Raw genomic sequence first — 72,089 nt, forward strand, 5'->3', positions numbered from 1 at the left:
AGAGCACATTTTTATATTTACTTTTAATAGCATGAAGGACCATTCCAAGACTATGAGTGTCCAATATTATACTATTATAATGTTTAATCATGCATAATAATTATAAAGATACATACATACATGAGAGGGGCAATGGTTAGTAAAGTTAAGGTATGAGGTGCATTTTGCTCTGCTTCATTCACAGTGTGTCTTAAAGGAACAACTGGAATTAGCCCAGCTATGAATAGTGGAAGGTTTATAATATAGAATATTAGAATATTCTAAGCAAAGGAACTGTATGAGAAACCCATCATGCTATGAACAAAGTAGATGTGGACAAAATTTTAAGATATTTAATTACTGTGCAAAGATAAGACAGGCAGCAGAATTTTGAGGGTATTGAATGTCATGCTAAAGAAACTGGGCATTACCTAGTGAGGGATCACATCTGAATGATTGATGGGTATGCCTTCCGACCATAGGACTTAATCAGGAACATCTGCTCAGTTTTACCTTCAACTTTTTACATATTATTTCCTGCAAATTATCCTTAAAACTTACCAGCATTCAGCTCAGGACAATTTGCCCCATACACATGCCCTAGCAGTATTAGCATAAATTTCTATTTAGACATTTGCTACTATTGAGAAATTCTTAGACTAATTGATAAGATTGTATTGGCAAAATGATAAAAATTTCTAAAACAGGGGTGGTTCCCTAGTGTAGTGGTTAGCACATCTGCTTTTCATGCAAAAGGTCCTGGGTTTACGCCCCACGTAGAGCCAGGGACCATACTCCGGGTGCGCCAGGCCCCGGGGTGCATGCTGTGTGTGTGGGAGGAAATGTTCCATCTTCAGAGATCCAGTTCTTAAGGGGAAAAGGCAACATCTGTAGGTCAGGGGTGGAAGGTGGTGCACGGAAGAATTAAAGAGGGGAAAAATTTTCTAAAACAGATTTCTCTAAGAAAAATATATCCAAATATCCACAGATGGATGGTCAAAGGAATCAAAGGTATAATTACAACTTTGAATGAGAATAGCACATTTAATAATGAAAATTTTGTTTTAAAGAGACTTTTATTTTATTTTATATTAGTTTTCAGCTTTGTTGAGATATAATTGATAAATAAAATTGTATACATTTAAATTGTACAATGTAGTGATTTGATGTAAATTGTAAAATGATTGCCACGATCAAGCTAATTAACACATTCATCACCTTACGTAGTTATTATTGTGTGTGTATGTATGTGTGGTGAGAACACTTAAGATCTACTCTCACTAATTCCAAGTATAAAATACAGGACTGTTAACTATAGTCATCATGCTGTACATTAGATCAGAACTTATTCACTTTATACCTGAAATTTGCACTTTTTGACTAACATCTCTCCATTTACCCCACCTCTCAACCACCATACTATTCTGTTTCTGTGTTTGACATTTTTAGATTCCACTTACAAATAAGTTTATACAATATTTTCTTTCTGTGTCTGGCTTATTTCACTTAGTATAATGTCATCCAGGTTAATCCATCTTGTCACAACTGATAGTATTTCCTCTCTTTTTTATGACCAATATATGTATGTTCATATCAAAATCCCAAAGGCATTTTTCACAGAAATTTTTTAAAGTACTAAAAGTATGTATGAAAACAAAAGTATGTATGAAACCAAAAAAGACCCAAAATGGCCAAAGTCATACTGAGAAAAAAGAAAAAAACTGGAGGCATTTCATTTCTTGATTTCAAATTTTGTTACAAAGCTATAGTAATTAAAACAGCATAGTACTGGCATAAAGCCAAACACTGACCATTGAACAGAATAGAAAGCCCAGAAATAAATCTAAATATATCTGGTCAACTTCTTTTTTAGATAGTTTGTTGTTAATGTATAGAAACACAGTTGATTTGGGTGTCTTGATTTGCATCCATTAACTGTACTGAGTTTATTAGTTCTAATAGTTTTTTATATTGTCATCAGGGTTTTCTATATATAAGATTATATCATCTGTAAATAAACAATTTTTCTCCTTTCTTTCTGATTTGGATGCCTTTTATTTTTTTCTTGCCTAAATGCTCTGGATAGAACTTCAAATACTATTCGAATAAAGAATAGGCAAGAATAGGTATCCTTGTCTTCTTCCTGAGTTAAAGCTTTAAGCTTTCACCATTGAATTTTATTAGCTGGATGCTTGTTATACATGGTCACTTAGTGATTTATATATGTTTAACCATCCAGGAATAAATCCCATTTGATTATAGTATATGATCTTTTTAATGTGCTGCTGAATTTGATTTGCTAGTAATTTGGCATGTATTGAATAGTATTTGACTAGTCAAATAACTAGTATTTTATGTATATGTATACACACACAAATAACATCTTTTATATTTCTAATTTTACTTGAGTCCTCTTTTCCCTTGGTTAGTTTAGTTAAAGCTTTGTCAATAGGTTGTTTGTTTTTTTTTTCAAAAAATAACTGATAATCATTGATCTTTTCTACTTTCTTGTCTTTATCTCTGATCTAATCTTTATTATTGCCTTGTTGTTGCTAACTTTGAGATCAGTTCATTCTTTTTCTACTCCTTAAGGTATAGTTAGATTATTTGAGATTTTTCCTTTTTCTTAACATAGGCATTTATTGCTATAAACGTCCCTCCTAGAACTGCTTGTTCTAACCTATAGGATTTGGTATAATGTATTTCCATTTTTGTCTTAAGATACTTTTTGAAATTTCTGTTTGCTTTCTTCTTTTTGGTGCCTAGGAAGATGGGACTGCCTCTAGGTTCTTGGTCAGCAGGACTGTCCCTGGACAAGGATCTGCTTCAGGGGCTGCATTTGGGTCTGCAGATGGCCTACTTGTTACCAGGTGTGTGGATAGGTGTGGCTCCTACTGGGTCCTTGGGTAGGCTCCTGCTGGGTCCCTGAGTAGGTCTCTCAGCAGGCAGAATTGAACCTGGTCTGTGGCTGAGAGGGGCTGAAATCATGTAACAGGATTACTTCATGGTCTGCAGCTGGGACTCTGAGGTCTGAAGGCCTATCTCTGGATGCATGAATGGGCACACCTCCTGCCCATTTCCTGAGCAGGCAGGACCACCCCAGACAACAGCTAAGAGGGGCTGAAGATTAATCACAGGGTTACTTCTGTAAGTTGCTGGGCCTGCCTCTGGGGACAAGGACAGGCATATATTCTAGTGGGTCTCTAGGTGGGTAGAATTGCTCCTAGATTGTAGCTGAGGTGCTAGAGCTGAGTTTTGGGCTGCTTTAGGGTTCACGGCTGAGACTAAGGTTGGCAGGCCTATAACCTGAGGCACAGAACTTCTCGTGAGTCCTTTGGTAGATGGTGCTAATGACAAAACTAAAGCCAAATGGGGCTATAGCAAAGTCCACCTAGAGAATGGGCTGTACTGGGTCTGCAGCAGGGCTATGATTGGCAAACTGCCACCTAGGCATGAGCCTTTCTTCTCAGAACAGCACTCCTTGGTCTTGAACTCCATCAGTATTGTGCAACTTCCTACCCAGATCCCAAGGCTCCCACAAAGTTATATTTATCCATGGATGGCTGCTCAATTATTCTTGCTGTGGGGAACATATCATTATAGGATCTCTTATCTTGCTGACATCATTCTTTTAAAAAAATATATGTAAGTATGACTGAAGTCAATAAATTAATACATTAGCAGATACTTTGCCATTTTAAGTACATTTTTATTAGCTCTTCATTAATTTTATTATTTGTAAGGCAGAAATAAAAATTTGGACATTCCTTATACAGTATGATATGTGAACTAAGTATAGAATATTTGTAAAGGTTCTAGAAGTTATTATAGTTCTATACTCACTAAAGATTATTCTTTTATAGTACTTTAGTAGGCATCTGTATCTCTTCATTAAAAAAATATGTCACTTAAAGCACATTCTCCTCACAGGTTCTAATTAGAGTATTTGATACACAAAGTCCATTAGTATCCAATTACATATAATATTTAACTGTCAAGATTAATTACTTAAATTCAGCTTTTCTTGCAAAAATTCTAGGTAAGAACAAAATTGATAGCTGAAGCAATTAATATTTTAGCAAGATAATCAAATGCATAATGATCAAAAATATCTCCTAAAATCACATCATTTTTAACTGCAAAATTATTTCAAAAAATACAAGTCAAAAAAAAATTTAGTATTTAATGTGATCTGTGAACATATTAGTCAGTCTTACTATCAGATATTTTAAAATTAACTGTATTTCCCTCAGAAGAAATATATTCACATTTCTCTAGAACTTTAATGTTTGAGAGGTTAGATGAATTGATCTTTAAATCACACTTCTGCTAAAGACTCCATGATTCTATCCTATTTTTTTTTTTCATCTTTTTTTCCCAATTCCTACATTTATGCACTGGTCAAAGAGCTTACCAACAAAGGTTTTCATTTTTCTTGGTATTTTCTAGTCCCTGTATACTTCTCTACATTCATTTCTCTCTTGCAAATATCATCAAGTCTGTAAGCTAGTCTATACTGAAGGAATTCCTTAAGGTCACTAACATGGTAGCCAGCTCAGAGCATTCTTAAATTTGTTCTATGCAGCACTTGCCAGTATTTGTTGAGGTACCTGGCTTCATATAAATGTATTACTTTTCATCTTCCTTCTGTAGCTTACAATAGTTATCTAGCTCATTATTGTTTCATTTATGTGCTTTGCTTCTTGGGTGGTTTTTGTCTGAAGGTGTCTAATATATCTCTGTCCATATTGCCAAGTAGTAAAATCATTCTGTATTCAATTTCTTCTTCCAAATGTTATTAATTCCAGATACAGAGGGAAAACCTCCTTATACTGCAACAACAGGAGACCATTTTACTTAATAATAGCATTTCTTTGTAAGGATTAAGTTCATTTTATATATTTAGCAATGGAAATTCTGTTCTCAAAAATCTTTAACTTATATTATTTCATTGTTGGGGATTTATTAACTTGGATCCACATTTTAAAATGTGTTGTCTTTTTTTACAAATGGTATAATTCTAACTTTACTTAAATGATCATATTTTGATTTTTCTTCATTATAAAAAATGACAAATGGGGCATAGAAGTATCTGGGTAATGAACTGAATATTAGTTTAGTCTTTCAATAGGCAGCAGAATACTAAGAGGATTCCTATATACCATGATTTGTCTTTTAAAATGCTCATTATTACCGTTTTCTTTAAAAAAAATTCTAACCACACAACTTTTTAAATAAAGAAGTAACATTACAGCTTATTGAACTTTAGGTTCCATGTCGCGATTTTGATTCTAGCCCACATTAAACAAACTGTATGTTTAAAAAAAAAAAAAAATGACTGATTTTAGTTGCAGTTTCTATTGGCAAAGAGATGGGAGTAACAAGAAAGTTATAAGAGATTAGTTTTGGGTGTAGGAGGCATAAGGTATAATCATGGTAGCGAACCTATTTCAAATGGCAAAGCTAGTAACAGGGTAAGATATCTGAGATAATGAGATAAACCAATGAAATCTCCAAAATTTAAGAACAGGGGTTATTACTGTGAAAAGTCCTAGAAAAATGCCTAGGTCTAAGCCAGTAAATGATAAAAAAAATTATTCTAGAGGCAATCCATAATAGATATGGAGAAGGCGAAACAAATCTATGGCATTGCTCTTAAACCTGACCATCATAGGCCTGGCTTTAGAGGATCTCGCATATCAAAAACAGGCTAAAAAATAAAATTAACTACATATATGAGAGAAAATATGGGCGCCTATGCTGCTCAACATCTAACACCCAACACTGGCACAACAGAATGTGTGATCAAAACATCAAGTCTCTTGCCATCATGTCTGAATTTCAAGATTTGCTGGTTGTTTCACTGCTATCATAGTAAAGAAACACAGTTTAATTAAAAGGAAAGACAATTAATAAACTTGGTAAATCTCAGACTGCATAAATATAATAGACTCTTACAAAATACATTTTTATCAAAAGTTTTTAAAACCTAAAGAGATCTTTTTTGACTAATTTAAAGGTGAATTTAAAGAAATGTAAATCAAATATAGTACATGTGAATTAAGTTAGCATTCCAATGTTCCTAAGAAATTAGAATAAGGAAAAAGTATTTGCATAACTATGAAAAGGAATCACGCCTAAAAAAAATCAAAAAGATTTCTATTGAGACTATTTTCTCATCATTATAAACATGGTAAAATTTTGATTAAAACTTTTTGAAAAAATATTTTAACAATAAATTGAATTATTTTTTTAAATTTCTTTTTAATACAGTAGCTTGAAAAAATTTTAAAGATTCTAAGAAATTCTATATGAATTTATATATTGGATGACATAATGAACTTATGTAAGATGAAATTTTATTAAAGAATTTTAATAGTTTCTATGATAATACATTACTATATGAGATTTTCTTACTACATTGAATATTATATCTATAATTATAGTCTGAATCTTAGTTTTGCTTTAAAAATCGATCAATAATTCCAGTTTTTCCTGCTTCAACATAGTAAAATGTCTCCAAATTGAACTTATTTAAAATAATGTCTTAGAATTTCAATGCATCAAAAAACATTATTGTCAGTTGAACACATTATCTTAAAATATCAATTTTAATCATGCTAATTTGTGATTTATCTGAAATAGTATAGATATATATTTTCATACCGATTTATAATTTATGTTTCTTTTACTGTTTATTCAGACATCAGTGACTCATCAAAGAACATTAATACATAAACAATAATATTTTAATGTAGTTATATGTCATATTTTGCTTTCAGTGATAGTTTTTTTATATATTTTTCAATATTTCTTTTCTAGTGGTACACTTTTCTGAGCAGGAAGATAGATCATGTGTTATTTAACAATTTATTTTATTCATAACTTTTAAGTAAGCTTATTTTGTACTATGCCAATACCTTGTAGATAACAGGGGCAAACCTGATTAACTGAAAGAGTGATTTCTGGGTAGATTTTTAAAAATCTACTCATTTCACCTTATTAAAAGAAATTGAAGAAGATACAAAGAAATGGAAAGATATTCCGTGTTCTGAGATTGGAAGAATAAAGATAGTTAAAATGACCTTATTACTTAAAGCATTATACAGATTGAATGCAATCCCAGTCAAAATCCCACTGACATTTTTTAAAAGAAATATAACAAAAAAGTCATCAGATTTGCATGGAAACACAAAATACCCCCAATTGCCAAAGCTATCTTGAGAAAAAAGAACGAGGCTGGAGGCATCACTCTACCTGACTTCAAGTTATACTACAAAGCGACAGTAATTAAAACAGCATGGATTGGCAGAAAAACAGAAACACAAAGTGGAACAGAATCCAGAGTCCAGAAATAAACACATGCTTATGTGGGCAAATAAGTTTCGACAAAAAAGCCAAAAACATTGGCTTCAAAAACATTTATTGACGTCTCTTCAAAAAATGGTGCTTCATAAACTGGATAGCCACCTGCAAAAGAATGAAATTAGACTGTTGTCTATCATCACACACTGAAATTAACTCAAAATACATTAAGGATCTGAATATGAGACCTGAAACAATAAAATGCATAGAAGAAAATATAGGAACTAAACTCAAGGACCTTGGACTTAAAGAGGATTTTATGAATTTGACCTCAAAGCCGAGAAAAGTAAAAAAATCAAAAATAACTGAATGGAAGCACATCAAACTAAAAAGCTTCTGCTTAGGAAAAGAAACTGTCAGCAAGGCAAAGAGACACCCATCCAAATGGGAAAATATATTTGTGAGCAATGCCTCTGATAAGGGCCTAATATCTAAAATATACAAAGAACTTATATGACTCAATAACAACAAAAAAAAACCCAAACAATCCAGTCAAAAAAATGGGCAGAGGATCTGAACAGATATTTCTCCCAAGAAGACATACAAATGGCCAACAAACAATATGAAAAGATGCTCATCGTCACTGGCTATCAGGGAAATGCAAATCAAAACCACAATAAGGTACCATCTTATATCTGATAGAATAGCTGTTATCTACAGGACAAGTAACAAACGTTGGAGAGGATGTGAAGAAAAAGGAACCCTCATACACTGCTAGTGGGACTGCAAATTAGTACAGCCACTATGGAAAACAGTATGGAGGTTCCTTAAAAACTAAGAATTGATCTATCATACGATCTAGCATTCCCTCTACTGGGTATTTACTTCAAAGACTTGAAAACTCATATCTGAAAAGATTTTGCACACTGATGTTCATAGCAGCATTATTCATGGTGGCCAGAACACAGAAGCAACCAAAGTGTCCTACAATAGATGACTGGATAAAGAAGCTGTGGTACATATATACAACAGAATATTACTCAGCCATAAGAAGAGATGAAATACTATCATTTGTGACAACATGGATGGATCTCAAGATAATCATGCTAAGCAAAATAAGCCATACAATGAATGAACAGGACAAACAGAGACTCGTGTACATGGACAATAAACTAGTGGTTACCAGAGGGTAAGGGGTGAGGGGGGAGGTAAGAGGTAGAAGGAATAAAAGGGGTCAAATATGTGGTGACAGAAAGAAATCTAACTATGGGAAGAGAACACATAATGCAATATATATGCCTTACTATTAAATTGTACACCTGAAACTTACTGGATTTCGTTAACCTATGTCACCAAAATAAATGAATGAATGAAAATTTTTATTAAAAATAAATAAAAATAAACCATTTCTACTAAAAAATAAATAAAAATAAAGTGTACAATTTGTTTTGAAAAAAAAATTTACTCATCTCAATCACTCGTTTAACATCAACTACTTATGAAAACCATAATCAAAATTAAATGTATTTTAGAGATTTAATCATGTTTATGTTTTAATGTTTCTGTCATTCACTTTACCAGTCCTCACTTACATATGAAACATATCCAAATATTAGAATTTTTTCCAGTTTTTCCTCATGCTCTCACTCATTCCTTGAGTAAATAGGCCTTATTTTTTAACATAACATACATAAATTATAAAATAAATTATTGTATCTTATTTTAATTAACGTAAAATTTATATCAGTTATAAAAAATGTATTAGTTGTATTCACTTTTCTGAAATTAATAAAATTGTATAAAATAGTAATCTTTGATAATTTGGAGTAATATCCCTGCCAAAATGTTATTTTCTTTTTTCAAGTCAAACCTATTATTTAGGTAGTATAGACAGATATGAAAGATTTTAAGAAAAATATTCACATATTCACATTCAGTGTATCTGTGCTTTTCAGCACTGTCAGAGGTAGACTCTCTGGTAGTAAAATGTGATACCATAGGGGTCATCTATAATCATAACTTAAACCATGCCAATTATCATTTTCCTCTGATGAAACAAACCAATGTTTCAATAATTGAATAATGATAATGATAATAATAACCTGTGCTAATATCAGTTTCTGACCTACAAAGTTCCCAAACTATGCATACCAATTTAAACTGGAAATATTTTTTACAATATTTTAAGAAAACACAGTAAATATAACACACAATACTTTAAAGCAATACACCCATATTTTAAAGTTTACAGTGTATTATCAAGCAAAATCTAACTTTGTTATTGAACCCAGGATTTTTATTTCCAAAAGCATGTTTTATATTACAGTCAATAAAGCAACCACTAATTCTTGAAAAACCTAAAACAAAAACATTTTTATCACTGAGGCATTTAATTAAAATTTCAAAAATAGATTAATTGTAATTGAAAAAGTAATAAAATATAGTTTGGCATTTTTTAGAGGAATCTAAATTAGTATGGTCAATAAAAAGTTATTTTATTTTTGCTTTGTCAGTAAACTTAGTCCCTTTCCATGTCCTTAGAATTAGAAAGCAAACAATCTGTGAATGTGAAAATAGATCTTTTTTTTTTCTTTTGACCTCTTGTAAAATGCAAGGTCTATTAAAATAGGCTTCACTTATTTATAATAACATCCCTTTAAAATGAACTTTTGATATTTTATACATTTTTTATTTATTTCCTTGACCTATTGATATTTCATTATGTAACGTCATTTTTTCCCACCTTTCTCATATTGGTAAACAGACTAGAGACAATTTTAAATTGGTATGACTGTATCAGTGTCTAGGTAAACACTAAATAGGTGCCAATTCAGCTACTCCTAAATTTCATTCATTCAAAAATTATTCATCAATTGTCTACTATTCATCCAAAATTATTCAATTGTCTTCTAAGCCCTATTGTAAGGATAGGACACGACAAGACTAACTTTACCTCTGAAATAATGAAGATAACATTTTGTTTGAGAAATGAACAGACATAAGAAAAAAAATTCTCACACAGAACAAGAATAGTATTACTAGGCAGTCATGATTTGATGAAAATAGATAATAGTATTTTGATATCAAGCAATGGGGAAATACCTTTAAATTGATTGGTTGGGGGAAATCTGTTAGGAGGCATGCTATTAGATAAGATGTGAATACTAAGATGCCAACTATTTGAAATTCTTGGGGAGGAGTATTACAGGCAAAAGGAAGCAAATACAAATGTTCTGAGTCATCTAAAAGAAAATAAATTATAGTGGTAGTGACTAAGGGGCAGAAATATTTAGGTGATTTCTGAGGGAGGAGGAGGACTAAATGCTTATAAGCCACTGGAAAAAAAATTGTCTGTTATTATAAGGGTAGAGAAGTTTCTAGCAGGTTTTAGATTCTTGAATGTTGGATGTTTCAAAGACTCACTGACTGAAGCTTGAAGAATGGAAGAAGAGTGCTTACAGAGGACTGACTCAGAGAGAAGGCTATTGGCAGTTTGGTGGTCTAGTCCAGAGGTACTCATAGTCAGGCCAAGCATGTTTGTGGTTCAGCGGAAGAGAAGTGAAAGTATCTGTGATATATTTTAGAAACAGGGGTAAAAACATTTGTCAAAAGAAAGAAAACGTGGAAATCAATAAAGATTCTTGGTCTTTTGGTTTAAGCATTTACCAGGAAAGAGAAGCCCTGGAAATAATACATTTAGGGGAGAAAATCATGAGTTCCATTGGGATATCTTAAATTGAACACACTTATTAGTTACTGGAGATGTCCAGTAAGTTATTGTATATATGAGTCTGAATTTCAGTTGAAAAGTTAGGGCTGGGGGTAGACTTTTGGGAGTTTCAGCAAATGGATGTTATTTGTAGTCATGAAACTGTATGAAGTTACTTAAGGAAGAAAAATGTATTCAAAAGGAGAGGAGTTGGTTTGATGACTGAGCACTGAGGCGCTTAATTGCCTAGTGTAAAGTGGCATCAAAGAAGGATATGTCACAATAAGGTAAGAGAATATAGAGTGTAATAGCTAAAGCAGAATACAATGGAATAAACTGATTTAAGAATAGGAAGTGGCACTTTATACTAAATGATAATGAGTTGTCAATTAAGATGAAGAAGAAAAAGCAACATTTGCCAAGATAAAAATTATGTTTCCTTGATAAAAGCAGTTTATCGAAGCAGTAGAGATGAGGTGAGGAGGAAAGAGAAAATGAGGAAGTGCAGGGTATGGCTAGTCTATCTGTTCAAAATTTATTATTATTATTATTATTATTACTATTATTAATTTTTTTTTATAAAGTGGAGAGTGAAATGAGGCAGTGTCTGGGGAAAAAAAAATGCCACAATAGACACCATGATTATATATGAAGGATCAGATGGATGGATGGATAGATGGATGGATGAGTGTGTGGGTAATGGGTGTGTGGGTGGATGGGCGGATGAATGAATAGGTATATGAGAGAAAGAGGAAGAGAGAGAGGCGAGGCGAGGCGAGGCGAGGCGAGGCGAGGCGAGGAGACAGACAGACAGACAGACAGACAGAAATTTTGAATAAAGAAAATCAGTGCACATTTGTATGATGAAAAAAATGAATAGAGAATACTTAAGTGACATAAAATTGCTAGGACAAAGTAGGACTGAAAATGATAGGACACAGATGGATGAATGTGATTTTATAAATATTTAGAAAAGAGGCTAAGGATATAGGTGGGTCCTGATGACAGAACGTATGTTCTTGACAGCCAAGTGAAAAGAGTTTGGGATGATGATGAGAGTGTAAAACTGGGTTAGATTAATTGATGTAGAGAGCAATTTGTAGATAAAATTCTGGCTAATGAGAAAAGATCTGGGAGGTTGTCTTAGGAAAACGGGGAAATAAAACATAATGAGAGTAGTGCTGGATATCTCTTAGACAGTATTTCTCAAACTGTCTGTGGTTAAAGACTATTTTTTGCCCTGTGCATCATAGAAAAATACTTCCATAAAAAATAAATTTCTGGGGAAATGAACACATACTTGGATGTTTCAGCAATGTCAGTTTTTATAGTGTTTCTAAATGCTTACTCCAATTTCTGTATTACTTTTTTGTGGATCAGTAACAAAAAATTGCCAACTGACATCGATTTGAAAGATATACTTTGAGTAAGACTGACTTAGATAAGTGAGAGAAACCAGATAAAGCTGTCATTTAGAACACCGTTCCCATTTTTGTTCATAACTTCGACAATGATAAAATCTAAACAAACTATAGCACATTTATTCAGTTAGAAATCTTATTTTTACTTGTAAATTACATACATGCACTACTATACTAATATATAATAACATTTAAATAAAAACGGACAAGGTACTCACTTAAAAATACCTGTGAAGTCACTGAATAAAAGATGAAATCTCATAGTTGTACTTAAAATTAGGGCTGTCAGAAAATGTAATGCACAAAGAAACTGGCGGCAATGATAAGGCATGTAAATCTGGATTCAAAAAAAATTTTACTCAGGTTTTATGTTACATCACATCCAAGCATCAATGATAAAATACCATTGTGATTATGTCAAGGCTATGCTTCATAACATCCCTAATAGCTATCACCTGACTCAGTACATATGGATTCCAGGAACTGAGGAATAATACTTCCTCAGCCTTGAATACTAATATACTTGCAATATTTCTGAATTTAGACAGAGCCTGCTATCCCAGAGAAGAACTGGGAAGGAGAGGCGGGATTCTGAAGAAAATGCAGTGGTAATTGTGGAAAATTGGATATTGATAAAAATTCAAACTTTCTTGAAATAGCTTTTGACTAAAATTAGGAGGCTAATAGGAAACAAAAATTTCAGATAGAAATAAATTCTACTGAGCATTAAATATATCCACCCCCCACCCCCAACCCTGAGCTATATTTAAGTTACACAAAACAAAGTAAGTAGAAAGAATTGGAAAGAAGATTGCTCTTCAGCAGGGAATTCTATTAAAAATCAGGAATTGGCATGGATCTTTACATATCACCATGTCCTTCAACTATAGAACCAAGAATGTGACTTCTCATTTCTGTAGAATTAATAGCCACTAATAGTTCTACTATGTGTCTGAGGAATAGTGAAAAAGACCAACACTCACTCCCTCCACTGTTGATCTCAAAGCCTAAATCACGCTGAAGATGAGTAGAGTTTTAAATTGTATGAAAAATTTACCTTTTGATATTAACTACAAGATTTTATTTATTTAAAAACCGAAGACTGAGATGTTTGCTAATATATGCAAATGATTGGAAAATCTATGAGATAAATGAGAAATTTTATGCATGTGTGAAGAACAATATCACCAAGGAGATTTAAAAGTGCAGTATTGCAAATTAATATTTATTTCCAATGATACTCAACTAAGCCTACTTCATCCTGGCTTACATATTGACACACTATTGTTTCAAAGTTTCTCAGCTGTTTACCAAACCCATTTCCTCTTTGGCACATACAGATGGCTCATTTCTCAGGCTCATTCAGATTTAAATGTATCCATGTGACTGAGTTGCCATCAATATTATAGGAAGGATAATGTTGTATTCCATTTCCAGTTACGGTCAATTAAAACCTTATCCACTCTATTCTTTGTTCTTTATTCTTCTATTAGGTGCATACAGAGCATAAGAGAGATCTATGCATAAGTAGAGATCTATAAACAGGAGCCCTTGAACAAACTCATGGAGGAGAGATGATCTGCCACCCTATACATTTGTCAGCTATTATTTTCAGAGAAAAATATAAGTTTCTACTATGTTGCAGCATTTATTTGGTTCATTTCTATAGCACTTAGCCTACCCTAAGTAACACAATGAGTAACAGCTATAATATAAAAACTAATTTTATTTTTACATTACAAGGAAGCATATTAGTATCTAGAGAATCCAGAAGAAGAAACTACTCCTGAAATTATATTATGTAAAAACTAAAGATTAAATTTAGAATGCTTTTGCCATCCTTTATGGATTGTAAGGAACTTGCTCTTATTTTTGAAAAAAAAAAAAAGCCACGAGAAATGAACAATAAAAGATTGAAAACTGATAACTGAAAGATGACAGTTAAAAAAAAAAAGTCTACCTTGTAGAAAAGAGAAAACTTGATGCTACCAAAAAACTGAATCAGTAAGCTGGAGGATGATAAGAGAATTTCTCCTAGAATACAGAAAATAAAGGGTAATAAATTTAAAATGTTGAAAAAGAGTAAATACCAATGTTAGATAATGAAATAAAAGGATACCAACCATTTTTTTTTTTTACCAAAATCAAATGACTAAAGATTTTGAGCTGAATAAATACAATACATGATCTCATGGTTTTCTTAGGCATATCAATTAAAAGTATTCTTTTATATACAATATATATACAGTAAACATTATTTAAACAACCAGAAATGGACAAACATACATGAACATTAAAAAAGAGAAGAAAAATTGGTCATTCTTGTGACATTGTTGCACAGACTAAATGGCAGAATTAAGGCTTGTTAAGTAGTTTCTTACATGAATTCAGCAAAAAATAAAAATATTTTCAGCTACATAATGCTAAAAAATACTGAGACTTTCTTATATTTTTTCTTCTAAAATTTAACATATGTATCTAATGGAAAAGAGGTAAAGCAAAAGTAAGTGCTAAAGGACAATTTCACTTTAGATAATTAAATGCAAGGACTGAAGAAAGGTAACACCTAAATTTTCAGTTTTTTTGTAAATCTGTAAAAAAGAAAGATGGCATATGTTAAATATATCATAAGAATAATAAGAACTCCTGTATATATGAAATGACAGATCATTGAAAAAGGTCCTTCAAATGGGTGAAATATAACAAAAATAAAGTACATTATTTTTAATATAGGATACTAAAAATATTTACTCTTAATTATAACAACTATAAAAACATAGGCAAAAGACAACTTTAAAAATTAAAACTATTAAAATTACAAGATTATGAAAGATTTAAGAGAGCATACACAGAGAATTACATACATGTAACAAAGAAAGCAAGAAAATTAAAGACACAAAGCATAAACTGACAAAATATACACAAGATAACTTATATCAGTTAAAACATTAAATTTGAAAGAGTATTTAATAAGATGAAACTCTCATTATGTGACAAATTGTCAAATATAACTACATAATGTTTAATTTAAAATAGTTATACTTGAAATTAAATAGCATTAAAAATAAAAATATAGACACATATATGTTAAGCAAAATAAATGGATGACCATTTTACAGAATAAATTACATATTTTTCCTTGAAGAGCTCCATATAGGATATTAATAATGGCTATATTTAATGAGTTCTTACACTGTGCCAGAGACTATTCTACAAATTTATAGTGATTAACTCATATATTCCTCTAAACTATTCTGTGAATTAAGTATAATATGATCTTCAGTTTAAAGATAAAGTAAGGAAGTTAATTAATTTTCCCCAATAGCACACAATTGGAAAATTAGGGCTTTCAAACTACAGTCCAAGCCAGCTAAAACTAGAGTTAAGATTTTAAGTTCAGTACCTCTTTATGAAACTAAAATTGTCACAAAACCTATGCCCCTTGATCATACTGCATTAAATATAAACATGTAAGTAAGTGACAAAAAACAATTGGAAAAAACAAACACACCTCTTTCAGATATAAACATATTTAGTAAAATGTAAAGTACAATCATAAAGAATGATAATTAAAATAATTCCAGTAGCACTTGCACATTGTTTTAATCAATGTACCACAGACATTGCACATTTAATGATCACAGCAACTTCTGCTACCAAAAAAAAAAAAAAAAAAAAAGCACAAATCTATAGATTTCATCCTGGGATAGAAAGTAAGTAGCCCAAGGCCATATAGCTATTAAGAAAACACAGTATTTGCACCCAGAACTATTCTTCTTCAAACTCTTTTATGTAAAAATACCCTATGTTATGTCCTAATGAAATAATAAGGTTGATTTAAAGATATATATTTAATTTTTCCAGCTTTCTCAAGACATTATTGACAAAAACATATGTAAGTTTAAGGTATATAACAAGATGATTTGGGAAACATAAATATAGTAAAATGATTACCATAATAAGATTAGTTAAAACCTCCATATTCTTATACAATACCTTTTTTATTTTTGTCTGTATGGTGAGAGAAAATAAAAACAAATGTAATCAGGATTCAACTTAAGAACCTGGAGAAGGAATAACAAAACTAAGGGAAGGGTCTAAAATTATGTTAAAGCTAAAAAAATACAATTAATTAAAAACGGATTAAATCAAAGGTAAAAAATAAATTTAACTAAGGTTCAAGAGCTATTTATCTGATTAATCAATAAAATAAATAAACCTAAGGCAAAAAACAAATAAGAAAATAAAAGGCACAGAGAAAGGAGAAATTAGAATAGGCATTTAACCTCAGAAAAATAGGCGATTAAAAAAATGGTAAGAATTATTGTATGTAATTCTATCTGGAAAATTTACAATCTTAATAAAGTAGACAATTTGGAGAAAAACAATATGTTCTCAATTTGACTAAAGCATAAATTAAAATATATGAGATATTTTTAAATTAGAAATAAGTAAGTAAAAATAATTGAAGTAGTGTTCCAACAAGAGGTTCTTGACTTAGACAGACTGTGTTAGAATCTGTGTCTATTGCACAGTTCATAATTTCTTTGTCCTTGAAAGAAGAGGAAAAAACATGAAAAGCCTCTTCATTCATTTTGTGAAGTTCATAAAAACTGACACCAAATTCTGAGAAAGATATCAAGAAAATAACACAAACTTACTAGTAACACTAAAATCCCCATCATTACTACCACTATCACTAAATTTACATGCTTGATGGTTTTGAGCAAGGACTTAGATTTTGCAATTAGATAGATTTAAAAATATTATTGTCTTGAATCCCGCTATTCAATAATAGTTCTTACGGATATAAGGTAAAATTCTTAATTGGTTCACTTACTTCTGAAATACCCTGAAGAGACATCTTCAGTGGTTGTTTTCAGACACTTTATACTTCCTGGTAAATGTTGGAATCAATACTAAAACATCCTCTTGTTTATCATCTATTGACAGATACAAAATGATTTCTAACTCAGTTCCTTAAAATATTAGATCTAAACATTAGATCTGAAATTTAACATCTATAATTAAAAACAAATCTTTGATTTTCTCTTGATAAACAAATAAACAATAAAGCCTAATCATCTTTAGAGATCTCTATACTAGTATACTATAATCGAGTATAGTTTACACTAAAAGTAGAAAAATAATTCACCACTAAAAATAATTGATAAGTTATTTGTAGTAATAATAATTTCAAAAATTATGTCCCAGGCTAAATATTTCTCATCTATTGTCTCATCTAATCTTTATAACAAGGCTATGTGGTAGACTTTTCCAGATATGGAAACAAGCCCAGAGAGGTTTAGTACCTTGTCTGAGAACACTACAAAGAAGTACCTGGATACACACACACACACACACATTCTGGATTTGTCTGAGTCTTAACAGTAGAAAGCTAAAGGAGAAATTGTCATTATTAGTAGGTTTTCAACCTGGAAAACTATTTAGAAGAGCAAATGCTCTTATCAATACTGCTTCTTCTCTCACCTTAACTCATCCTGCTCTACTTACAGGAAACACACAAAGCTCCATCTTCCCTTGTCATTATTCCCTTTATCAGGGGGCAGCCCCACACAAGACTTATGGAGATCTACTGAGCATCTCTTGCTCCTGGTAAGATTGTCCCTCCCTGTATTACATGCTGTCTGCTTCCAAACTGTTTAACTGATTAATCCTAAAAAAAAAAAAAAAAAAGAAAAAAAGAAAAAGAAAAACTATAGTTAGAATTGATTATCCAATTTCCCCTAAGAAACCATCAGTACTAATCTAAACATTTTATAGCCCTATTTATTTCAGAAACAACTGCAATCCAAAAACTTCCACAATCACCCATATGGCTCATACATCCCCTAATTGGACACAATATCTTATCATTTTCTAACTCCCCAAACACAGTCACTATATCCTCTGTCAACAGAAACTCCTTATATCTTTATTATAATTCTTTCTCAGTATTTGAGAAAGCATCTAATTCTTATTCCTTTAAACCCTATAAATTCTCCAAAACCCTTTCTCTCCCTATAGCACTCTCAAATGGTGTCTGGTTTTTATTTATGCTGTTTTTCTTTCCACTGTTTCTTTCACGACTCTGAACATGGGTCTAGTTCAAGGTAGAGGTTTACTCCACCTCTATGCCCGCTCACATCACTGTTCTTCCTCTCTCAGCACCTCAGTTCTTTCTCCTTGGTTTATACTACCTTTTCCCTCTCCTTCATTTGGCATAAGGTCTATACACATTCCTGCTTTATCTCCCTCAGTCACTGAAGATTTTAGTACCAGGCTCATTGTCTTATCACCATGAGAAACTACAACATTTATATAGAAAACTTTTCAAGTGCTTCCACTTCTCAATCTGATAACTTACTTCCAATGACATTTTCTCCTAAAACCACTTCAGATACCTATTCCCATTGGTAATAAGTGTCACCAAAAATGAGCGCCATTTAAAGCAAGTATCAACAACTATGTGTCTCAGTGCTCATTCTTTGACCTCCACTCCTTTTCCATCTCATTTTAGTCTACTATCCTATTTTCAACAAAGCTTTGGACAGTCTAGGACCTTCATTTCATTGGAAACCCGTGGTATCTGTGGTCTACCACATTCTTTTATTCCTTATTTTCCTTGTTTACAATTATGTTCCTGAAACACAACTAGATTAATTCTTTTGGATATATCTATCATTTACCGAACTGCTTCATTTTCCATCCACCACATTCACCTGACATAAATACTAGTGACCCTTACCAATATTTCTGGTCTTCCTTTCATCTTGCGTCTGAGTTTAACACTCATTTGGATTGACCAGTTTTGACCAATGAAACACGAATGGAAGTGTCATGCACCACTTTCTGATACAAATATTAGAGAACCAGTGTGTAATCCCACATACATTCTCTTTTTCACTGAGGTAATTAGAGAACTGTATTAGTTGGAAGTGCCAAATATTGAAGCAATCCAGAATGCTGTGCTAATAAAAGGTAAACAGTTGTTCTGGAGACTTTTCTGGATCCATATCAGCCTTTGGGTAAATTATACAATATTATTCTGTTACGCCAATCAGATTCATAGAGTCATCCATTCATAAGGTCGCCAGGAGTTGGAACTGACTCAACAGTATGCAATACACACATGCCAATAAGATACTGGAGTCAACTGGACTGGTGCCTGAAAAATCCCTAATCCTGGTTAATCTCAACTCAGTATATTTGTGTTTCTAGATGAGCAGTTTAGAACAGGACAGGAGAAAAATTACCATCTTGCTGACTTGTGACCATAAACCTCAGTTGGTCTTCCTAAACTCTTAAACTCTTCCTAAACTCTTCAAGATGACAATTTCACAATTTCCTGCATCTCCCAAACATCCAGTTTACCCCATTCTCAGTTTATAACCTGCATTCTTATTTTATCAAGGATTTAGAAGCCATGATAAAGTAAATATCAAATTCCCCACTCCCAATACCAAATCTATCAATCCACGTAAATTTATATTCAGCTTTCAAGTCTATTACAGTAGAACAGCTATTCTTGCTCCCCTCTAAGCAAACCACCCAAATAACCTGAACCACAGACTCTCCCCTCTCCTAATGAAAGACTTTGTTTCCCAAATTATCCCCCTGTTCACATATTTCCTTTTAATTGTATCTCTCCTGACAATATACAGTTATGTAATATGTATTTTCTTAAAAATTTTAAGAAAATCTTGACCCTTTCTTCATTCCCTTTTCTGCTCCCCTAAAATTCCTAAAATAATTGACACCTTCAATCTACTGCAACAGTTCTAGTCAAAGTCACCAAGAAATTTCATTTTACCAAAACAAATGATTAATTTCAGTCCTCAGCTCATCCAACTAGCCAAATTCTTAATTAAATTTTATATATCTGCTCATCTCCTTCTTTCCTCCAGAGACATTTTTTTCTTAACTTATCTTCAGGGACATTATGACCTTAGCCTTAATTCTAAATTGCTGTCTTTCCTCCATGTGTCTTACTGGCTTCTCTTTGCTTGAATTCTAAATGTTAGAGTAGTATAAGGCTTCGTCAAAAACCTTCTCTTACTATCTATTCTTCACCCACACTCCCTTCTTAGATAATCTTATCAAGTCCTGTGCTTTAAAATACTGAGTGGCAAATTTAAATTTCTATCCTGAACACTCCCCAGGAGCTTCTGAACCAGATATGTAATTTCCTATTAGATGTCTACATTCAGGTGCCCAATAAGCATCTCAAATTTAATGTGTCCAAACTACTTTTTTTCTTAACCCACACATTCTTTAGTTTTATTCATTCCTTTAAATGGGGTCATTGGCTACTCCGCTGCTCAGACCAAACCATAGAAATTATTCTTACTTCCCTAACTCTCCTTGAGCCAGAAGGCAAACCAAGGCATGCTCTTCTCATAATGGCAGTGGTAATAATGGCACTATCTACCACTGGTAACATTTTTTAAAAATTTTTTTAAAAATATTTCAATTATAGTTGGCATGTAATATTAGCTTCAGGTGTATGACATGGTGATTAGACATTTATATAACCTACAAAATGTTCACCTCAATAAATCTAGTACCCATCTGACACCATACATAGTCATTACAATATTATTGACTATATTCCTTATAATGTATTTCACATACCTCATGACTATTTTGTAACTATCAACTTGTACTTTTTAATCCCTTTCCTCTTTTCATATGGCAAGTATCAAAATGTTCTTTGTATAGTTATCCATATTATCCCATTTGATCCTCAGAGAAATCTATAATATGCATATTCTCACCATTTTACAAATGAGAAAACTAAAGATGAGAGAGGTAAAATATCTTTTACTAAATCACTCATTTATATTTGAAACGGTATTGGAATCCACACTTATTGTTGTTCAGATTCTAACCATCTCCTCCCCCTTTCTCTACTACATCATAATGTCTTTGTAACTTATTAAAATAAAACAAACTTTGGAATATAAGATATTGTACATTGCCTCCATTTGAACAGTTGCATCGTTAGTAACAAATGTGTATTTATGTTACTAAGAAAACTTCACCTTGTAAATTTCAGGGAAAAATTCTTAAAGTCAGCTTTGATAGAGGCCGCTGTTACTATTACATCCAAATCCTTGACATCATCATTGTCAAATCAATATCCTTTCCAATATTTCATGAAGTCTTAGAGATTACAAAATAAGAGCACCCCACACTTTCAGAGTATTATCATGGCAATACTTGTGTCTAGATGCTAGATAGTAAAATGGGATTTTTTTGCAGTCAAATGGTATCTCCAAAGGTTAGACTTTGAGTTAAAAAAACAAAGTCTTCTTCTTGTTTTGGACTTTATCTGATCAATTATTTAGCAGAACTCCCTGGGTACCTTTTAGGATGTAATTTTTTACCATTTGAAGATCTAGGATGTAGATTTTTTTTCAATAAAGGGGATGATTTTCTAATGTAGTAAAAAAATGGAAAAGTTTGTCACATTTAACCATATTGAAATTGTGGTATTTATTATCAAATCTGCATTACCATCAAGAAGAAAAACTCTTTGAAACATGCTTATACTAAGGGGCACCAAATGGGTTTTTCTCCTGCTCCTCATCTGAGCATTAGGCCTCAGATCAGCTACACTGGCTATGAAGGGGGTTGACTAGGACCTAGGAACAACTTGCAACCATTGCTAGAGGTACAACTGTAGAGGCTTAAAAATTTCCACCAAATATTTATTGTTTTATTTTAAAATTTTGTTCTTTCTAGTGTTTGAGGAAAAGTTCACGTCATCACGACATAGCCTGGGCTCTGCTCCAGGGTACAATTGACAAATAAGTTTCTACAAAATACTTTGTAAGTGTTGTTAAGTCCATGATTTGAAGGATCAGTTATGTTGTTTTTTCCACATTATTTTCACAGTACCTAGCACGTGTGACAACTGGTAAGAAATCATACGTGTGTAATGAATTGAACCCATTAACTTGTGTGAAGTTTTCATAAGGAATAAGGAATACAAGTCTAATAAAAATTATTAGTTAAGCTTTATGAAAATAATATTATAAAGAAAAATAATACTTTCATATAAGGTTTCAAAATTTCTACTAGTTATCATGGATTGCCAAAAATAAGTAGAATTTTTAATTAAATAAAAGAAATAAGCAGTTTCCATGAAAGGAGAAATGTGATTACTTTTGAAACTTTGAAAAATGTATGAAACATTGAGCTCTGATAGCACTGTAGTATAAAATGAATCTAGCAGAAAAAAAAGAAAACCCAGAAGAAGAAAAATCATGGGTCTATTTTATAACAAAATCAATAATAAAGAAAAATGTTTGCAAAAGCAAATAATTTTGGCAGTCAAGTCTATCCATAAAAAAATTTGAAAGAAGCATCAACTTTTCACATAAATATATATATGTACATAATTCACATGTTACAGATAAAATATGTAGTTGTTATAAAGAGATGAGTACTTAGTACCTGAAAACTTAGGTTTATACCGCATCTCTGACACTGCTTGATTCAATAATTTTTGACACATCATTCAAAAATCATCAGCTAGACTTTTCTCATGTATTAGAGTAAAGCAATTAATACAACTTCTATACAAGATTATACAGATACACACTTCTTTACACACACTACAAAATACTCTCAAATTTTATCATTTGCAGATTATTCAAAACTATAACCTACAAATGAGATAATAGATTTAAAGATTTATATACTAGAAATCATGTCATGGATATAATGTATCTTTGTTATATTGTTATCATGTAGGTATATTTTAGCCTCTACATTTTAAAGAATGAAGGTGAGGAATATTTAAAGAAGCAGTTCTGTACTATAGAACAGAAAGTTTTTTAATGGCTTCTGATCACACTTGTAATAAAATATAAAATCCCTACCTGATTTACAGATTCTTACATAATCAGAAACCAGCCTTCTCTCTTTTACAATTTATAATGTTTCTCTCTTGCTCACTAACCTCTAGCAAACTAGTTTTCTCCAAAGGGTCTTACTGATTATGATTGTTGTATTCCTACTTTAGGAGCTTGCTATTTCTTCTATCTTTACTGGTCACTTAGACATTAGGCCTTCCTTAAATACCTGTTATAAAGTAGTGTCCATTGATTCTATCAAATCACCACACTTTTATTCTTTTTAAAGTACTTGTCATGTCTTATATTTTCCTGTCCTTATTTATCTTATTTATTGTTAGCCTCCTCCCCCTAGAATTAATTTCCATGAGTACAGGAACCTTGCCTTTGTTCTTCATCACAGTATTTCTAATACCGAGAATGGTGTCTGGCAAAGGGCTGATTCTCAACATATGTGTGTTAAATTATCACAAAGAACTTCCAAGCTGAACACTTCTTTTGATGTTGGAGAACAGAGTTTCAGAGGTGTACTGTTTGCTCAAGGTGCACAGCCTTGATCTGGGTTCCATCACCTCTCTACCACATAAATTAGCACTAATTAACTCTCTTATTGCTTTTATTATCACAGTTCACAATTTTATGCTTGAATTTACCATGAGCAACATCAATCTACTATATTTCTGTGAAGTTGAGAAATATATCCAAGGCTCTAAGCAAGGAACAGTCATCCTGTCAAACAAAAAGAAATGCTGACAAGTTGATCTGGATCAATTATCCCCTTAAGTAACAGAAGTAAAAAGCATATGTATAAAATAAATTATTCCAATCAGAATTCTAAATGCACTTAAAACTCCAAATTGTCGAAGTGACATTGGAAAGAATTACGTCAAGAGGCTTACTGATGTTTATAATTCCGAAGTGTTCCTTCTAGTAGTTTCAATGTAGGCGTTAAAAAAGTGAGGAAAAAAAAAAAAAAAACAAAACTATGGTCACAGTTTCTGATGGATATTTCAAAACAATATAAAAGTCCATACGGTTGGCCTTCTGTATCCATGGATTCCTTATCCATGGATTCAATCAATTGTGGATCAAAAATATTTTTAAAAAAATTACGTTGTTGCTGATGTGTACTATGTAGTTAGGCTTATGATGGTTGTGTCTGTACTGAACATGGAGACATTTTTTCTTGTCATTATTCCCTAAATAATATAATAGAATAGTTATTTACATAGCGTTTACATTGTATTAGGTATTATAAGTAATCTAGAGATGATTTAAAGCATACAGCAGCATGTGCAAAGGTTATATGCAAATACTATGCCATTTTATATAAGGGACAAGAGCGTCTGTGGATTTTGGTATCCATAGGGGGTCCTGAAAGCCATGCCCTGTAGATACCAAGGGATGACTATACTAAAAAAAATTACTGACTAAAAAGGTTAATGAAAACAGTCATCTGTCATGTTAAGAAGAACCAAAAGCATAAGTAATTATCCACTTCCTTTGAGTATGAGAGAAAAAAAGGAAGGCTACCAACTGTTAAAAAATTTAACTTAAATCAAACATTTTCAGAACATTTAAGAGTTTATAAAACTATTTTCATTCTCAAATCTAACACAATCATTTGTAAAAATATTTTCAATTACCCTTTTATAAAAGGGTGTAGTCACTTCAGCTCTTAAAGAATTTGAAAGTTACCATGTCTGTCCTTATAATAAGAAAAAGCTGGAAAAACAAAGTCGATGACTTTTTTGGGGGCCCATCAGAGAACTAAAGTCTCAGGGAAAATAGCCACCATGAAATCTAGAGACAGGTATATCCACAAATATAAAACTCAAGATTTACTTATCTGGAGCAGAAGCCACTGGGGACCCTAACCTGGGAGGAACATTAGGAAAGTACATAATCAATAATGTTGACTAATTCTTGGGGGCTGAGTACAGACTAGTGCGCAATTGAGAAAATCCTTGGGCAACAGTCACATTGAGGCCCTACAATTTCATTAGCTTTTCCTGTAGGAACTCAACTAGGTTCTTACGGCCAGGATTCAAAATTTATCCTCCTTGTGTCTCTGGAAGTGGAAAAGAAAGAGTACCTACTGTGAAACCCTCTCAGATCCTTTTCGCTAGTAATGGTCTACCTCTTAGGTGGAGGATGTCACCAGTGGGCAATACTGAAACCTTATCTCAGCTGGGGTAAGGGAATTCCATCCCACTCTAGCCTGCTACAGCCTTTCTGACTCAACTAAGATAAAAAAAAAATCTATAATTAACATGGGGGAGAGATTGATGTAAATAGACTGGGAATGTTACAAATAAAGAGATCAATCAAAGGAAGAAAAAAAAGAAAGACTCCTTTGGAGGAAACAGAAAACACTTGTAAAGGCTACACTCCTGGAACAGGCTCAATGAGAGACAGTTACTTAATCAGAGGATCATAGAAAACTCTTCCTTCCTACACTTTACTACCACACCAACAGTGCTCCAGCATATCACAGCTGCAAGATATAGGCTCTCCCAAAGAAGCAGAATAAAGCAAAGCCCCAAAGCAGAGAGACTAGAATAAAGACACTAGAAAAATTTGAAGTCTCTGGTACCTATAACAAATATTGAACACACCCTTACTCTTAGTCAGATTAACATAAATCCTCATATTAAAGGACTGTTTACCAGTTCCTATTACCCAATACAACATGTTCACCTTTCAGTAAAAGTTTATAAAGTATGTCAAATGGCAAAAAAACCCACCAACAAACTCTAAAGAGACAAAGCAATCATCATAAAGATTCAGATATGACATAGATGCTGTAATTATGAGGCAAGGAATTTAAAATAACTATGATTGGCGTGTTAAGGCTCTAATAGGCAAAGTAGCCAGCATGTAAGACCAGATGGAAAATGTAAGCAGAAATATAGAAACTATAGGAAATAATAAAAATGAAATTCTTATAAATCAAAAACATGGTACCAGAAATAATGCTTTTGACAAGATCATCAGTAGAGTCAACAAAGTTGAGGAAAGAACTGGCGAATTCAAAGACATGTCAACAGAAACCTTATGAACTTAAAAAAAAAAAAAAACTGAAAAAAAAAAAAGATGAAGAAGTTAAACAGCCTTAACAATCTCATATAAAAGTCACTAACTCTTAACCTCAGTTCTGGAATATCCAAGTTCTACTACTGCTTTTACCTTTAGTCATCTACTCTAGTATGGTAAGAGTCATTATTTAACAAAAATAAACACAATGGATATAATATTTGAAATAATAATTTTCCTGAACGTTTAATAATTGTCCATAATTAAAAATGAATCTGTAGTTTCACCAGTATGATACAAATCAAATTAAAAAGTCATGGTACCTGCCCTTGAATTGGTTACAGTAAAGAAAGAAAAGGGATTACTGGGTGGCTGATGATGCTGTCTCTTGAGGTGCCTAACGAGGCAGTTTCTGAAATGTGTGTGTGTGCGGGGAATCCCTGAAAACTGAAACCAATTGTATCATTGCTAGAATGACCCTACCAGGAACAGGTAACAATACAAAAAGGTAAAGTCATCTTCTTTATATTCCAGCCTTTCAGTCTCCTAGAATGCCCTCTATGATAGAATCTACCAGGGATCCAATTGGCAAAGGAGAAATGGAACTTGCTGAGTCGTAATCCTCATCAGAAAGTAAAGAGTAGCTTTAAAACTAAGAGACAATAGCTTCAAAGCCAGTATAGTCCACCCATTTGGTGACTATTTAGCATCCACACACTCTCTTCTATTATATTTGACCTTCGAAACAAAACAAATGAACATGCTATTAACCAGAAACAACAACTCTTCATACAAACAAAAATGCTGTCATCCTCTTTCAAAGTCCAAACACTCATCATATCCATCCATCTCTTGGGTGGACAAGCATGGCATCCAACTCTAAATAATGATAATCGCTCTATAAAATCAGAACGGTCCACTTTTAGTAACCTAAGGATTAAATTGTAAAATTAAACATCAACAACAATCCTTAAATAAAATAACAAAAGAAAAAAAGAAGGAGAGAGAGAAGAAGGAGGGAAAGATAGTGGGGGAGAAAAAGAGGGAAGAAGATGAAGTCAAAAAAGAAGACTGTAAATGTATACAACTAAATATATAACAAAAAATACTCACAGCTAAAGTTCTCATTTCTGTAGCAAGTCACAAAGTCGTTGTTTATATTTACTTTTGCCTTTTCTGTTATCCATTGGCCCTAAGTCAGAACTTCAACTGGTCAGGGTTTTTACATCATAGATTACTCAATATTATGAATACTCAGTGGTTTTGACTTTTTATGCAACTTTTAATATTTCATATGGAAGTAGTAAAATGTCCCTAAGAGAATACCCTGCATTTCAAGTCTGATTTTTCCTTCTACAACATATTGAGTAGTTATGAGGAGATGCCTGTTCAATTAGATGGATTTTATTAATGAAAAAAAAATGCTTTTGAAGTTTTTGCATTCTTTTCTTGTTCTACAGTTACACAGTTGGGTTTTAAGATAACAAAGTTTTTTTTTAACCAATTAGTAACATGGTATGGGAGGAAAGAAAGTAGAAACCTTCCTCCTTTAACCATACACAAGAGCTTCTTTTCTTATAGTGATCAAAATGCTATTGTTTACATAGACAAAGATCATTTTATACCTTTTTTACTTCTATTTCAGAAAAGAGAGCCCAAAAATGCTGACATACTATTTTTATTTTATTTTTCTTCTTTTTTAAACATGCTTTCATATGACATAGAAAAAGATTGCAAAGAAGTAAAAAAGTGATCTTTATATGATTTCAGTGGCCTCTTGAGGCTTTTCAGAATTAAGGTCAATTTAAGAACCTGGCTGGTACGTATTATCTCCATTACCCATTGTTAAATAAGCCCACAATCTGCTTTCTTCTCCCCTTCACTGTCTCAGAGAGATTTCTAACCAGAAACAACAACTCTTCATACAAACAAAAATGCTGTCATCCTCTTTCAAAGTCCAAACACTCATCATATCCATCCATCTCTTTCTTCTCACAGTATTATGACTTTGAGGTCTTGAAAGGAGATGATTTACTTACTACCCTCCACCCCCAAGAAAATCACAACAGACTACTGTTGAAGCCAACCTCAGAGAACAAAGGTCCATCATGTTTTTGTGCTGGTTACCCCTACACCATGCAACAGTCAATCACCATAAACAAGATGAGTAGCACCCCCAAAGAGTGGCCAAGAAAATATGTGGGTAGAAAAATGAAGTAAAAACACATCTAAGAGCAGAAATTACATATGTACACACACACACACACATATGTATATGCATTGTTGACGTTCTATCTTCTAAATGCTTAGTAAGGCACTTTGCAAGATGTATGGATTTAATAAACAGTTGCTGATAAGAATTGAGTGGAAATACTGTAGAGTTAAGCCATTAAGTTAATTTTTTCTAATAACTTTTTTCCTTTATGTGTGGTAGTTAAGTGGGAAAAGAGAGCTGAGCTATAAATTCATGCAATTTTATGATATATAATATCCACACTTAAACTCACATATATTCGATCCCTTCGAACTGTACCTGGTATCAATTTACTTCATATTTTTGCATATTTGAAACAAGTCGTGTAAAAAAGGTTTATAGAAAACGTATACCTTTTATCTATGGTTAAATTTTCAAAATTATTTCACATATTTCAGTTTAGATTCATGATGAAGAAAACATTCAGACATCCATAAATTGAATTCTCACTTTGTATATGATTATCCATTTGCATTTTCTTGATTTTTTAAGAAAATGCAAATGGATAATCATATACAAAGTGAGAATTCATACATTTCCTATAAAGCCTTTTGATAGATGATAACAACTTTGAGTTGAGAACCCTGTAAATAAGGAAATGTGAAAGTAGTTCAGAAAGCAGATCAGTTGCTTGCTTTTTATTCTTTCTTAAATAACCTGACTAAAGACCCTCTTTCAAGAAATTTACTCCAATTAGTGAAAGAGAAAGTACACATTACTTATGTATCTTCGAGAGCTACTGTTGTTTTTCTCAAGGGAATATATTTGTTAAAATCATGAATACATACTCATGAGATATCTATAGCCCTACCAATTTCATGCCTGCCCAGCCAGGTGTTTCCCTTAATATCCACGTATAAATATTGATCCATCTTTTTGAATAGTCCAAAAACATTCAATAAATTGACTTAAAAAAAATAAAAAGAGTCCTTTAAACTAAGTTTGTTGAACAGTAATCATTGTTGCTTTTCAACAAATCTTTCTGGTCCTCATTCTAGGCCAAGAGTAGAATTGGGCTTTCCTGTCCCCATATAATTTTGGGTGAAACTGATGGAGCAAAAGTGACTTGTGTCACTCTTGGGCAGGAGCTTTAAGAATGAATGCATAAATATGTGATACTGTACTTTCCTTTTCCTAGATGCAGCCTCTTCTTGCCTGGGTCCTTTTTTACAAGTATAGAGAGCAGAACTTTCTGCCAGACTGTTTTGGGAACATGTACTTAATAGGAAGTTAATTTTGATTGTATTTAGCAGCAGAAATTTGGAGGCTGTTTTTTCCAAGACATAATCTGTAACCTAATATCTCCTAACATGCACAGGTAAAAATTCTGTTTTCTTTAGAAATGTTGACATGAAATATTTAGTTACCTTTTCTATACTGTACGTTCTATGTTTTGGTTAGAGAATGGGCATAAAAGATAAACAAAAAAAAAAAAAAAGAAAGGGACAAGGAGGTGGAGTAAGATGAGAAAAGGGAGAGATATTACAGAAAATATAGCAGTGTACTGTTTTAACAACTACAATAGAGTTAGAAAGAGTTTATGTGATCTACTGTAATTTTGATGACTGACAAAGCCTGATGTAATATTCATCCATAAACTCTAACCTCGTCTCATCCCCTAATGCTGTCTGAGATGGTTGTTGCCACTGTAGATGCTTCTTGAACATCTTAAAATTCTTCTGTCTTAAAGACAATGAGGAATTAGATTTAGAAATATCTTACTTTGTAACATCTATCTCAAGACTCCAAACCAAATATGATGTTTACAAGGTTACTAGACATATAGAATGCAGTGTCTTCTCAGGAGAAAAGAGCTTGGATGTTTAAATCAGTTTCCATTCTCATGAGAAAGAGAGGGAGAGAATTTGCTAGATTATAACAAATATTAAAGCAATGCCCAATAGGGGAATAAAAGTCAAATTTGAAAGAGACCTTTGCTGAAGTTGAATTCAGCCTAGATTTGATGGATTTAAGAAACAAGAAACTATCAATAAAATTACCCAAGGATTATAAAGAATTTTACATATGGTAATCACTTTAGCACAGCAGGACTCCACCAGCATAGTATCCTTCATCTTCTCCTCCATGAGATTTCTGTTTCTCAGACCTGCCACTGCTAAAAGGCCACAGAAATGGCTTTTCTTGCTTATCCTGTCTCTTAAATTAAATCACTGCCATTTGTTCACAGTGTGTCTAGTAAGTATATTTACTTTCTAGTTCTTTTCCTTAAGATATTGTTTTCAGTTCTCTAATTCACTAAATAGATGTTGTTATTGATTGAAATAAATGTTAAACAGTATTATTTTTAAGCTGAAAGGGATAAAAAAGGTTAAAAGAGCAGTCTCTTTTAACTGTGTTAAAACTATTTGAATACCAGCCTTACTTTGTATAAGGACTTAAACTTTTTAAAGTTTCAGTTCAATTACCTTTAAGATGATGAAAATAATAATGATGTTAATAGTATTTACCTCATATTTTTATCAGTAATAAATAAGATATTATGTATATAACTAGAATTGTTAATTGCTGTTAAATTTGAACTTCAAATCATATTTTAGAAGTACATCCAATATTGGCACACACTTATACTAAAAAAATAGTGAGACACGACTAATACAAATATACAAATATATAACAAATCTATCTATCTATACATATAAACATATTTATTGGTTTATCTGAATTCAAAATTAAGAAACATTAGCTGTATTTTTATTTGCTAAACTTGGAACCATATATATAACCTCAACACAGTTTGTAATAAATATTAGCAAAGTGATAACTACTATTGTTATCTTTACTATTAATATGTCAATCCCTTAGAGTGTTTCTAGAGTTTTACATTTTGAAATAAGTTTAATTCAGCATTACTAAAAACATAATCAACTACATTCTTCTAAGGCAAAATGAAATCTCATCTCTTCCCACCTGTCGCCCCAACAACAGGAGGTGGAGAGGGATAAGGATAACAGCACAGAAGTGTAGGTAGCATTTTTCCTTGGTTCTTCCTCATTGATGCAGTGAAGAATCACAGGTCGGTGAGATTTAGAAGAGATTTACTAAAAGTATATTTTAGAAAGACAAAGCATTCCCTAAGGAGGCACATGGTCCCAGTGAAGAGCTGTAACAGAGCGCTGTAACCACAATAAGGGGCCCACAAAGGGGTCCCAAAAAGGCCACACAAAAGGACTCATAAGTGGGAATGTCTGCATTACATTTGGGCTGTGTTTGGGTGGTTCCAAAGACATTCCTAGGTGACTGGCAAGTGAGGTCATTTTGATTGACACCTGGCTGCTATGTAACTCTGCCTAGAGCACATGTGCATACCCAGAATTCTACTACCATTGGGGTGTTTTTTGGTCTCTAGTCCGGGCCCCTATTCCTTTGTTCCCCTTGTTGCTCATGTCTGACTAGCTACCTAACACATCTTTTTCTCTACTTCTCTATTTTATCTATGTACTTCACTTAGTGGTTATTTTATTCATTTAATACTACCTGTGGCAGATCAGCTTCTAAGGTGGCCCCCATAACCCTGTCTCCTGACATTCATGTCCTTATATGATGCCCTACTCTTGAATGTGGTGAGACCCATGACTTGTTTCTAATCAACAGACTATGACAAAGATGACAGAATGTATGTGAGTATGTGTATGTGACTATGTGACTGTACTCCACAAGATTGTAATGCCCACCTTGCTGGAGTCCCTCTCCCTTTCTGTCTTTGAGGGACATGTTAAGGCTCTCTGCATTGCAGGGAACTGTAGGCCAATGATGGTCTACAATTAGCAGCCATGAACAAATGGAAGACCTCAATCTTAAAGCCATAAGAAACTGAATTCTATCAGGAACCTGAGTGCTTTTCCCCGGTTCTCCATTTAAGCAGCAGATGAGATTGTAGCCTTGTGAATTCTTAAGCAGAAAGCACAGCTAAACCATGCCCAAATTCCTAATCTACAGAAATTGTGAGATATTAAATATGTTTTGTTTTATGCCACTAAAGTTGTGGTAATTATTACTCAGCAGCAATATATAACTAATACACTATCTGCCATTTACCGTACTGCTTGACTAATTTGAAAGACTATACTTGAATGCCAACACCTGAATGCCTTGGTGATGTCTTGTACTAAACAAGAAATCAATTCTTCTTCTTTTTTTTCCCCCTCAGATAACATTTGAAATATATTATTACTGCTTTTAAGATTTTGTTTTTGTGTTCAAATATTATATTATCTCCTCTATAAAATAGGGATGCTAGTATATATTTTGCTGAGTGTTGTAAGATGTGGCAAATTATTTAACATTGCCTAGCAATCAATAAATTACAATATCTTCCTGTATCTTAACAGGATTTCCTTGAGGATAGGAACTTTGATATATTTGTCTTTATGTTGTCAGCTCATGGAGCATATTGAGTACTTAAAGTATACTACTTCAACAAAAATTATATCTGATTGGTTAACTTGGTAAGTTTTTAGAAAATTGTGTTTAGATTTTTTTAATAAAGAATTTCACAATTTTCTTAGTCATGCATCTCCTATCCTTGAATTCGTAAGAAATGTAAACTTATATATTAAGGCGGGATGTGGGGATTGCAAAGTACATTGCAAATTTTGTATCTTTGACCATTCTATAAATATATTTCAGTATATTTATATTAAATTGAACAAAAACATGTATGGCCTTATACAGTATATAAAGAAACTTCCCTTACATTGCTATTCACATGAATAAAAAATGAAATACATAACCATCATTTGTTTTTTTTTTATAAGCTTTAACCTAAGTGAAATACATCAATAGAAAGGAGATGGGTTAAAAGCAGCATGCTTTACTAATTCTCTTTCTTTTTATTGACTTATTTCATTTCAGCCATCGAACTCCTTAATAGCTAAATATGAATAAAATGAAGGGGCTAATAAGGATTAAATGACATGTATTGCAGAACGTCAAATATATAAAAGTTGCAGAGGCACCAACTACAATATGAATGACTACTATACAATAAAATAAAATTCAAAGTGGTATAAATCACTATTATTAAATATATCATTGATAATATGAATTAACATCATATTTTTCAATCCCTAGGTAAAAATCCATCTTTAATAGCCAAGCCTTTGACTATAATAAATGTTGTGATGGCACCATATTTTAACAGGTGGTTTGGAATAGTAATCCTTACGATGAAGTAGCTTATCTCTACTTCTTTCATCACTTATTCTTTTTCAAAATGAGCTAAAGTATTCATAACCATTCTGATTGGCCTTTTTTTCTCACTTTAATGCAATCATTAAATAGATTATATGTACTGTCATTCCAATTTTATTAGTTTCATTTTGTATGACATTGAATTTTTGGTTCAAATTCTTATATTGAAATCAGCAGCCTTATCATTTCATTTCATTCAAAAATAGAAAAACCATCATTTTACAGAGTTGGCAGCTTTTCTGCTTCAGAGGTTCTGTAATTTAGTTGGCTACTCTAATAGGGTTATATTTCATGTAAGCTGAATACACCCTTTATGCTTGTGTTACTCCTTAGAGAACTCACAGACAAAATAAAGTAGTTTATTGCATAAGAGATGGCAATTGCCTTGACTGTTAACCCCAATAACTTGCAAAGGCTATAGAGAAGCTTATAAAACACTTTGCAGTCAAGTTTAAAGTGGTATACAATGTTTGTTCAAGCTGAAGTACACATATATAAAGAAAAGTCTTATATTCTATCTCATAGTGAACAGACCTGTCATTTCAAAATCTAGTGTATTTTGTAAATGTATATAGGAAAGTGAAAAAGTTTGCCTAGGGTTGCCTAAGAGATTTTGGCTAGCATACTCAACTGTAGTGTATGTGAATAATATTTATTTACATAACACAATATGTATCAAATTTGAGTTCTAATTAGGAAGCAGATAAATTTTATACAAATTGTAAATTGCTCCTTAGTTTTAATGCAACTATATTAAAAATGCATAGATACATGCATTCATTATGTAACTAGAAAATCAGATAATTAATAAATATATTACTTATACTTGTTCAGCATAAAATAAGAAACCATTTAAACATAATTTTCTTTAGATTACTAACGTCCATTTAATTTCTGCTTTGCAAAGGTACATGTTATGTTCCAATTGCTTTACAAATAAATTGGAATTATATATATATTTTTAAAATTACAGTATTTTCTGAGTATAGTACATGGGGATAGTATTTACTTTTAGAGCTGTGTTAAAATAGCTCCAAAGCAAAATTTAAATAAGCTTTTAAACATTGGTTAATAAAATAAACCATTATCCAAAGTAGATTTAATTAGAAATAAGTATTTTGCAAATGAAAACTGTTAGCTACAAGAAAACAAAAAATTATGTGCTTTCAAATGTGCAGTCTATAGCATCATTTTTTTTTTAAATTTATAGATCAGGTTATACTCAAAGCAATAGAAACTGGGTAACCTGATAGCTTTCTCACTATCATTCTGATTCTCTTATGTTTAGAAGGCATGGAATCACTTATATAATAGAAACTTCATACATTTTTCTTTAGAAAAAAATTGAATTCAGCAATGAGCAAGATATAAAGGTACAGAAATGTGACATAAATACATACATACATACATACATACATACATACCTTTTACACTTCCCTAATGTATAATTCTCAAATCTAAATTGTTTCAAAAATCTGAATAAAATGTGACATAATAGCAAAGAGTGAGCAAGAAATCAAATGATAGTTGCCTCTAGGACATTTTAAAAAGAGCTTTGGTTTTTAAAAGCTGTTTTGTGAATAAAGGACAAGACTTTGACACCAAGAAAGATTTCGAGTTGGAATTTAAAGCTCAGCATAATGTAAATTTGCTCCTAGGTCTCTATCATAGATGAATGAGTGGACTATAAGAACCATTCAGTCATCAAGAAGTAACAACAACAACAACAACAACAAAACTGTCTGGTCCAGCCTTACCCCTCCATAAGATAAAAGCAAGTTCCTATGAAATATAATTTTCCTTTATGTGGCTTTGAAGATTTAATGTATACTATTGCTATTAATAGCAGAGGGATATCCCAAGCAAAAAAAAAAAATTCAATGTATATTAATATCCATTAAAAGGTAAGCTCCATAATGACAAGATTTTTTGATCTTGTGGTTATTGATATTTATTGGTATGTTCCCACAATATAAAACATTCTCTGTCACATGCAGGTGTTCAATAAATATTTAATGAGTAAATGAATGAATTTAGTCTTAGGAAAGAAATTAGAAAACCAAACATATTTTTAGAAGTATACGATCTCAATAAAACCTCTTATGATTCTCACAGAGAACGTACCAATACATTTGTTCAAATAAAAAAAAAAGAGAGATAATTTGCTAGTATTCAGGATTAAATTTTCTAAATGTCTGATAATAGAAGTATTAGATAACAATAAAATGAGCATGGTTGGAATACTTAAAGTTATGAAAGTTGAAATTAAAATGTAAGAAAAAATATCTAAACAAAAGGAAATTAGAAAATCCTTTCCACGAACTAAAAAATATTTTTTTTTGTAATTAAAACGTGAAAAAGCTCCTGTAATGGTCACAATACTACTGAGAACAAGGAGGCAAGCTTGACAAAAATCTTTAAAAACTTATCAGTAGGAAGGCATTGCAGATATAGGAAGTCGGTGAAAAATTAAAAGTCAACTTTAATTCAGGAAGAGACACATAAACAGCTTGAAAGTCATCACGTTCACTCTTACAAGAAAAAGTTAAAATATTAAAAATCAATGACTTTTATTAGACTATCGTATTATAGAAGTCACCTGTCAAATACCACCCTGAAATCTGTAGAAGGCAGGCAAATGAAGACTCATAGGTGAGACTGCTTACCTGTAACAGAAGCAACTGGAAACATACACCAATCAGAAGTTAACTAGCAATTGAACAAATTGCTGGAAGCTGACTGGGCACTACTAGACACTGAGAACTCCTGGAAGTCTTAATTTTTTTTTTTTCTTTTTTTTTGGCAGGGCTGGGGTGTGGGAGGTGAAATTTCCAGAAACCCTAGCATATTCTTACAGTGAACAGTAGACAAAGACCCTCTCTTGGTCCTGGCAGGAAAAGGAGCAGGGTAACCATTATGAAATATACCTGAGCATATCCATAAGAAAGCCTGCTATTCAAGGTAAGGCTCAAGCAGAGTTAACTCTCATCTAGGGGAGAATTCCTCCCACTCCTGCCCTCTCTAGAATTTCTGTTTTACCTAAGGTTGGGGGAAGGGGAGCTATAAACATGAAATTCACAACTCAGGGACACAAACTCACTAAAGGGATCAGATTCGTTCAGATTAAACGCTTCCTTTTCCACAGTTTACCATCATTAACAGGGCTCCAGAAATAAAAATTAATTACAGCTGAAAGAGCTGCAAGACACAGACTCTCTGAGAAGGGAGCTTTAGAAAAGACCAAAATATCAACAGGAGAGACAAAATTACCCTAGAAAATTTTAAACCTATGGTTCTTACAGCTACAACATACATTGAATATAGCCCAATTCCTAGTTAGATGAATGTAAATCCTCTCATTTAAGGGCTATTTACCTCAGTTCTCATTACCTAATACATTACGTTTAACTTTTAACAACAGCAATACAAAGAACACCTATAGGAAAATCTAAAAAGCAAGAAAAACAAAACAAACTAATGACAACAATAAAAATACAGCCCAAAGAGACAAAACAAGCTTCAGAAGCAGATACAGATATGACACAGACATTAGAATGATCAGATTGGGAATTTAAAATACTATAGCTAATAGGTTAAGGGCTTCAGAGGAAATTTTAGATAATATGCAAGAACAGACCAATATCATAAGCAGAGAGATAGAAACTCTAAGAATCAGAATAAAAAATAGTACTGTACAGAAGAAAGGAAAAATACTCCTGAAAGAGTGTTAATTTCCTTAGGCTGCCACACAAATTGCTTAATATATGGCTGTTTCAAACAGAATTTAAGGTCTCCAAAATTAAGATTCAGGAGGATGGGTCCCTTTTTGGCCACTGTGAAGAAACTTTCTCATGCCTCTCTCCTAGGTTCTGCTGGTTGTCAGTAATCTCTGATTTCTCTCTGCTTATAAACACATCTATTTAGTCTTTGCCTCAATTTTTGCATGGTCTTATTCTCTGTGTGTCCCTGTACATCTTTTTTTTCTCTCTCTTATAAGTATATTCTCACTGGATTTAGAGACCATTGTAATTCAATATGATCTTGTCTTCATTCTTACCTTAATTACATCTTCAAAAAAAAAAAAATCTTGTTTCTATATGAGATCATATTCTAAGTTTCCAGTCTGAAATAAGAATTACATTGGATTTCTCTTCAAAAAAGTATGCAAGAAGTGAATGGAGTGAAAAGTTTAAAGTGTTGGCAGAAAGAAATCACAAACAATTTTATATCCAGCAATATTATCCTTAAAAAAGTGGAGGAAAAAGCTTTCTAGGACAAAAACTGAGGTAACTCAGTAAAAGTAGACCTTTCATGCAAGAAATGTTAAAATAAGTTCTTCAAGGAAAAGGACATTTTGTAGGTAAGAAACTAGGATTTCCATGAAGTATAGGACAGCTTCAGGAAAGAAATAAACCAAGGTAAAAGAAAATATTTACTATTCTTAATTGCTCTGAAAAGATAAACATTTAAACCAAAAACAGTAACGATGTATTCTGGCATTATAGCACATGGCCAACTCTATTATAAGGTACCCACACAACACATGAAGCTGCAGTGTTCTTTGAAAATGAAACAGATTGGTTAAAAAATGCATACTGCAAATTCCAGGGTAACGACTACTTTTTAAAAAGCCATAAACGGCAGAAAAAGATTGAAAAAAAAAATGCAATGTACAAAAAGCAGCAACAAACATTGCCAGTATTAATCCACATATCTCGATTATCACTTTAAATATAAATGGTTTAATTAATAAATAAAAGATGTTCCATAGTAGATTAGAACACAATTTATCTTGTCTAGTGAACAGGCACTTTAAATATAAAGACTCGTGGGTTAAAAGTAAAAGATGGGAAAGATATACCATTATAACAATCAGAAGAAAATTGATACAAACATATTAGTTTTTGAAAAATCAGACTTTAAAATTGGAAGATTATCATGAGTAAGTGGAGCATTCCTTAATGGATTAGACGTCAATTATACAATGAACATAAAATGCTAAACATGTCTGTACTTACCGACAAAATATCAAAATATATGATTAAAAATTGATAGAACTACGAGGAGGAGACAAATCCACTGTTATAGTTCAACAGACCTTTACCAGTTACTGACAGACCCATCAGGCAGAACATTAGTAAGAATATAGTTGACCAGAACGACTCTATCAATCGACTTCATCTAACTGACATTTACAGAATATTTCATTTAATAACAGCAGAAAGCACAGTCTTCTCAAGCTCTTATGAAACCTTCACCATAGTCTAGGACCTGAAATGCATCTTATCAAACTTAAAAAAAAAAAAAATAGAAATAATACCAAGAACATTCCTAGACCACAATGGCATTAAAGTAGAAAAAAAAAAAAATAGCTGGATGATTTTGTATTTGGAAATTAAAAATCCATTTCTAAATAGGACATGAATAAAAGTCTGCAGGGAAATTAAAAAATACTTTCAACTAGGTAAAAATGAAAATATAATTTATCATGATTTGTACTTTGTAGCCAATAAACATTTGTTTAATAAAAACATCCCGTGGAAAAAGCATGGGTGGAAAATGCAATCATGTTACCTACAAATTACTAATGAATTGGTTCATATTGATTAGCTCTTTTTTTTTTTTTTTGAAATTATTAGGGTTAGAATATAAAAGCGCTAACTTTTGAGACAAAAATATTTTACTCATTTTTAAATTAATATTTTTTCTTTAAAAAATGTATAATAGAAAAAACAGTTTCTGTACCCCTAAAATTCTTAGGTGGAATATGTGTATTTTCTTATTAATTAAAAAATTTTTAAAAATTTTTAAAAAAACACTGCCACCACCACCACCAATACACACACACACACACACACACACACACACACACACACACACAGAGAAAAGTAGAAGACTGCAATGCTTTTTAACAACGTAACATAAGCTGCCATATTTTGCTATAGTAGAGCTTGAATTCCAGTCACGGTAAAATGAATTTATAAAGACTTCAACGCACATCAAAATGAGAAGCCCTTAGCTATCTTTCTGTTACTTTTATTATCAGTTATTATCATTATTAAATTTTATTATGTAAATACTTCCCTCAAGTTTGTTGCACTGTCTCTTTATATCAGAATAATTTTGCCATTTATAAACTATTCAAAATATCAATAAGCACTAACATCAGGTATAAGTTTTCTGGACCTTAAAATCTAAAATGAGATCATGAAACCTGATATAAATTTTTTCTTCTGCAAACTCTTTATTATTTGGAACAAAGATTATCCCAATTCATCCAATGTTTCAATTCATGTAAACAATTGAAATTATACAACATTTCTAAGACCTATTTTCAAAGTTTTAATTCTTCTAAGGTACTTTATATAAAAATTGCATAAGCTCTACACAGAAGTAAAATCATAAAAAAAATATAAACCTATTTACTTGATCCAGGTTTATTTTTAATATCCACAGTGTAAGCATTCTTATATCATGTTGACCAACTTATTTCTAATAATCTTTTCTACTAATCTAAAGCTGGAATAGATTTAATCATTTTTTATGTATTGATGAAGTCTAATTAAAAAATAGATTATAAAATATTAATAATAAATCTTTGCACTATTATTTAAAATAAATATTAACAGGCTCTTGAAAACATAATTTTGTATATGTTTCTCAAAGTGAGACAGAAGAAAATACCAAATGTATTTCAAAATCTCTACAGGATTAAAATAAGGAGAGATATTCTATGTAATGGATTAAGGACACAGAAGATTTGCTAATTTAACCCATAGAAAAACATACATATATATATATATATATATATACGCACACACACACATATATAATAGTTATATAATATATATTTAATATATACTTATGAATTATTGCACATGTACTTATTAATCATTAAACATATGTATATATATAAATATACATATATTCATAGAGAGATAATTTTCTTGCAATCCCATGCGACTTCAAAAAATTTAGTTAATTTTTAATTTATTAAATATTTAAAAAATATATTCAAAATCAGTATCCTATTATTAAAATAGGTGTGTAAATTATGAAGTGAATAAAACTTGTTATTGATGCAAATATTGTTGGCATAAGGTGGATAGTTTTAGCAAAATTTACATATTCACCTCAAGTAAGTTCCAAGCTGTGTCAACAAATATATATAAAGACAAAAAGAAGCTGCCACTCATTGAGAATGGTCATTATAAGTATTTCAGTAATGTTATGTGTGGCCTCTCTTGCTTACTGATAAATATCCTTATTGGAAATGGAGTCAATATAAAAATGAACTTTGATTATGGCTGATATCTATTGGAAGACAAATTGAATTTATATTGTGAAAAAATAGATACTATGGGTATAATAAAACCTTTAAAATGTGTTAAAGGCCAAAGTGAAAAAAAAAGTTCATTTGATGAGGCCATCAACTGTATCACTTTGATAAACACTAACAAGAGAAATCACAGTACAGACATATTGCTCTTTTGCCTTGATATTCCAAATGGAGAAAATCATTTTGTGCCAATAGGCACTGCAGAAACTTTACTCAGTTTCTTTGTCAATATAACAATTTGCATAAATTACCCACAATGCCTCACATAGTGATTTTGCTTTGAAAACAGATTTAATTGAGCCTTACTGAGCTACGATAATGTGTCTGTTTAAATTGAGCAAACCTAATTATCTCACATGAAAGTTATGCCACCTCTGGTGTGACAAAACTAATGCAATTAAAGTCAGCCAGATGTATTAACTGAGTATTGTAAACATGCAGTCTATCTGGTAAAGACTAGTTTATTATACTTCAGAGACTGGACAGTTCATAACATATCCACAACAACTACAATATACCTTGCTAATACAGTATTATCCTTGGTATACAGATCCATAAAACTCAGAACCAGAGGGCCACCATAAGTTTTGGGGATAAATATCTAAGTAAATTTAAAATGTTTTGTCTCATACATTTTTGATCTGTACTATGAAAACCCAATTTTCTGAAGAATTCATAAGATATGGATTTCAGTTCTTCATATTCTCCTTAAAAAACCATTAAATCAAAAGAAGCCATAATTTCTAGTTTCTAGTTCCCCAAGTAAGAAGCTGTTTTATCCTAACAACAGGTAAAAGCTAAACAGATGGGAAAATCAACAACCTTTCTAGGATCTGTAAAAGAAGAAAGGACACAGGGCAAAAGATTGGTGGGATAGACAGGTGTCCAGTCATAGAGAGACCGCAATTTTGTTAGACTTACCTCAAAGAAGCCAATCAGATTCTCACAGCAGGTATCTGAGAAAAATCCTCTTCTGCTTCTGGCAGGAAGAAAAGAAAAAGGAACCATTGTGAAATACACAGGTGTACTTTGTTCTTCTTAACAAGGGATGCCCTCAGGACAAACTACTTAACTAGGGCCTAACTACCTGGGGTCATACAGAGTTCAGCTCACTAGAAGGAAGGGAAATATCCATCCCCATTTCACTTTAACCATCTTGTCCCACCTAAAAGGGAAAGAAAAAAATATATTGAAAAACATTTGTAAAGTTCACAGTCCAGAGGCATAGGCTCTCTAAAAGGCTGAGACTGAATTACAGGACTATAGAACAGTTCCCCTCCCCCAACATTAATCTCTGCATTACTAAAGGCCTATTTGCATTTCCCTCTACTTGATTGACCATGTGCAGCTATCAAGAAAAAATTACAAGGCATACCGAAGGGTAAAAAACACAATTTGATGACACAGAGACAACACTAGAACTAGACATGGTAGGGATATTGGTATTATCAGACTGGGAATTTAAAACGACTATGATTAATATGCTAAGAGCTCTAATGAATAAAGCAAATAGTATGCAAGAAGAGATGGATAATGTAAGCAGAAAGATGGACATCCTAAGAAAGAATCAAGAAGAAATACTGAAGATTAAAAACACTGTACTCAAAATGAAGAATGTCTTTAATGTGCCTTTCAGTAGACAGGACAGCTGAAGGAAAGAAACAGAACTTCAGGATATGTCAGTAGAAACTCCCAAAACTGAAAAGCAAAGAGAACAAAGAATTGAAAGAAAGAATAGGATATCCAAAGACTATGGCTCAACTGCAAAAGATATAACATGAACATAATGAGACTATCAGAAGGAGATAAATAAATAAATAAAAGAAACAGAAGAAATATTTGAAACAAGAAATATTTTCCCCCAAATTGATGTCAGAAACAAAACCACAGAGTCAAGAAGCACAGAAAATGCCAAGTAAGATAAATACCTTAAAACTACACCTAGACATATCATTTTAAACTATGGAAAATAAAGGATAAAGAAAAGCTATTGAAAGAAGCCGGGGTGGGGGGGACCACCTTTTATATACAGGAATAAAGTTACATCTGACTTCTATTCCAAAATCATGCCAACAAGAAGAAAGTGGAGTGAATATTTAAAGTGTTGAGAGCAACACACACACACACACACACACACACACACACACACACACACACCCCCCAGCCTGGAATTCTATACCCTACAACATCATTTTCCTTCAAAGGTGGAAGAGAAATAAAGAGCATATTTGAATTTAGCAATGCCATCAAACAACTCTATGTAACTGACATCCATAGACTACTTTATCCTACGACAGTATATATTCTTCTTAAGCTCACATGGAACATTCACCAAAATAGACTACGTTCTGGACTATAAACACTCCTCTGCAAATTTAAAAGAAAGAAGTTATACGATGTCTGTTTTCAAATCTAATAGAATTAAACTAAAAAACAATAACAAAGATATTTTGGAAAAATCCATAATACATGGAGATTAAACTATATTATGCATAGTTCCAAATAACATGAGTCAAATAAATACCAAGAGAAAATTTTAAATATTTTGAATTAAATAGAGATGAAAACACAACTTATCAAAATATGTGAGATTCAATGAAAGCAGCCCTTAGAGAAAAATTTGTAACATTAAATGCAAATATTAGAAAAAATATATATTTCAAATAAATAGTAAATAAACTTAGAAGTTCCTACCTTGTCAAACTAGAAAAAGAAGAGAAAATCAAATGAAAATTAAGCAGAAGAAAAAAAATCATAAATTAGTACAGAAATCAATAAAATTGAAAACAGATAATGAATAGAGTATCAATATAATCAAAAGACCGACAAGATCAGTAAGTTTTTATCAGGGCTAAATAAGAAAAAGAAATACAATCCACATGTGTCATAGACCTAAATGTAAAACAGAAAACTATAAAACTAGAAAATAACATAGGAGAAAACATAGATGACCTTGGGTATGGTGATGACTTTTTAGATATAACACCAAAGGCATGAACCCCAAAAGAAATAAATGATAAGCTGAACTTCATTAAAATTAAAAACTGCTTCTCTGCAAAAGGCAATGTCAACAGAATGAGAAGACAAGCCATAGACTGGAAAAAAAAATATCCAAAAGACACACCTGATAAAAGACTGTTATCCAAAATATAGAAATAATCCTTAAAACTGAGAAATAGTTCAGAGATTTTGAAGACCTAAAAGTGAATTCATAACATAACTTTCACAAAATCCTATGTGAATGTTAAAGTAGTTATAATTAGTTCTAATCTGATGCCCTCTCAAGACAAAATGTCAACGAATCAATTATTGGGTGCTACATATGATCAATATTTGTTTCCACAGGGTTCATGATAAATGGATATACCTTATGATAAATAAATGAGGTAATTAATTTATAAATCAAATATAGTTGTATTATGTCCGCACAAAATAATCAATTTTGTCAGAAATGATAACATATATTCTTTCATGTGGATAATAATTACATATCTAGTCCATTTGGTTATTCAATCTATTAATATGAATAAAAATTATACTACTTACAAATAAAGATTGTCTTCCTCTATTCTACAGCAAAGTTAGTTTCAAGTCTTAATAAGTGGTGGCTTCTTAAAGATCTGTTTTAATGTGGAATGTGACATCATATCAAAAAGCTTTTATACTATTTCATTACATTTTATATTTTGAATGAGTCCGATACCTATGCATTTTGTACCTTGATGCTTTATTTGGAAAATATTGATATACTAAATTATGCAGGTAGTTCAAAGATTGAGACACTTCTTTTCAAATGCTATTAGCTATATATAAATAAATATAAATATAAATATATATATCCTTAAAATAATAGGCTCTCATTGTTCACTTTAGAGAAAATGTCTTCCTCATACCCTGTCTAAAAAATTACAGTTTGTCAGCCTTTCTTTTTTTAATTAAAATGGTGTTCCATGAATAAAGCAGCTACTCAGCTTACAACTTAAACAGTTACACAAGCGTTTTTCATCAAGACAAACGTGGTAGAATAAGAGGCTGTGAAGGTGTGTGGCACATATTTCCTATTTTGTTATGTAGGATATGAAACACATATGCAAGGGATGAATTTTAATTGATTAGTATTTTTAATGCTTCAATAAGGACATTTTAAAGTGAAGTCAGTTTTTTTTTTAATAGTAAGTGTGGAGCAGTGAAAAATAGAACTACTAGTACCACTGTAATTCCTTCTAAAGAGCTAGTATTTTTTATTCATTATTATTTTTGTATCATCACTGTAAATGTTAATCCAGAGAAGGTAAATAACACTATAATATTACCACGAGAATAGTTTCGACCCCATGAACCTCTTGAGAGTCTCTGAGAACCCAAATATTCTTCAGATTACACTTAAAGAAATCACTTCAATCAATGAGGGCAGCCACAATTAAACTCCTGAAATTCATTGCCTTAAGCAAATGCAGGCAAAAAATGGCCGGATCTTCAGTTTATAGGAGAATTGAGCTTTTTTTTTTTTTTTTTTTTTTAGCAACATTTCTACAATATTAATAGCAATGAATTAAACTAACATAATGTGGCTGGTCTTGGCCATCTATAAAATGAGTAGATCTCACTCACCTGCCAGAATCTTAAAAATTTATATAGAATCCTTAACTGGGTTAATTCAGAAGTTAAATCCAGATAGTCTCAACAATACCTTACTCTTTCAGAGCTACATCCTTGAAAAAGCCCCAGCTATGGAAATCATGAGCAGAACACCTTCCAAAGACTGGGAAAGGGTTATGAGCCTCTAATTATTTGTGTCCAGCTTGCAGGCTAACCAGCTGCCATATCCTCTCTATGATTTCCTCCAACAAATAAAACTCAGTACAGTTCACCCATTAATAACACTGGTGTTAGAGGCACAAGCCCAGTATACTCAAAAATACGTGTGTAGCATGACTCTACAGTCGGCTCTTTTCATCTGGGGAATTAACCAATGGAGGACTGAAAACGATACTTTAGCTCCCAATCCGTGGTGGGAAATCTGTGGTTGGGAATCTGCGGCTGGGAATCTGCAGCTGGGAATGTGAAAATAGTGCTTGATCTGTAGTTGGCTGAAGCTCTCTATGCGAAACCCTCAGGTACAAAGGGTTGTCTGTATTTACTGAAAAGTCTGTCGATAAGTGGACCTGCATAGTTTAAATCCGTGTTGTTCAAGGGTCAACTGTATTGTAAAACAGGTCAAGGTGTTTGAAATAAGATTGGAACTAGCGCCTGTGCTGGCACCTATTAGCATTAGTATCATCTTAGGTAAGTTGCTAAATTGCTCAGTCTGTATGATGGAAAATGGGCCATGGAAAAAGGTAAGTGATATTTATTAAACTGCAGTTTTTATTTAATTCCCCTACCATCCTTATGAGGTTGTGAATGGTGGAGCAGAGTTTAAATAAGATTTTTTAAGTGGCAGAGTGAAGCCTTGATCTGAAATTTCATCAGAGTGTTATTAGAATTTGCCTAAAATTCTATAATGGAAAAAAGCCGCAAATGGTAGAAAGCTACCGTGAAGTGCCATTTCTCTGCTGTGTATGTATTTCCACCTAAGATATACATATTCTTCAGTATTTTTTTACTTAGTTGAAGGTTTTTCTTACTAAGTAGTAGTCAGAGTTTCTCAGAAAATATCTCTCAGCTGAAATTATTGTTGTTGACATGTGCTCTTTGGTATGTTTTATAAGCACAGTTGCCTTTGATCACAGAAGACAACTGTATCATATTTATTTTCAAAGTGCTTCATTACCATTAATTATTTCATGGAGAGCTTTTCAGAAAGAAAAAAATGTCTCAAAAATGGCAATCTCTGCTCAGTTGCCTTTATGATCATTTACTAAGCCAACGCAAAACAAACCTAGAGTAAACTAAAAATAATTTTTATTTTTCACATTTTTATCTTTCTAATAATCATCAGAAAGTTTTATTACAACATTTTGGCATCAGAATATGTGGAGGAAAAAGAGGATTTTTTTCACAATATAATTTACATTCTTCTTCTACTCAACATATGAAATAGGTGGGGCTCTCTTGCACTATCTCAGCCATTTGTTTGCTCATTACCCTCCTTCAGCAGTTTGCAAATGTTTTCTTTCAGGGTCCCTTTATACTCTTAAAAATAATCAAAGACCCCAAAAAGCTTTCGTTTATATGGATTTGATATTTAGATGTTTACTGCATTGACAATCCATTAAAATTTGTAACATTTAATCATATATATTTAGTAATGTAAGGATATTAATAAAAAGAATATATGTTTTAAAAAAACACATTTTTATGAAAAATAAATGTACCTTCCAAAATATAATTTTACATTTTTAAAATAATGAATTTAGAATAATGACCATGTGTAATGTCTTTTGGCAAAGAAGTGAATTCTTATGGATGTCCTAAATACAAGTTGAAGCTGGATTTCTTTTTTCAGTATTTCAGTCTTTAAATCAGAAATAAGGTCAACTGACATTTTGTCCTAGGACACCATTGCTTATGAAAACTCCCTTCCCTCTAAATGTTTATGAACCTCCAGTTTCATAATCCTAAAATTATGCTAACATTATAGTTTACTGCTCATTATACTTCACTGTCTATGCAATAATATGCACAAAAAATATTTTTCTTGTAGACGTTTTTAGGGCCATGTGAACTGTAACCTTATTTCGGGTGTATCAGAAAACAAAACAGACAAGCAAAAAAACTCGTGAAACGGAGAGAATAAAGCTAAGTCATCAATTTTGAATACTTACATGACATATAAAGCACTAGATAAGTACCAAATGTACCTTATTTTAGTTAAACCAGAAAATAACTCTAGCAGTCAGTACTATCCACCTTTTTAAAAGGACAAAAGTCTTTAAGCTATTATTTCTGGAAAACTACTGTACTAAGACTGAAATATTGACCAAAGAATAATTTCAGCTAAAGGTAACCCAAAAATGAAAAACTGTACTCAGAAAGAAATGAGAAGAGATAAGGCCCATTAATATGCTTTGTTCAAGTAAAATATGCCTAAAATTTTGTTGAGAGATGGGCTTTGTTATTGAGAAGAGGAAACATTTTCTGAGGTAGGAACTTAGGAAAAGTTGGACCACTTGAAAACAAGAATGCTTTAGACTTCCATACATTTTCTTTCCTATCACTGCTGATTACAAAGATATTTGCATGTAAATAGAAGTTTTCTTCTGTGTAATCAGCAGACTGTTCCTTTAGTTTGATATGCATGCTCTAACCCTGGATTCTTTTTTCCTCAGTAATCAATTCAGCTTTCACAGATACTGGGCTATGACATCAGCAAATAATCTAAGATTAAAAACAGTCATGAGATCGAAAAGGGAAAAAACACTTTTTGTACAAATGTCTCAACAATCTGCAATAATGATACTCTGAAATATGAGAAATTCTGATAGTTTTATGAGGCTTAGTCTACCACAAAATGCATGGTCAGTATATTCATATTAATATGTGGATCTGAGGCCCTACACAAGCCAAATAACTGCACTATTAATCTCAATGAATAGTTTATTCAGATTTACCCATCCTCTTCAGACTACTTATGGAATTTAACTGTAGTCTCTTATGGAGTTTATCTCTGGAAAAATACATATGTGTCAAACTCCTGCTCTAGTAAACTAGTGATATAATTTATTTAGTATAATTTAAGAGTAGTTATTTTTTAATACCCCAAGGCATCTAGCTGAGTATCTGAGCCATAACAAGTGGTAAATAATTCCTTGCAGATTAAGTTAACAGAACAATGTAATATCAAACAGCTCAGTGGCTCAGTACAATTTAATGTGATACCTGTTTTTTTTTTTTTCTCACATATATACATCACTTTTTTTTCAATCTAAAGTAGAATTTTTCAGAAAAGCCAGAATGAGAGCATTAGCATTCAAAAGTAACCATTTAAGAAAAAAATTAGTACTATAAAATAATGATGATTGTTAGGTGAATAATATATGCTATTAAAAAAAGAAACAATTGTAGCCTCTTCCTATTTTTTAAGAAACCAAATTCTCATGTTTGAGCAACCTCAAAAACAAAATATTATTTTAAATTATCTCCCACCAATTTTAAATGACTAGCTCTGATTCTTTTACCTTTACTATTAATTCACATATCCAACTGCTTACTTGACATCTTGTGTATAATAGGCATTTCAAATGTAGGATATCTCCCTCAAAACAGAGAATTTTTGATGTGTACTCAAACTTATTACCCTCCTAAAACGTAAATACCACTGTAAACTCAGCTGCTTACCCCAAAAACATAAGAGCTGTCTTGATTCTTGTCTTTCATTTCTAATCCACCATAATATGCTATCAGTATATGAAAAATCTACATTCAAATATATCATAATTCTATCCATTTCTCTACCTTAATGGCCAGCCCTTTAGTCTAGTCATTGCATCTGTATCCTAACAGAGTTTTCTGGATTGAACTATTTCAAGTAGTCTTAGTTTTCTTTTTGTTCATTTGCATGTTATACATTTCATAAAATAAGTATTTAATCATTTTACTAATTGACATTAAAATAAATTTTGCCCCCCCCCAAAAAAAAAACATAGATGCATGACAGGAAAAGAGAGATTTGCAAATGCCCATGTGAGTAGTCATCATGTTTGCCTAGGGTTTATCACTAACTACGGACAAGTATTCTGAGTTTAAAATAAAACACTTTGAATACATAGTCTGTATCTAGGGGTATGAGGGAAGCAGCTTCTGTGGAGGTTTTAAAGTAACTTCTTTATACATTTTTTTTTTTTTATTAAATCCACTTATGTTGATTGCAGAGTAATTTACATGGAAAAAAGAAAATGAGTCATAGTCTTTATAAGTGCTCAAATTCATTTTTTAAAAAATCTTAATTGTCAGCGAAATTGGGTGTTTTCTGCAGCTGGCTCTTGGGCCTGTGATGAGATACAATGTAACCTAAAAAGAAACTATGGCTTTGAGATCAGACAAACTGGGGACAAATCTGACTACTATTGGATGTTGTGTCTCTCTCCTCACTTCTTTCCTGTTTCCTTCCTTTTCTTCTTCCATCCCTTCCTCTTCTCTTCCTACTTTGCTTCCTTTTAATAAGTACTGACCTAGCTCCTCATTATATGAAAAGTCCTATGCCAGGCAATGAGTATAAAGAGACCTCAAGGATTTCTAGTTTACTAGAGAAATCAGATAGGGTAATATTCAGCACGCCAAGATATAAATAAGATTGGCTCTGCTTACAAAATGTCAGGGAAAGCTTCAAAAGAAAAGGAAGCATTTGAGCTCAATTTGACCCATCAAAGGAGGTTATCTGCCTGAGATACATGACAGGATTTCATGAATATTCTTTTCTCAATTATTACTTTTTCTCTCTAAGTAACTTATTATCCTGGGAGATTTTCAATATTTCTTTCATGAGAATTGTTTCAAATTAAATCTAAGAAAACCGTGTTGTAGCAATTTAATTCAATATACATTCTTGCATCTACCGTTTTATGTAATGAGGGTATTATAAAAACTAATAACTGATGCCCTGCAATCAAAAAACTTATAGTCTCTCTTGTAAAAGAAGGAGGAAACATACAAGTAACTTTATTAGTTGTCAGACTGTAATAAATTCTATTACAAAATCATAAATGACACTATGGAAACACAGGAAAGACCAATTCCAACTGAAGGATCAAGGAAAGTTTTTCTAAAAAGATGATGGATTTAGTTCTTGATATATTGGTTGTACTTTTGTGAGTTCATATGTTGGGGAAAAACAAACAAACACGAACAAAAAAACAAAAAAACTTGTCAGGCCCTGAGTGAACATTGAATAAAGGCATGGAGTGAGCATAAACTAAATATATTGTTAGATACTTAGTAGTTAAGCAAAGCGAAAAGAAAGAATGAATTCAGTTTTATGGCGTCTGGAGCTTATGAAACCAGGAGAGGAATTCTTAAGAAAACAACAACAGCAACAAAATTACAAATACAAATTAGGTATAAATGTGAATGTTTATTTAGGAAGAGAATGAAGTTTTAACAAATTATACAGTTTTTGAAAAACTGGCGAATACCACTGTTAAAGACAAATTACATTGGACAATTTAAAAACAGCGAGGAATACTTTATTCCAGACTCTTGCAATAGAGAAGAGATTGAACTCAACTCTGCTGAAAAAGGGCAGGAGGATTTTTAAACTCTGGGATGAATTAGTGAAAAAGTACTGGAGGACATTAGTGGGGAGGTAGGTTAGTGTGATAGGCCAATGTGTTTGCTAATTGTTACTTATGGAAGTTAGGCACCTAGCATCCCACAGAATCAGGGATACAGGGGCTCTATCTTTCTTGATTTTTATATTCCAAAGAACTGGCTTCTATTTACCCAAGAGAAAGACATTACTGGATAAAGAAGATTTACATTGAAATAAACAGAGAAAGGATACAATTGCATGTTGTTTAAAGTAAATGCCCTAAGAAAAGGAAGGAAAGGGAGATTGAGGAATCCCTCCCCCACCTACCACTAGGGGATTCTCTTTCTAAAATATATGCTCTAAGAAAAGGAAGACCAGAAACAGTCTTGTCTGAAATTTACTCAAGCTGAGGGGAATGTTAATTCCACTTTAGCCATCACAAAATCATTAAATCCAGAAAAATAAATTAACTTTTATTTTAGTTAAATGCCTTACTCATGTGTATATTACCCCTGTTCCACAAGCACTAGCTGCATTATCTTTGATTATGTCTTCATCTGGCAACAATTGTGTGATATCATTTCTTATAGAAATAATTTAGCTTTCCCTCCAACAAGGTTGGATAATAAAAATTACTATTAATAGTTTAAGAACATTTACCTCAGATTTATAATTCATTTTTGGTAATGTCAAGGAAATTTTAGGATGGTTTCCAAATTTAAAGAAATTGCTGTCAAATTTCTTTCATATGTGAACTGTAAAATTTCAGAGAATTACAGGTTTCTTATGAATAACTCATATTCTGAACTGATAACATTCATTCAACAATTTGCCGACAATATTTTTGTCATAGTTATATGCAACATGAGTTTTATGTTATTTTTGTCAATGTCAGTATTTCATACCAAATGAACAAAAAGCTGGTGATAATTTGTGTAGTTTGATTAGATAAGGCCGACTCAGGTCAGTGGAAAAGCATGAGCAAGGCATGGTCTGGAAGAGTCCACTCTAGCAATTGTGTGATGAATAGTCTGAGCACATTTGCAGGACACTGATGAAGTATGATGAAAACTGGACAGACATAGTTGGTTCATGACAGATGCTGACAGTATGTTTATAAAGCTAAACAAACAACGAAAAACTCTTTTCCTTTGAAGGTAATAAGCTGAAGAGCTGAAAATCATCTGGCTATGTAGGGACAGTTTTCTTTTTTCCTTTAGAACATTAATAAATTGCCAAGTTGAAATGATAACTCTGGAAATTTATTTTAAAAGGACTAATTTTGTAACTGAAAAATTTCTTTAAAACACTCATTCTAGAGACATTATTACAAATATATGCAGGACAGGTAATATTCTTGCCTTGTGGAGCAAATAAAAGAAAATGAATCAAATAGAAGAAATAAAAAAAGAAAAGTTAATTGAAAGCTAATCTAAGGGTTAGTTTTAAACAGAAATCCATTACCATTTCTACAGCTGTGTCATTACATATGTATAGGGCAAAATTCTCAAGAACAGTATAAAACATAATGTGTATTACATGCTATCTGAAATAAGTTCCATTTCAGTGCTTGAATGAATAAAATGCTGCAAATGGAACACAGCTGGGAAAGATCCACAGAAAGACTTGAAATAATATAAAGAAAGGTCCTTCAGTGTCATTGAGGTAATTACTTTTCTCATAAAATAAATGCCATACTTTACTAGTAAAAGGAGAGGTTGACACTGTTTGTCTTGCTCATTGTTAAAACGTGATTTATCACAGTTTATTTATGAGAGCCTCATATTTTCTTGTCATATTTTGACCATGATTTATTCAGAAATTTTTTTTTCACTTTTCAATGCAAAAGTAGTATACAATCATACTAGTCTGTAAATGTATTAAAATTCTCAACCATAAACTTGGAAATAATTAAAGTTCAGCTTACTTTTTTTCTCTAATCAAACCACTCAAAGGGGAAATGAGAGGCTAAGAGCGAAATGTCTTCAAATTTGTATGAAGTCATACACTTTTAGAAAAAGAATGACAGTATTTTAACCATATTCAAATTCATTATGGTTTGAGTTATCATTTCTACATAGCTTATAATATAATTTTAGTATTATATGAAAAATTAAAGCCATTCTTTGCCAAACTGTGAATACATAAAATAAATTACATTTCTAATCAAATGAGGGAATAACTCAAATATGTAAAAGAAAGCTGACTTTAGGTTAATATGAACCCTTTGTGGTCACTGGCTGTTCTAGTCTTCAGGTATATTCTCTCACAGTTAGTTTGAGGTTTTTTAAAGATTATTCAGGAAGGATTTAGATCTGTTACTTTGTTTTACGGTGGATAGCTCATTTTCTTTTCAAGTGCACACAATCTAGAATACTAATAATGTTTTTAGCAAGTTAAGATGATTTAGAGTATAAAGTTAAAATCACATGTTATATAAAAAGATATCAAATGTAAATAAAATGTTTCCAACTTCTCAACAAGAAATACCATCAAGTAGTAACTGTTGGGTCTATACATTGATACAACACTTCTGGAGGGCCAATTTAGCTCCATATATTGACAACTAAAATGTGCTTACGTTGTATCCTAGCAATATCATTTACATGAATTTATCATAAAACAATAATTAGATGTACTTGCCAAATATTTGTGCAAGACTCTTCATCCCAACATTTTAAAGATATCAAAATATTGAATAAAACAAATGTTAAACAGTGATGTATCTGTCAAAATTTGGTGTTACTTGACAATAATTACAAATGGTTTTAGTAATATACATGAAAATATATCAATCATACTTAGAATATACTCTTTTATAAACTCTATAAGTAAATTATAAAATGTTGTTGCATTAACTCATTTTTTAACATTTTAAATATGCATAAAACATTTTTTAAAACATAAACCAAAAATTTCACCAATTTTTTATTTAATAGTAAAATAAATTTATTTCTAAGTACATAATTTGCATTAAAAATATTTGTGACTAAATGAATAAATCAATAAATAAAGATAAGTCAATAAGAATGTGTTCTCACTTATAATGTTAAACATTTTTATTGACATTTTTGCAATTGCAGTAAGTTCAGAAAAGAAAAAGGAAAATAAATATTAAAAAAGAGAACCTATAAATTTTCCAAATAATAATATTTTATACAGAGAAAATATATTAAAACTTTTAAACTGTTACATTTAAAGAATGTGGCTAGGATTAAATTTATGAAAATTCATAGCTTCGTATGTAATACAAATTATATACAAATATTACATTCAGTAGTAAAATAAAATGAATGGAAAAAATGCTTATATTCAAAATGGTAATGAAATAAAGAATGGAATGAAGGAAATACATCTAACAAGTTTAGTCTAGGGGTTATATAATTGGATACACATAATTTTCTTAAAATACATAAAAGAAGATGAACGAATTAAGCAGTTTTTTATTGCGATGGATGAGAAGACTTAATATTTAAATATATCAATTTTCAAACTATCAAAATATTTAAAACAATTCTAAAACTTTCCAATAATTTATTTTTGGATAAAAAAATTAGGTCAATATAAAAAAATCAAGTAAAAATAATAAAGATAAGTTAGAATAGAAAGATAATGAATGGAACTTTAAACAATTACATAGTAAATCGTATAGTAAATCTAAAGCCATTTTAAAAGCAGTATAAATGCAAGAGTAGGCAGATTAGTGAATAAAAAGAAAAAATAGAGATCCAAATAATATAAAATGTGGTTCGCATTTTTAATATCAGATAACAAATTATTAAGTAAATTGTGATGAGATAGCAATTTTTAAAGATGTATGGCTAAATTATTTCACACTTTATAACACTGGAAATTTCAGATGGATGCACAATTGGTATAAAAAAATAAAAGTGAAACCAAAACAACACTGGAAAAAATAAATAAATAAAATACATGCTATTGGAGTTAAGACAGACTATTTAACATAACAGAGGAGGTAAAAGATACTTTTTTTTGCACATCAAAATAAATTATTTAATAACAGTAAAAAAAACAACTTCAAAAGATAAAATACAAACAATGAACTAGAAAATATTTAAAAGATACATGGCATGATAACAGCGCTCTGGAGCTGACTCCCATTGGCTCACAAGTGTCAATTTTGCTTATCTTTTCCCAACTCTGCTTTCATAGTGATGTGAGGTTGATAGCTTGATGTCAGCCACAGTGAGATTGATTATACCACAGAAACTGGCAAACACTGCAAAGCAGGAGCCCCTCTCCCAAGCCTGTTGTTAAACCTTTAGTAGTATACTACTACATATACATTAATATAAACCTTCATAGCATGTGCTAGAGGTAGACAGGGAAAAACAAAACATGAAAGAGAAAAGAAGTCTGAATTATTAAATATTAAAACAATTATGCCATTATTATATAATGGAATTTATTTTTTTTAATTAGAAAGAAAGAACTAGCCTTTCTGTATTTTCTAAATATATATGACTTCTGTCACTACAATAAGAAGTAATACCTCATTTCAGTTTTAAAAAGTACATATTTGTTCTATCAGCTGTCTAACCAAATTCACCCTATATAAATTATTAGAGAAATAAGAAGACTATGTTTGTATATGCATATAAATCGATAGTAGCCATATTTAGAACAATGCACTATTAATGCAATCTGAATGTAATACAGTTAGGTATTTGTTGGTATGAAAAAAATGTTCATACTCTATGGTTAAGTAAAATTAAGGCCAATTAAATGTTTTCAGTTAAATATATTTGATTTATTATATGCTTTCATTGTACTTCCTTCCCCAAACTCTTGTAATGACCATGGGGAGATTTTAAAATATATATATATTATAAAACATTAACAGAGAAAATTATAGAGATAAGAAGCTGGAATACAGATCTACAAATAATTACTAAGATAGCCAATTATAAAATGCAAAAATATTGGCTGGTATTAGAGTAAACTCAAGAAAACTTATGAATTAGAAGAATGATGTAATAAACCAAGAAACAACAACAACAAAAAAATAAGATGATGGGAATGGATCTAGCACAGCAGAAAACGAAAAAAATTCCAGGGAAATAGTGAAAGAATATTGGAAGATGATAATTTGATGAGGAAGCAATCAGACTGGAGCAGAAAATAGTAGGGATACAGAGGGAGAGAGAGAGAGAAAGAGAGAGAAATAAAAATGGATTAATGTATTAGTTGAACATGCTGAGAAGAGTTTTACACTTCAATAAAAATAAATTAATGAGAGATCCTTAAAAATTTAAGCATATATTAGAAAACTGTTAACTTGAGAAGACAAAAAAAAGTGTACAAGAAATGAAAAATCCAATTACAATGCATTATATGGCTGAGTAGAAATTAATACAGAATACAAGACTATAAATGCTGAATATCGGTCTAGCCAAATCTGACTATGTTGATAGAATGGGCTAATGAGAACTGTATTTGTGTATAGTGTGTCTGTAAAGGGGAGGTAAGAAAGCTAAATCTTCCTGTTCCATGGTAGGATGCCACAAGATAGTATCCAAAATCAAAAAGTAAAATGTTCGTATAAGAAAGAAAACATATTATCAAGAACATAAAGAGCTGGCTTGGGGTGGAAGATGGGGGGATGGGGTGTCGATGGTAGACAACTGAAAGACCTGGATGCGGCTGCCCCTGTGAAATGAATGCAAGAGTGAGATGTGGAGGCTGCTGTTGATTCAAAGCCTTGAAGATCTAGTAGTCATGTAAAAGCAGTATTTATTAAACTTCGATAAAAGCTTAAAAAACTAAAGACTTTAAGTAATAAATATTTAGTAAATTTTACCATCATTGATTTGTTCAGATAATTGCCGAAACCTCTTAACTGTTGCCTGATTTTACTCTCTCCTTATTTGAGTTTATTTTCAAGAAGGATCCAGAGTGATTCTGTAAATATATGTTGGATCACAACTCTCCAATGGCTCCCAAGTTATTCAGTGTCAAGGTCAAGGAGTATAGAATGGTTTACAAGGATCCAGCCACTGGTTACATCTCTGACCTCATCTCTTACCACTTTTTCACTGGCTCCCTCTCCTCCAGTTACTCTGGAACACTTCTATTAAGAGCACAAAACACTTACACTTACACTTAGCACTTGTTCTTCCCCAGGTAGCTACAGAGCTTCTTCTCTCACTCCCTCAGTTTTATCCTCTCACCTTCTCAGTGAGGTCCCCTCTCATCCTTTTCCACCTTTTAGCCCTACCACCACTCTAGCACTCTTGTTATACCTTTCCTACTATATCTTTATACCACTTAGCTTCTAAAAAAGCAATACGTTTTATCTGTTCATTTTTGCCTTTCTCCTCCAGATAGCATGTAACCTTTACAAGAAGAGGGACTTTTTTTCATTGCTTTATTCTTAGTGGCCAAAACAATGCTTTATATATATATAACAGTTCACTAAATATTTATTTAAACAATGGATAATTACAAGATGTAGTTATAGCTATATGTAAGAATGAAGTTATTCAGCATTATATGAGTGGTTGTTCTTATTTCTTTGTTATAGAATTATAAGCATTTTTCTTATTTTCTTAACCTTATGTTCCAATTTATCTACAAAAAAATACATGCATTTGTAATAAAAGTTATATAAAATCAACATTAAAACAAATCTAAGCCACATGAGCAAATTCAGAAATGTCGAAGAGAGTGCATACTGACCAGGGGCTTAGGTTGAATGTGAAGAACAAATGCAGAGATTTTTTTTTTTTTTAATGTGAGTTAAAAACTATAATTCTAATTTTGTAAAGAAAGAAAGGAAAGGTTTCTAAAATTAGTCTAACAGTTTGCATTGTTTATCTTGCCTTTTGCTTGTTTTCTCTATTCACATACATAAATGAACATAATGGTAATGGTATTGTTGTTGTTTAGTTACCACTTACCGATCATTACCTGTTTGTCAAGTCCTTTCCTATTTTACGTATACTCTATCACTTAACCTCGTAACATGATATATGTTCTATTAATTTGTACATTTTATAGATACAAATTTTGATTTTTAGAAAGTCAAATTTGCTTCCAAATAAAACTATATTTTATTAGTTCTAATTACTATATCATAATTAAATTTTCTCATCCTGGAATCCAATTAGCTATATAATATGTTTCAACTTTACTATGTCTAGGTTGAAAGTCCTTTATTTTCCCACCAAACCTGCTTCCCTAGCTCCTCATTTTTCCCAAGTAAATCTCAATGTTATTGCTCAGGCAATAATCCTAGACTCACTTTTGATTCCTCTTTATTTTCACTCTCACAGCAATCCTGTTGACCCTACAGTCAAAATACATCCACTATCTAACCTCTTTTCAACAATCTGCTAAACCACCAGAGTCTACACCACCAGAATCTGTGGACTAAATTACATTCTGCTTAAAGAAGGTCATCAAGAGGATGTGACTGCTAATTGACCTGGGAACTGGATCTGCACAATTAGGTGTTCCTTGCCTCTTCTCCTGTCCTTGGAATGTATGTTCTGCCCACGATTCCTATAGCTAGAACTATTTTGAGGATGCAGCCTTGAGAAAATAAGGCATTGCTAGAACATCTGGACTGAATACATGACAACCCAGTTCAGGCCTCTATATAAACTTTTAAGATTCTGGCAGGCAAATGCAGAGATCTCATCTTGCAGCTATCCAAACGAGTCTCAAAAGTAAGTTCCCTTCCTTGCTTGCTTGCTTATTTATGTATTTATATATATATATTTATATATATAATTTTATATAAATATATATTTATATATATAAATTTATGTATTTATATATATATTTTTTTATTTTTCAAGATGCGAAACCAATCTATCACCACAATGCTCTCTCATGTGACTCTTTTGGAGCCTCAGCCACTTCCCTCCCATTTCTACTTCCTCCTTAACACCAGCAACCACTAATCTGTTCTCTGTTTTCATAATTTGGTTATTTCAAGAATGTTTTATAAATGGAATTATACAATATGTTACCTTTAGGATTTACTTTTTTGACTCAACATTAATTCTATGGAGATTCATCCAAGTTGTTGTGTGTATCCAATAGTTTGTCCTTTATATTGCTAAGTAGTAGTTCATGATATGAATGTACCATAAATTTGTTTAACCAGTCACTTATTGAAAAACACGAGTTGTTTTTGTTTTCAGATATGAACAAAGTTGCTATAAACAATTTTTTAAAGGTTTTATGTGATAAGTTTTCAATTCACTGAGATAAATAACTGAATGCGATGGTGGGTGGTGTGGTGGTTGCATATTTAATTTTATAAGAAATTGTCAAATGCTTTCCAGGATGGCTGTATCATTTACATTTCACCAGCACTATATAATTAATCTTGTCTTTCTTCATCATCGTCAGCATTTGGTGCTTCACTGTTTTTTATTTTAGCCATTCTAAGTGTATGTGTTATCTCACTGTGGTTCTAATTTACAGTTACTTATTGTCTAATGATGTGCTCTTTTTTTACCATCCTTATATTCTTTTTTGGTGAAATGTCTATATATATAATTTTTCTATTTTCTATTTTTTTTTTTTTACTGCTGATTTTTGAGAGTTCTTTATATATGCTAAATACTAGTCTTTTGTCAGTTATGTGGTTCACAAATAATGTCTCTGAGTCTGCAGCTTGTCTTTTTCATCCTCCTAGTAGGGTCTTTCATAGAACATTTTAAAACTTTTTCCCCTAGCTTTATTGAGATTTAATCGATATATGACATTGATAAGTTTAAGGTGTACAGTCTGATGATTTTTTACAGGTATACTTTGCATTTTTTAACTTTGATAAGGTCCAATAGATCTCTGTCTCTCTCTTTTTTCATTTTATGGATAATGCCTTTGGTGTTAACATCTAAGAGCTCATTGCTTAGCATCTGGTTATGAGGACTATATTTTAAAATTTATACAGTTTTTCATTTTACATTTCTATCTATGGTTCATTTTGAGTTATATTTTGTATATACTATGGGGTTAGGTTGCAGTTCACTTTTCAGGCATATGGGCCAATTGACCCAGCACTAAGCTATTCTTTCTCCATTGAATTGTCCTTGCTACTTGTCAAAACTCATGTGGCTATTTTTTTGGTTTGGGATCTAGTTCTGATCCATTGATCTCCATGTCTGTGATTTATCCCTTCATCTATACTATACTGTCTTAATTACTGGAACTATATAGTGAATTATAAAATTGGTTTATATGATTCCCTCAGTTTATTCTTTTTCAAAATTGATTCAGTTATTTTAGTTCCTTCTCCATCCTAAATAATTTTGAATTAGCTTTTCAATATCTAAAAAAAAGAATCTCAATGTAATTTTGACTGAATTTTTTTTTTAATCTCTAGATTAGTTTTGAGGAGAATTGACATTGTTAGTATATTTACTAACCAAATTTCTTATATTTACATAAGAATATATATACTAACAATGTCAATTCTTTCTTGCTTATTGAACCTCACACCTATCAATCTGGAGTGGCTTGCTTCTTTCTTTTGTCTCTCCCTGATCTCAGTGCGTGAGAGCCAGTTTCGCATTTTTTTTTTGTAAAAAAATTGGATAACAAAAATTTTCACGAAGCCATGTTAAATGAGAAGACGATACTTTAAACAATATTTCTAATTTTGCAATATATAAATGATATGGATGCACAGGTACATTATAAATATTTATGAATAATATGTACATAGAAAATAAATGTAAAATATAACTGCATATAAATTCTATATTTAATAAAAATTTTAAATGTTAAAATAACATTTTAAATATTATTATTGTTACTCCTGGAGAGATCAATTATAAGTATACTTTATTTTTTTCAATCTCCTTTTTGTACATCTCCAAAAAGTATAAGACTTGCTTTAATTTCTAAATTTGTATAATGTTCATGCACTATATTTCTTAACAGAAAAATAATATAAATCTAGTATATAAAGTTAGAAATTTTAGATCGAAGATGAAATATTCAATTTAGCAACCACGTATAAGTACAAAACGTATTATATTACCAGGTGTTTTACATATCATATATCTGTCTTAATTTTTTGGTCTTGGTGAAGCTAATAAAGTTGATAAATGGAGCAAAAACGATAATTTAGAACAAGAAGTTTTAAAATTTTGATTTTTACATTTTCTCCTCTCATTGTATTAGTACAATCCTGAAATTATAAATATCTCACAAAGGTAAAAATAAAACAAAGAAAATCTCTTTATACCTTTTAGAAATTGGAAATTATATATAAATGTTATATATAAATGATTTGAGAAATAAAAAAAAAGCCCATGATTTGAAAGAAAAAGGGCCGTAGTTGATTCTAAATGTTCTAATAGATAGCCACGGAATTTTTGACCAAGTTGACTAAGCCTCATTTTCATTATCAGTAAGTAAATTAGAAAATAAACCTCACTCTACCTATTGCATGTGGGTGTTGTGAGGAAGATATAAAATAATGTGTGAAAGTTACCTGGAAATTATGTGTTATACAAACATAAAAAATCATGTTTTGACAATGAAATTATGATCACAGGGAAGCAAAGAATATAATAAATTGATTACATTGAAAACTCGGAACAAATAATTAAGCAGTATATGAGGAAAGCCAAGCACAAAGTAAACCAATTTTCTTTTCTTTGTGGTTAACTAATATCTCATATTCATGTAAGACTAATAATTGTTAACAAATTAGTTAACTTCCTCCTACTGGCTTGAAAAACACAGGCCATTTGAACAAGGATTTTATTATATTTTAAATTATTTTTATTGTAGCATAATATATTATCAACTCAATATGAGTAGCCTGGAAATAAACAATATCTACTTAGTTTAGAAAGGATCTAAGGTGTACCCATACTTAGTCATTAGTCATAATTAATAAACTTCATTAAATGAATAATATACTAGTATGTTCAAACATAATATATGTATTTGGTGTAATTATAGTGAATATGACCAATGAAAAGAATGGTTAAAAAAAGTTCATAATAATGAGAGACAGTTAAGCAACATTTATCTCTGTCTCTTGGTAGAGCAAAATTGAAAAATTAATTACCATTATGTATTTTCTTTTGTCAACAAAAATCATGTGCGGCTCTAATTCACATGGAAACAGATTAGTAATGTAGAGGAAAGAACTTTTACTCTTCTGTTCTTGGTGCTACCTTCTCTTGCACTTGATCTTATTTTCTTGGATAACTTTTCTGGGCCTAACCTAACCCAAAACTCCTTTAGAGGCCCTGAAATGAATTTGGTAGGAGATCATTTATTCTCTATATCCTATTTCAGACTTAATAGCCCTAATAATTTTGAGGGACCTTAAGTAGTTTCTTTAATTTGTTCATGGTCGATCAGGCACAAATCTATATATGGCTCATTTTCTACATAATGAACAGGGTAAGATTAAGATATCTAAATACCCTAAGCATCAAAAATGTATGGATCTTTGTTTTGTGTAATATTAGAAAAATAACCTCCAAAATGAATTTTAAGAAATACCATATCATGTATTTCTTAGCATGTTTTGAAATAATAGCTATCAAATTCTTTTAAAGATTTTCTAATTTTTATGCCAATTCTTAACTGGCATGCAAGTAGGTGCTTATTGTCTCTAATGGGTAAGGCTACATAGGTTATATTAGTTAAGACTTGTTATGTTTGTCTCTCTATTAATTCCACCATGCATTTCTCACCCTCTCAACCAATGCATTTAAATGACCTTATACTGTAACAAAAATTATTTTTTCAAGTTTTGGATAGAATATGTAGAATCTAAATAGATACGTTTTCTCCCACAAACAAATCTTTTAAGACAGTCATTTTTGTCAAAATATTTATGTCCTTTTTGCACAATGTTAATAATTGGATCAGTATATTTTAATGTAGCTACAGAGAGATTTCAGATTCTGATTTAATACTTCCCATTTGTAGCCAAATTTATTTCTTATGTCATTTTTTTTTTTCTGAAAATGGAAAAGAAAGTATCTCTTAAACTTTATCTGTTTATTTTTAAGAATTATATTATGCCTCTTGCTTTCACGAGCCATATTAAGGGAAAAAGCACAATAGATTGTGACTGATGTTATTCTTTTAGCTATAGAGCCCACAAATCAAAATACCAAGAGTAAGATTTCCTGCTTTCAAAGCTTTAATTTTCTAAACAGGTTAAATCTTAGCTAATTAGTTATGTATATCTGGCTGGGACATGCTTTTTACCTTCCTTTACTGTGGACTACCCTGCATAGCATTCATCTGAGATATATATTCTGAAAGATTTTAACACCAAGGAGTTATTACATAGCTAATGTATTGAGTAGATTAAATGGGTACTGAGAAATATGTGCTATTACTTTTAATTTGTTCACTTTTCAACCAAAATAAAAAATGAGAAACAATTGTCTGCAAAATACTTCCTGTCTGTCCTAGAACTTATAAATTGAAAAAAAACTTAGAATCATTCTTATGTTTTCTCAAATTATGAATTAGTTATCAGCATGGTTTTGAATATCAAAAGCAAATTACTTTAATGTTTCCATTGGAAGCCATAATATTATGTTTCTATTGGAAGTTGTAATATTAAAATATTGATTATGAATATACCAACAATTATATTTTTTAAACAATAAGAAAAAATACAGCTAACAATTATTTATCTACTTTCAACACCTAATTTTACTGATTTCATAATTAATGGCTAATACTTATTGAGGTCCTATATGCTGGTCACATGTCATGTACTTTACCTTTGATCACTTTGCTTAATGTTTATAACAATTCAATAACCTGTCGGTAGGTTGTATTAGTATCTACGCTTTATAGATGAAGTGACTGAGACCTGTAAAGATAAAATAGTTTATTCAAGATCACCCAGATCAGAATAGGTTGGGTGTCTGTTCTAGAAGACCCTCTGTTAAATTCTTCTCACTATACCTCAATAATTCTTAACATACATAATTTCCTGAGTTGGAGAGAGAGATGTCAAATTGGTATGTTATTATAAAAGTTATAGCTCCCAGAAAGATTTACTGATTTTTCCAATATGGTAATCACAAGCTAATGTGTCTGTTGAACACATGAAATTGAAATGTTTTAAGTGTTTCAAGTGAACACTTGGAATTGAGATGTGCTTTAAGTTAAATACACACTAGATTTCAAAGATTTAGTGTGGAAAAAAAAGCAAAATATATCAGGATTATATTTAAAATTTGATTACATGTTAAAGTAAAAACATTTCAAATATTAGATTAAATAAAATGTATTAGTAAAGTTAATTTAATTAATATACTAGATATTCTGGTGAAGCAGAGTAAAATATATCAGGATTATATTTAAAATTTGATTACATGTAGAAGTAAAAATATTTTGAATGTATTAGATTAAATAAAATGTATTGGTAAAGTTAATTCATATACTAGATATTTTGGGGGCTGTTTTTTTACTATTAAGTTGTGTTAAAGAACAAAATTTGAAGATCTAATTGGCTTTATTAACCAATTCATGAATCAGGCAACATGCCTCCTAGCAACTAGAAGTGCACTCAGAGGGGCTGTAAAAAATGGAGGTTTTTTTATAGAAAGAAGCTGTTAACAAAAGAAAAGAATTATTTTTAGACCAGGACATCTTGATTTGATGGGAAGGCAGGGCATGGGGTTTTATCATGCAATTTCCTCTTCTTTCTAAGGGGAATAGAGAGGGCCCAGGAAACAGATTACCTCATCGGTGTTCACCAGAAAATTCCAGACTGGCTAAGATTATATTTCTGGGAAAGGTTGAAATAGCTATTAGGTCAGGTAATAAATCTAGGTTTGGTGCCATGGACTTTAGCACAAGTGACACCATTTTGGGCCTGTTATCTTTCTTTAACAGTTGGTTCATATATTTATTGTTGCTACATATACATTTGTTTTCTTATATACATTTTGGTTTGTTTCAAATATCTTAAATTTTTAAAGAGCTAAAAATATGCCTTCTATTTAATTTTTAATAATTCATCTGCTGGTTTGAAATATTGAAGACAGGCTGGCACATGGCTCTGTGATAAACTGGCCTATGGGTGGCAGTTACCTCCTCTTTTATTCTGGTGGTGGTGATCTCATGATTATATTTAGACAATCCCTTTTCTAAATAACTATGTGTAAGCAATCATAACAATCCTATTTTCTTTAACAGTGATTTGTTTATATATGGGCCAATGCTGCAGTATAATCTAAAAAAAATTTTTTTTTGAGAGAAAATCCACTGACAGGATTTTGGAAAATGTTCTCTCTCTCTCTCTCTCTCTCTCTGTACACACACACACACACACACACACACACACACACACGTCTCACAGTGCCTAGTATACACTTCCATAGCTAGTATGCATTTAGATAAGTTACGACAATTATTTTCTCTTAATGAAAGTGATTATTTTCTAATCTTTTAACAAAATGTTTGTGAAACTTTATTTTTCTTCATTCTTCCATCATTATAAATTATTATATATATATGTGTGTGTATGTGTGTATGTACGTATATATGTGTGTGTATGTGTATATATATGTGTGTACACACACACACACACATGCACACATATATATAAAATTATTGTGCCTGTATATATACATATGTGACTATGGGAGAAGAGTGGAATTCTTCATTGATTGCATACTTTGCTTGGATCTGATGCCTGGAGTTGTGATATTCTACTGCATCACAATGAGGATAGCTAAACTGACAAATAAAGAATGGAAGGAACCCAGGCTCTTGAAGTTATTTTCTTTCTTCTTCTTCGTTTACTAATATCTTAGCTATTTTCTTTATTCTTCATAAATTCATACATCATTATATATTTCCAAATTGAAGATGAAGATGAAGATGGAAGAGTTTTAGTTGGTGGTTAATATTATCTAAAAATGATAGGGTCAGAATTTACTGTAAATTATTGTTATTTTTTTCAATGTAAGATCATTCCATTCAAAGATTTTCATTATTCTTAATAATTAGATATATTATGGTTTCATCCTAAACATGCTGCAATTCCTGACAATTTAGAAATTCCAATGCATTGAAGATTATAACTTTTTATATTTCATTGTATCAGTTTCCTGATAATTATACATATTGTAATTTTTTATTGTGTTTCTCTGCCATTCAGTTTGGAATTTTTTTTCTTCATACAAATGTGCGTCTTATATCTATGCTTTTACCTAAATATTTATATGAGTAAAATAGAAATTTGATAGCTTAAAAATATATAATTCTTAAAACTCTAATTCAGAATTACATGATTCTAGGATTGAAAGATCATAGGTGATATTTACTCTAAAGTCCTCATTTTTATAATGAGTAAATTGTCACAGAGTAGACTATAGATCTTGTCGTAGCAACATTTGGATAAGAAGGTAGCTCTTGATATGTTCAACTTGAATAATTTTTTATAAAATAATGACATCCTATTTCAGATTTTTCAGACTATCACAAAGTCTAAGAGTACACATTCATATTTAAGGATTTGGTGGTTAAATGCGAACCCTTTCCTCAACACTAGCCAGCCAAACTTCTTTGGAACTCATAATCTAAATAACCTATCTGCTTCCATTAGATTAATTTCACAACAGTTCTCTTCTTTAGCTGGATTCCCCTCTTCCCACACAGGCAGTACTTCTGGCATGCTGAGGCAGGCTCCTTATTGTTTTGTACATTAGCATAGTTCCTAAGCCAGGCTCAAAAGATGGGAACAGTTTCTAGGGAAGATAGGTAGAGATATGATAATAAAGATAAATATAGATACTACCTATGATTGTACTTAGTAAATAATCAAACTAAAATGAAATAACTTTGACTCCTAACAGGAGTGGGCTGTTGACTGAGAAAAGTTTCTACTACAGATGGCATTGATATACTGCTTAAAATAATCACCTTAACGCACCCCCATTTAAAAGCTGAATTATTTGTTCCATTTCTTAAGTTTTGATATTTAGCCTCACACCCTTAATTATTCCCATCTTGGGATCATATTTTTTCTTCACATACAAAATATGTTAAACTTCTTTTACTTATTTGTTATTAACAAAGAGCTATTTTGGCTTCACAAAGTGAACTTATAACATGTACAATTCACATATACAATAAGGCTGATATAAGTAGTTTAAGAAGAAGAAACGAGTAACCTCCATTCCTCTGCTTTTATCAGAATTACGTGCACAGATAACCAGTTTGATTTAGGAAATCATGCATTTCCCAAAAGTCACAGCTCCAAGATATTCACTGTAGACACACTTCAAAAGGAACTTCAGCCTGAGGGCTTGCCACAAAACATAAAACAGCATTATAAATTGATCTCATTGTTTCTGTTCTTGTATAACATGTGGTCCACTCATACTACAAAATTTCTAAAGTCTCAAATTTAATATTGTCTTTATAATATTTTGATTTTATGATAAAGCTCAAACTCCACACTATTAAATCCAAGGGCTTCCATAATCTAACCCCTATTAATAAATTTAGCACCATTTCCAATTATTGCACTGTCTGGTTTCATCAACATGGGGTGGGAAGTAGCTGGTCTGAATAGGCCCTTAAGTTTCCTAGTTTTATCTTGAAAAAAAAATAATAACACCTTTTTTTTTTTTTCCTATAGAACACAGTTGTATTGATGTAAAAACTAAGAGTTCTGATTTTTTTTCCCTCTTTTAAATTGGCCTTGTAAACATTCTTTAACAAATAATTTTAAATCATATTGCCTATTCACTTTTCTCTATAACAGTAAGCAGAGATCGTGTTTGTTTTATTAATTTGTACATATCTGGTATCTAGACAGAACATGAGTAGACATATGAATATGTGTGGAAACAGTGCAATATATTTTCTGGAATCTAAGATTGCCTTGTTTTTTTTTAAGAGGACTACAATTATAGCTTTGATGAAAACAAAGCCTAAATACTACTACATAAAATATGTTTATAAATTAAAAAATGTATATTCTCTTTGGAAAAAAATTAAATATCTACATTGATAATTAAGAAAATATACTAAATAATGTGGCTAAAGTAAAAAATCCTAGTATGTGGAAAAAAGTGACAAGAAAATGTAAATCTTCTAACTTGTGTTCCAGAACTGAAAATATGATGCATCACTTATAAGTTTTATAAAGGTTTAAAACTCCATTTGCATCATCTTATTTTAATTTATAAACCAGATAAAGAAAAGTGAGGCTCAGAGGCCTACTTTATAAAGCTCGTGTACTTCTCTGAGTATATAGAAGTGAAACTGTGGTCTTCTTTGGTTTCGTTTCTGAATTCCCCAGTTGTTTTGATGAACAGACAAATTTATAATCAAAAGAAATGTATTCTTAACTTTTTAAACAAAACGATTTTTTAAAAAAAAAAAATGATACTCAGAGGTTTGAACCAAGAACTTCTGGAAATGAGTATTTTCTCTCCCAGACTGTGGGGCTGAAGACACTTTTCCACATTTTGCAAAAGTTTTATGAAGAAATTATTAGAGCCCAAGTACTCAAGCACCTCACAGTGCCCAGTACACAACTCCACAGCCAGTAAGCATTCAAATAAGGTATAACAATTACTTTCTCTTAATGAAAGTGATTGGTTTCTAATCTCCTAACAAAATGTTTGTTAAACCTTATTATCTTTCATTCTTCCGTCATGGTAAATTATTTTGTTTATATCATTATCAAGCTTTCAACATGTTTTCATACATTTGATCTCATCATTTTCTCTTCTCACAACACTCCTCTGTATTAGGCAGAAAAAAAAAAATCTTCTTATTCTAAATCTCAAGGCCCAGGTATTAAAATATAATGCTGAAGCATTTTTAAAAAGATTATAAAGGGCCCTTCAAAAAACAGCAGTGAATATTAATTTTAAAATTATCTAACAATTTGTATTTTGAAATTGTTTTCATCATTAAATTTTAAATAATATTAGATCTATTTTAGGTTGTAGGATATAATATATAATGAAGACATGATTACCTTTTTTTAAAAAAAGTTATCTTCAAAAATATTGGGTTGGTGTAGAAGTTAGATACAAGACAAACATTGGCCCAAACCCCAGCTACTTCACTTACTAGCTATATGATTAAGGGGATTTACTTAATTCTTAATTTTTATTTTTCATCCAAGGTGGTTAAAATAACTACAATATTATAAGAATTACATGAGAACAATCATGTAAGCTTTAGCACGTAACTCAACCCCTCAGCTATTATTCCTGTAGCTCTGGCATTGTTTTTTATCCTGTCAATGCTATACCATGGTCTTTTAACTTAACATGAATTTTGAAATAAAAAATAGTAGTTAAAATCTGAATATCTGAGTTCAGTTCCACACTTCAGTCTAGATTTTAAAGGTGGTGTGGCATATTAACTAATACTGTATATTTTAAAGTCAGAGCTTCTTGTTCAATTCTTGACATTTTTTACTTATAAGATGACTGAATAGAATAAATTAGTTAATCTGTCTATCAGTTTCTACATCTGTAAAACTAAGGTGATACAGAAATTAATTTATAAGACAGTGAGGCTTCAATACGTTAATCCATGTAAAATACTTAGGAGCCTGTCTAAATCCAGGTAGTCACTCATGTAAAAATTAGCTCTTATTATAGATATTTTTATACAGAAGGGAAGTAATATATTTTTGCTTGATGTCAAAATTTGATATTAGATGTAATGCTATAGCTTTGTCCTGCAGGGATGGAAGATATAAGAGAGAAAATTGGAGAACTGTTACAAAAAAATCTTTACGAAAAATTCTTTGTACATAAGTGGCTTTCTACACCACTGACAAATATTTCATAGATGCTTTTTTGCTTATGATGGCACAAGCCAAGTGAGACCAAATTGCTATAATTTTACTTTGTATTTGTATAGCTCCATAAAATTTAGGAATTTTACTCATATACCAAATTTATTTGATACAAAAAATATAGGATAAGTTTAGTTAAACTGGTTTACCAATTAAAAAACCTAAACTTTAAAAATATTAGTTTTATGAGGGTCAAACAAATAATAAGTGGAAGAGCTTGAATATAAACCCAGGTCTTCCAACATTCAGAATAGTAACATTTTTCTCTGTAATCTTAAAAAATATATATTTTATTTAGGGATAGATGTTAACTTACCTTTTATGATAGGAGTAAAATCTCAAAATAATGACTTCATGTAAGCCAAAACATCCCCCAAAACAAAATGTAAAAAAAAAAAAGAAAAAGATTTCCTAAAACAAGGCAACACAATGTCTCCACAAAAATTAAGCCATTTTCCCTGTGGCGTCTTTTTTGTTTGTTTGTTTTTCTCCTTAAGATAAAAAATGTGTATAACCAGAAAAATTTACTTGCGCTATGAAGACATAGGCTATGTGGCGCATTTAGTTCTGCCAGAAAACCTCGCATTCATGTAAGCCACTTAATTTACAAATTTACAAAGCAAGCTTTATTTGCTTGAGTCATGGATGAGCAATCTGGATTTTCACTTTTAAAGGAAATATACATGGCAATGTTGATGAATACTCTATGTCTGGATAAAAAATAAATCACAATATTTTAAATTATTCAAAAAACAAAGCTACAATGTACATTTATTGTTGACTTCCCATTTAAAATGAAACTTTCCTCTAAGTAATTATGTGTATACATGTCTGAGTGCATGTGTGGTGTGTTGTGTGGTATGTATCTTCTCTGGATATATATATATATATTCTCTCCAGGGGAAGTCAAACTATAGCCAACATATGGTGAAATTAATCAAGCATCTCATTTATTGCATCTGATTGAATTTTAATGGAGCTGATAATCTAGTTTGACAACTTGCTGAATTATTGTCAGATATATTATACAATTTCTTCTCATTATGCATGACAGATAGTTAAGTGTTATAAATTATGGGACACTGTAGGAGCTGGATGTATTATAAAAGCCAAGTGACAAGCACTTCAGAAGAGGGAGAAACTCTGTTATTGATAATTTACAAAAAACATTCACAGGCAATTTCACACAGCCTCTTTTATTCTAGTCAAAACAGCAGCCACTTACTTAAAAAACAAACATGAATAGATGATAGATAGGAGGGTATATGTGTGTATGTGTTATTTCTTAACATTATTTCTTAAATTTTACCCAGACTTGAAGACCTAGTTTCTAGCAGTTTTGTTCAACTATTCCAGCCCACAATTTATTAATACAATAAATATTTATTGATTGCTGGTCTGTTAAATTGTAGTATTTAATAAGTGGGAATTAGTAATTTTTTTCTTTTATTTCATCCATCCTTTTTCATTCTTTTATTTCCCCTTTGGCAACCATAAGCTTATTCTCTATATGTCCATAGGAGTCTGTTTCTGTTTTGTTTCGTTTTGCACTTATTTTCTATTTTCAGATTCCACATGTAAGTAAAATCATGTGGTATTTGTCTTTCTCTTTCCATGTTATTTTATTTAGCATAATACCCTTCAGATCCATCTATGTTGTTGCAAATGGCAATATTTTAATCTTTTTATGACAGAATAATATTCTATTGTGTATTTTATATGTATATACCAATCTCTTTACTCATATACCTATCAATGGACACCTAGGTTGCTTCCATTTCTTGGATACTGTAAATAATACCATAATGAACACAGTGGTGCATATATCTTTTTGAATTAGTGGTTTTTTGGATAGATGTCCAGAAGAAGAACTGCTAGGTTGTATGGGAGTTCTATTTTTAATTTTTTGAGGAATCTTCAGATTTTTCTGTAGTGGCTACACCAATTTACAATCTCACCAGTAGTGTACA

Source organism: Rousettus aegyptiacus, unplaced genomic scaffold (assembly GCF_014176215.1).
Source record: "Rousettus aegyptiacus isolate mRouAeg1 unplaced genomic scaffold, mRouAeg1.p scaffold_m13_p_2, whole genome shotgun sequence".
Taxonomy (NCBI): Eukaryota; Metazoa; Chordata; class Mammalia; order Chiroptera; family Pteropodidae; genus Rousettus; species Rousettus aegyptiacus.